General features: G+C 44.3%; 1 protein-coding gene and 1 non-coding gene across 2 annotated transcripts; both read right to left on the reverse strand.

The window, feature by feature from the left end:
- Positions 1 to 18,026: 18,026 nt before the first annotated feature.
- Positions 18,027 to 48,154, reverse strand: LOC138999742 (zinc finger protein 233-like). The gene is made up of 4 exons (XM_070401960.1): positions 48,095 to 48,154; positions 38,722 to 38,766; positions 27,969 to 28,095; positions 18,027 to 21,583 (listed from the first exon to the last, which is right to left on the reverse strand). The coding sequence occupies exons 2-4, from the start codon at positions 38,734 to 38,736 to the stop codon at positions 19,617 to 19,619; spliced, it is 2,109 nt and encodes a 702-aa protein (XP_070258061.1). The 5' UTR covers positions 38,737 to 38,766; positions 48,095 to 48,154; the 3' UTR covers positions 18,027 to 19,616.
- Positions 48,155 to 48,951: 797 nt separating this feature from the next.
- On the reverse strand, positions 48,952 to 49,058 carry LOC139000409 (U6 spliceosomal RNA). The gene has a single exon (XR_011469585.1). It is a non-coding gene; the product is annotated as a U6 spliceosomal RNA (small nuclear RNA).
- Between the last annotated feature and the right edge of the window lie 5,331 nt (positions 49,059 to 54,389).

Consider the following 54,389-nt stretch of genomic DNA (forward strand, 5'->3'; position numbering starts at 1 on the left):
AAATAGCATGACATCCTGGAAGCGAAAGCATGCGCGGATGCGTGAAGGGAAGTCTTCTCCCCTGAGAGATAAAAGGAGGAAAGGTGCTCAGTCCTCCTCCTTGAGGCTCCTGCCTCCTCCCTGCAGCCTTTGGAGGGGGTCAGGCTGGATGCAAAGGGGCGGAGAGAAACCCGCACTTCATCAGCTCCCGGACCAGGGCCATCCCGGACCACAGCCAGGCGGGCCGCTCCCCAAGGATTAAAGCGAAAAGCGCTGTTAGAAATCCGGTTCGGCCCCGCGTCCTTCCGAGATCAGAGCGGGACCGGGAGCGCCGCCCCCGCCCGGGTTCACACGAGCTTCCAGGGGACTCGGCGCTTCTCCGGAAACGACAGGCGCATCTGTCCCAAAGGACGGGCTCTCGGTCTTTCCCTTCCACACTCTCCTTTAACTCTCAAAATACCGTTAATAATAAGGTGGACGCGCGCACACCGACTTAAAGAGGAAACGCAGTCAGAGACACTACGATGCTCTCCGGGTGGTTGGCCGGGAAACGGTTTGGCACAGCGGTTCTCAACCTGTGGGTCGCGACCCCTTTGGCGGTCGAACGACCCTTTCACAGGGGTCATCTAAGACCATTCTGCATATCAGATATTTACGATTCATAACAGTAGCAACATTACAGTGATGAAGTAGCAACGAAAATTTTATGGTTGGCTCACAACATGAGGAACTGTATTTAAAGGGCCAGAAGGTTGAGAACCACTTTGGGAAAGTACCGAACCGGGAGGCCCTGCATCCCAGCGCCAAACGACCGGGCTGGGCCTGAAGCGGGGATGCGCGAACCGCCCACAGTCCCGCAGGCTCATTCAAAGGCAACACCAGCCCGCCCTTCGCCGCAGGCGGGCTCTCTTCCTCCGGGCGGACGGCCTGCTCGCCACTGGCCCGCGGCAACGCGAAGGAAGGGCAGTGTGGGCGCGGGGAGAGGCGCACGGGGAGGTGAGGGCTCACCTTTCCGAGAGGAATGAAGGCCGCAGCCTCGAGTACCTGCGGCGGAAGTGACTCTGCCTGCAGAGACCTCCTGGACTACGCTTCCCAGAATTCCCGACGGGAGCAGGAACTCAGCCTCAGCCTCCTGGAGCGGAAATTATCCAACTACACTGTTCCCAGACTACACTTCCCAGAATTCCCAGGCCATTTCGGCGCCTTCCAAGGGCTAAAGTGCCGGCTGCTATACCAAGAGTCTGGGTTGTAGTTCACAGTTTACGGATCCAGAACGAATTCCATGACCCCGCTTTCCTGGAGCCGAAATGCTTCCAAACATAGCTGTATTGTACTGTGTATGCATGTTTTAAAGGCGGCTGTTCGGGAGTGTGAGGGCCTCACCCTGTGGACTACACTTCCCAGTCTCCTGCGGGCAGCCCTTTCCGCCAAGCTGCCTTTGTTCTTTTGCGCAGTCAGTATTTGGGTAGTCCTAACTCTCTTTAGGAAAATCAGTATGAATTCTATACTGTTAGGTGGGCGTGGTCACCTCCCTTTTTTTCTCGAAAAAAAGTTTTTTCTGCAAACTTGACGGGAGTGAGGGGGAGATGGAAGGTTTAGCTCCAACAAGATTAGCAAATATTGACGAGGGTAAAAGCTTGGTGATGGTTCTATGGAATGCTATCCTATTCTTAGAGCATTTGACCATACTAGTAAATTTCCAAAGTAAAAAAGAAAAGGAGGGGGGAAATATGGCACCTTTAAAATATATATATACTTTTATTGATTTCAGAGAGGAAAGGAGAGGGAGAAATAGAAACATCAATGAGAGTGTCATTGATCGGCTGCCTCCTGCACGCCCCCTACTGGGGATTGAGCCCGCACATGTGACCTCTTGGTTCATAGGTCCAAGTGACACCAGCTGGACATGACACCTGTTTTGTAAAATGTAGGTAAATAAACATAAAAACCTGGAAAAAAAAACCACATTAAAATTCATATCCTGTGAATATGAATAATTCAAAATTTCTTCAAATTTCATATAGTCTCAATAATCAAAATATCAACTAAGTATTACTTGAAATAAAATACAATTAAATAATGAAAGATGCCTTTAAAAGCTTATTCACACCTTGCTGACCGGCTATTTTGAGCCAGACCTCGCCCGTGCAGCCGGCTACTTTTCTTTTCATAGTTTGGCAACCCACGGTTCTCCCCTATTGTTCCACAGACCAGTGTTTTGTTCTTCAGTAATAGTTCAGCTGTAGAAACGCTAGTAATTATCTTGATAACTAGGATGCCAAGAACCAAGAAAAGGCCCTAAGACAGATAATATAGTCTGTTGTAACTTTTTGCCTTCACCCCTTATGTATCTTGAAGTTGCAAACATAGCCACTCTCACTTTCACAAAGCATCTTTACTAAAATACCGTATTTTATTATTTTTGCCAGATTATACATCTTGAATCTGATGCATCCTCTCCATGGAATCATTGCTTCATCGAGTGATAGCTGCTGCTTTGGTGTATATATAGAGATTTAAATTTCAAGATAAAGTAATCCAAAAGAGGTCTGATGATCTATGTTACATGAATTATCTTTCAGGTGAAAGAATGTAAATATTTGCTTGAACCTCTTTTCAGTCACAGTTTTTGGAAACATGGGTGATTCGAGTAAAGGATTGGCAGTCTTTCCATTCTGGCTTCTTCGTTAGTTCCATCAATATAGTTAAACCAAGAAACTTCTTTATAACCATGTAAGTGACATCCTTCCATGGTGAAGTTTTAGCAGAGGTTTCGTGGTATTTTTCCATTTGGTGATGCTATAAATTGGTTTGAAAAGTAATGAAATAAAAAAAATCCTTATCAAAAAATAAATTGGTTACTTCACTTATACTTTGGGTCTTCAAACTGAAGATATGCCTGAAATATTTGTATAATCTTCCAAGGCTGGTAAAATGTCTTTTTCTGCCAAGCCTTCTTCAGAATCACTTGCACTGTCAGATACTATCACACTTCTCTTTTGCCTTCATGATGGTTTAATGTCATTACTGTCTTCCGACAAAGTAATGTCTTCCAGCTGACTACCAAAGTCACTCGGCCAATCAAACGAAGTGTCTGCACATAATTCGCTCATTCTTCTCTGCCAGGACAGGTCTTTTTAAAAAACGTTTGCCAGAATAGAAGATGGGTGGAAAGAATTAGCTATATTGCTGGTCACATCTCTGGAAATACTGACTGACAAGTTGAAGAAAAGACGTGCACAACAGGAAGAAAAACTAGGGATGGCCGAAATAAGTGCTGAGCAGTGAAGTGGCTTGTATCTCGTACTTCTTCTAATCTGGGCCTAAACAAAGATAACTAAGAAAACAGTCTAGAGCGCTCTTTTAAAACTCTACATTGCTTTCAGACGTTAAAATTACTTACATTAATGTTGTAAGTAATGTTAGCGGAAACAAGAGTTAACTCGTGACTGGTCAGCAAGGTGTTAACAGCCCAACTTGTGTGGCTCACTGGTTGAGCATCAACCTATGAACCAGGAGTTCATGGTTTGATGCCCCATCAGGGCACATGCCCGGGTTGCAGGCTCTATCCCCAGTAGGGGGAGTGCAGAAGGCAGTCGATCAATGATTCTCTCTCATCATTGATGTTTCTATCTCTCTCTTCCTCTCCAGTCCTCTCTGAAATCAATAAAAAAAAATATTTATTTTAAAAGCTTATTAGCATAGCTTTCATAGTCCTTAACAAACTATTCCTTCCAAACCTGACAACAAACAGATTAAGGAATAAGGGTGGAGACTGAGAGTAGCTCAGTTCAGTTCTCAACTCAGCTTCTTAGTAGTTGGATGACCTCGGTTAGGGAACTTTTGCTCTGCGTCTCAATTTCCTCCTCTTTAAATGAGTAAATAACTTCATTAGGCTACTGTGAGGATTAAATTATTTCTAGAAAGCCCTTAAAATACTACTACTTAGCACTACATATTAACTATCATTATTATGCTCAAGTATTCCTCCCACCTACTCCCACATTTATTCAACAAACTTTTGAACATGTAGCACTGGAGTGGGCAACATCTGCTCGCAGGCTTAATAAGGCCCATGAAATCACTTGGTCTGGCCCTGCCAAGGCATTAGGGATGACTTAATTAAATGTTTGACCAAATATAGCAGGCTAAGTTTTAAGTTGATAATTTTGTATGGCCCTTGAATAATATTATAAACTAGAAGCCCAGTGCATGAAATTTGTGCACTTGGGGAGGGGTCCCTCAGCCTGGCCTGCGCCCTCTTGGAGTCCAGGACCCCTCGGGGGATGTCCACCTGCTGGCTTAAGTCTGGGAATGGGCCTAAGTCAGCAGTCAGACATCCCTCTTGCAGTCTGGGACCCCTCACTCCTTACTGCCCGCCCGCTCGCTGCTCCTTACTGCTTGGCTTGCTGCTCCTTAGTGCTGCTGTGGAGGCAGGAGAGGCTCCCGCCATGGCTGCTGCGCTCGCCAGCTGTGAGCCCAGCTTCTGGCTGAGTGGTGCTCCCCGTGTGGGAGCGCACTGACCACCAGCGGGCAACTCCTGCATTGAGTGTCTGCCCCCTGATGGTTAGTGCACATCATAGTGACCGGTTGTTCTGGTTGTTTTGCTTTAATGGTCGCTTAGGCTTTTATCATATAGACTAGAGGCCCAGTGCACGAAATTCGTGCACTGTGGGGGGGGGGGCTGTCCCTCAGCCCAGCCTGTACCCTCTCCAATCTGGGATCCCTCTCATAATCCGTGACTGCTGGCTCCCAACTGTTCACCTGCCTGCCTGCCTGATTGCTCCTAACCGCTTATGCCTGCCAGCTTGATCACCCCCTAACCACTCCCCTGCTGGCCTGATCGACTCCTAACTGCTCGCCGGCTGACCCGATTGCCCCCAACTGCCCTCCCCTGCTGGCCCGGTCACCCCCAACTGCCCTCTCCTGCAGGCCTGGTCACCCCTAACTGCCCTCCCCTGGAGGCCTGGTTGCCCCCAACTGCCCTACCCTGTAGGCCTGGTCCCTCCAACTACCCTCCCCTGCAGGCCTGGTCGCCCCCAGCTGTCCTTCCCTGCAGGCCTGGTCCCCCTCAATTGCCCTCCCCTGCAGGCCTGGTCGCCCCCAACTACCCTCCCCTGCAGGCCTGGTCGCCCCCAACTGCCCTCCACTGCAGGCCTGGTTGCCCCAAACTGCCCTCCTCTGCAGGTCTGGTTCCCCCCAACTGCCCTCCCCTGCTGGCCATCTTATGGTGGCCATCTTTGACCACATGGGGGCAGCCATCTTGTGCGAGGGTGTGATGGTCAATTTGCATATTACCGCTTTATTATATAGGATATCCAAATGGCCCTTGGCAGAAAAAGGTTCCCGCCCCTGATGTAGCAGAATGTGCTGGTTATAATTATTATTATTTTTTAAAATATATTTTATTGATTTTTTACAGAGAGGAAGGGAGAGGGATAGAGAGTTAGAAACATCGATGAGAGAGAAACATCGATCAGCTGCCTCCTGCACACCCCCTACTGGGGATGTGCCCGCAACCAAGGTACATGCCCTTGACCGGAATCGAACCTGGGACCTTTCAGTCCGCAGGCCAACGCTCTATCCACTAAGCCAAACCGGCTACGGCATGGTTATAATTATTAAAGGCAATTTCTTCTCCCCTGAAAAGAGAGATTACATGGCAGGAAAGGTGGTAAATCCTACCCAGGCAAGGTCTTGATGCTAGCAGCCAAAGACTCATTCCCTCCTCCTTACTGCAGCCCTCTGCAAGAAGTCAGAGCTGGGGGAGCAAAGGGGGCTGGGAGAAATTAGAGCTGTGGTTCCCTTCTGCATGGATCACAGAGGACATCACCATATACTACCCTGGAATGACACACACTTCCCACCCCCACTTCTTAAAGAGGAGAATGAAGAGGGAGAGGGAGAGAGCAGAAGGAAGCCAAGATGAGCCCAGATTCCTCCAGGGATTAGGCAGTGAAAGGCCAGTAGCATTGTGGGTGGAACTCTGATCCCTTCCTGGGCTCATACAAAGTTTTAGGGCATTTCTCAGGAAATTTTTAAAAAAATATATTTTATTGATTTTTTACAGAGAGGAAGGGAGAGAGATAGAGAGTTAGAAACATCGATGAGAGAGAAACATCGATCAGCTGCCTCCTGCACATCTCCCACTGGGGATGTGCCCGGAACCCGGGTACATGCCCTTGACCGGAATCGAACCTGGGAACTTTCAGTCCGCAGGCTGATGCTCTATCCACTGAGCCAAACCGGTTTTGGCATTTCTCAGGAAATTAAAACAGATTAATTAAAATAAACCCATCTTGCCTGGTCGGCGTGGCTCAGTGGTTGAGTGTCGACCTATGAACCAGGAGATTGCGGTTCAATTCCTGGTCAGGGCACATGCCTGGGTTGTGGGCTCGATCCCCAGTGTGGGGCATGCAGGACGTAGCCGATCAATGATTCTCTCTCTCACCCATGTTTCTATCCCTCTCTCCCTCTCCCTTCCTCCCTCTATAAAAAATCAACAAAAACATATTTAGAAAAATAAATAAATAAAATAAACCCATCTTTACCACTTGTTTTAAACCTTTTATTTGTGACTATCTCATTTAAATATCCAAACAACTCTATTAGGCAAGTACCTTTATTCCCCTGATTATACAAAAAAAGAATGTGAGGCACAGACAGCTTGTTACTTGTCCAATCTTATACCCCTAGGAGGTGACAGCTGTCTGGTCAGTCCAGGAATAGGGGCAGAGAGCACAGAACACTGGAGACCCTCAACCCACCAACCAGTGGGGCCCAAACCCAGCCTCTGCCACTGGCTACAGATTCTCTTCCAGAAGGCCAAGGACGTGTGGCAGGTGGTCCTATGCCAAACAAAAACGCATTGCTGTCCTGTGCCTGACTCAACTTCCTCATGTCCTGTGCCACCACCTCACTTCCCTGGAGCAGAAGTGACTCTGTTCAAAATTCTTGGATTACACTTCTAGAATTCCCAGAGAGGTAATTTGTCACAACCCACTCCCCTGCAATGGAAGTTCACCAACTCCACAGAGCTCTTAGACTACACCTCCCAGAACCCTCAGGAAGAATTGGCACGTCATTGCCTTAGCAGAGCAGGGGCTCAGCTATTGCCCACAATGCTTGGGTTATATTTCACACGATTACCGAGTAGAGCACAAACTTCTTAGCCCTGTCCTCTTTGAACAAAAATACGTTAAAAAATACAGGATTGGCCTGACTGGTTTGGCTCAGTGGATAGAGTGTTGGCTTGCGACCTGATGGGTCCCAGGTTTGATTCCAGTCGAGGGCGCATGCCTGGGTTCAGGCTTGATCCCCACAGTGGGGGACATGTGGGAGGCAGCTGATCAGTGATTCTCTCTCATCATTGATGTTTCTATCTCTCTCTCCCTCTCCCTTCCTCTCTGAAGTCAATAAAGATATATACTTTTTAAAAATACAGGATTCTCCCCATGGCTGGTGTGGCTCAGTTGTTAGAGTGTGGCCCTGCACACCAAGGGTGGCAGGTTGGATTCCTGGTCAGGGCACCTACCTAGTAGGCTGCAATTCAATCCCCAGTTGGGGTGCATACGAGAGGCAATAGATCCATGTTTCTCTCTCACATTGATGTTTCTCTCTCCCTTGCTCTCTCTAAAAAAATCAATAAACATATTGTTGGGTGAGGATTTTTTAAAAAAGGAATAAAGTAATGATACAGGCTACAAAATGTTGAAAACTTACACCAAATTAAAGAGGCCAGTCACCACATATTTAGACCACGTATTGTATGATTCCATACAGTTCCCCTTAAAGGGCCAATACACAAACATATGTGGTCCCACTCCCTCTGAGCTCCAGTGGCTTAGGGGGATCTAGGGATATAAGGGGAGGAACTGGATTGCCTGGTATTGGAGCAAGAACTCAGGGACAGCTTTCTTCCAGACAGGGGTGCTCACAGGGGTCATTGTTCCTATGCTGAGACCTCCCCTGTTGCAGAGTTGACTGGCAGCCATATCTGAGTTTCCATCAGCCTGGTTCACACCATTCACTCAGCCCTGGTAATCCCTGAGATTGGGCCCCATCCAATTTGTAGCTCCATCCAAGGTTCTTGAAACGCCTTTTCCATATGAATAACCTCTCCCGGCTCAGGCTTCAGACCTTCCTAAAATCTCCCAAACAAGCACCAGCTGGCTTCACCAAGACCTGGCACTAGCAGCAGCCTGCCTTATTTCACAGCTTGGCCTCACCTGGGCACTTCCAAGCCTAACACAAGTAGCAGCCATCTGCAGATTGCTCTGTAGCTCCTGCCAGGTGGATCCAGGCAGTGGCTGACTTTGCACCTCCCAAGAGGCCCCAGAGCCAGTGCACCCGGGGGACAGCTTCAGACTATACCAGATTACAATGCTACACACCCATGAGTGACATAATTAAGGGGCAGACTCAGTGAACACCAAAGCCCCACTGAAGCAAGTCCTGCCCCATAGGGTTGTCTCTTGCATAGCAGTTCTTTGACTGTAGTCACAGCTGGTCTTCACAGCCAGTTGGCCTGGAGGTCAACTCCTCCAAGTGATGCCAACAGCAATCAAGGCTCAACTACAACAAGACTATGCACACAGCCCACACAGGGGCCCATCTAGAGTGCCCAATTCAGGTGACTGGGGAGGCTGAGTCACTGGGCCCTACAGGACACCTACTACACAAGGTAACTCTATCAATTCCAGGAGACATAGCAGCTCTACCTAATATTTAGAAACAAACACAGGAAAGCAGCTAAAATGCGGATACAAAGAAACATCACAAATGGAAGAACAGAAGAAATCTCCAGGAAAAAACGAAATGAAATGGAAACAAACAAATGACTAGATACAGAGTTCAAAACAATGATTATAAAGATACTCAAAGAACTTAATGAGAGCTTCAACGGACTTAGTGAGACTTTTAAGGATCTTAGAATTTTAAAGACATGAAAAAGGATCAGTTAGAAATTAAGCATACATTAACGGAAATAAAGAATAATATAAAGGGATTCAACAGTAGAGTAGAAAATTCTGAGAATCAAATCAGCAATTTGGAATATGAGGAAGCAAAAATACCCAATCAGAAGAACAAAAAGAAAACAATCCAAAAATATGAAGATAGTGTAAGGAGCCTCTGGGATAACTTCAAGCGTACAACATTCACATTATGGGGGTGCCAGAAGGAGAAGAGAGAGAGCAAGATATTGAAAACCTGTGTGAAGAAATGATGACATAAAACGTCTCCTACCTGGTGAAAGAAATACAGACTTACAAGTTCAGGAAGCTCAGGGAGTCCCAAACAAGAGGAACCCAAAGAGGCCCATCATAATTAAAGACACATCATAATTAAAATGCCAAGGGTTAAAGGCAAAGAAAGAATCTTAAAAGCAGCAAGAGAAAAGCAGTTAGTTACCTACAAGGAAGTGCCCATATGACTGTCAGCTGATTTCTCAACAGAAACTTTGCAGGCAGGAAGGGAATGGCAAGAAATATTCAAAGTGATGAAAAGCAAGATTCTACAGCCAAGATTACTGGAGTAAAGCTATAATTTAGAATTGAAGGCCAAATAAAGAGCTTCACAGACAAGAAAACGCTAAAGGAGTTCATCACCACTAAAGCAATATTACATGAAATGTTGAAGGATATTCTTTAAGCAGAGGAAGAGGAGGAGGAGGAGGAGGGGGAGGAGGAAGAAATTTGAACAATAAAATGGCAATGAATAAATATCTATTGACAATTGAATCTAAAAGTCAAAATAAATGAAAAAGGAATCTAATGAACAAAATAAACTGATGAATAAAATAGAACCAAAGGCATGGAAACATGGAACAGACTGATGAATCTCAGAGGGAAGTGCAGGAGGGACAGGAAGATATTAACCAAAGAACTTATATGCATGTATGCATTACCTGTGGACACAGACAATAGGGTGGTGAAGGCCTGGGGTAAGGTGGGAACTGGGTGGGAGGGCTAATAGGGAGGAAAGGGGGGGGCACCTGTAATACTCTCAACAATAAGATTTAAAAATAAATAAATTAGAATAGTTATAGGTATCCAATGGTACCATATTAGATAGTACAGCTCTAGACTATTGTTTCAACTTGCACTTTTAGGCTGAGGAACTGTATGGATTGATTTGTGTGTATGGTGTGAGATAGAAGTCAAGGTTCATTTATTTCCCCCATGGGCATTTATTGATGTGATCATCTTTCCAGCAACTCCTCTGTTGTATATCAGAAGGGCTTCCAGACCTGAACTCTATTGTTTCACTGGTCTGATGGCCACCATTGTGTATTACCACTGTTTTAATAACTGTAATTTTAAAATAGGTTTGACATTTGATAGCATAACACAGTGATGGCGAACCTATGACACGCGTGTCAGAGGTGACATGCGAACTCATTTTTTTATTGATTTTTCTTTGTTAAATGGCATTTAAATATATGAAATAAATATCAAAAATATAAATCTTTGTTTTACTATGGTTGCAAATATCAAAAAATTTCTATATGTGACACGGCACCAGAGTTAAGTTAGGGTTTTTCAAAATGCTGACATGACGAGTTTAAAAGGCTCGCCATCACTGGAACACTTCCAGTTGTGTAGTTGTTCTTGATTCTTTCTTTTTCTTGGCCCTTTAAATGTCTATATACATTCTAGAATCAAAAGGCCTACCTGTGTCCTACCTGGTTTGGCTCAGTGGGTAGAGCATCAGCCTCGGGACTGAAGTGTCCGGGGTTCAATTCTGGTCAAGGGCACCGTGCCTCGGTTTCAGACTCAATCCCTGGCCCTGATCAGGGTGCATGTGGGAGCCAACCAGTCAATGAGTCTCTCTCTCATTGATGTTTCTCTCTGTTTCTCCTCCTCCCTTCCAATTTCTCTACACATCCATGGAAAAATATCCTCAGGTGAAGATTAACAACAACAACAAATTCCTGGTTACTTATTGAGATTGTATTGTAACTACAGATCAATCTGGAGAGATCTGATATTTTTTTAAGTCTGTCATTCATTTAGGTCTGTGATTTCCCTCAGTTTTGTTGTTTTCTGTGTAGAAAACATTTCTTAATTAGAATTAGTCCTGGGTATTTGATACTTATAATTTCTTTATAAATTCTTTCACTTCCCATATTCTAATTCTTGCTCATATATAGGAATACCATTGTATGTTGTGGCCTATATTTACTAATCCCAACGTCTTATTTGTAGGTTGTTTTGGAATTTCTACATACATAATAATTTCATCTGTAAATAATGAGTTTTCTTTTTAATTCGTATACCTTGTTTAATTATTGTTACTTCACACTGGCTAAGATATGTAATTATGGATAGATTGTTAGATAGGCATTCTTGCGTTATTCTTGATATTAAGGGATTACCTCTGGTGTGCAACTATTAAGAATCATGTTTGGCCCAGCCCATGTGGCTCAATGGTTGCGCTTCAACCTATGCACCAAGAGGTTGCTGGTTTGATTCCTGGTCAGGGCACATGCCTGGGTTGCGGGCTGATTCCCCAGTACAGGGCATGAAGGAGGCAACCAATCAATGCTTGTCTCTCATTGATGTTTCTATGTCTCTCTACCTCTCCCTTACTCTCTCTAAAATCAATAAAAACATATTTTAAAAAAAATCATGCTTGCAGTGGCTATGTGCCTATCATCTACTAGACTGTTGAGACAAACATCTATGGACTGCTATTGTGAGCTGGGTACAGTTTCCATTGCTTGACATATATTAACTAATTTACTCATAACATACTAAATATTAGCCTCATTTTACAATGAAGAGACGGAGGCAGAAATGTTTCATTTACCTATGTAAGGACACACTGCTAAGTGGTCACACCAGGGTCTCACCTTAGCAGTCTGATTCTATATTTATTCCCTTGGGCACCATAACCATTCTAATGGTTTCGCTGGAGATTTCTACCAAATATTTAAAGAATAATGATCATTATTCTACACAACCTTGACCAAAAAATAAGAGAGGCCAGTATTATACTCATACAAAAACTAGACAAAGAATTTAAAAAAGGGGGGGGGGGGATGGAACATCTGAGAGCTTGCTCTGACTTCCTGGCATATGTCATCATTTTGGCTCAAATAAACTCATAAAAATCCTTAACAAAATAAATTAATAAAAGGAATGGGGGAAAAGCTACAGAGTAAATAAAATAAAAACTGAAAAACTGAACTGATCACAAAAATCTAATTCTTAACTTCATTAGGTGTGATAATAATTTTGTGGTTTTGTAAAAAAAAAAAAATAGTCTGTGTTTAAGAGATGCCTATTGAAGTAAGTAGGGTGTGAAATGATGGATCAAGGATTTGCTTTAAATTATTTCAGCATTTAAGATAAAAAGGAAAAGGGGATGATAGTTTAAGCGAATGTACAAAATCTTCCTAATTGATGAATTTGGGTGGTGAATATATGGGGGAGGGGAACTGTATTTTCTCTTTGGGTATTTTTGAAATTGTCATAATTAAGAATTTGGAGAACCTGTTCAATTCCTTCTACTTATGTGAACTAGGGCAATGGTTTTAACCTCCCTGAGCTAATTTCCTCAGGTTACAATGGGAATATCACTTATCTCACTGAGAATGGGGCCCTAGAGTGTCCCTCAATGGATGTTAAGCTCCCCTCATGGGAGAGACGTATCCGTCTCCTGAGGATGGACAAGGTGTTTAACAAAGGAAGGAAATCTCACTTCCCTGGAATTTGTTGAACTGTCCTCCTTTGGAATAGGAGGTGGCAAATATGAAAGAAGAGATTCCATAATGTCAGGTCTGCCTGGCCTTCCTGGACTAGGCAGTCTGGGCATAACCTGGTATAGAAAGTGTAACAATTACCAGCTGCAACTATTGGTTCCTCCTTACCTGAACCACTTACTCACACACCTTTGCCTTGGAGATACTTTACCTTTCTTTTCTCTCTCAATAGACTGCGCCCAACTCTCACAATGCATTCTCACCTCTCTCCTCACACGTCTGAATCAAATCCTCCATGTTCTTTTCCTTCTCTAAGTCTCCCCAGTGCGGTCACACTACCTAGATCAGTGATGGCGAACCTTTTGAGCTCGGCGCGTCAGCATTTTGAAAAACCCTAACTTAACTCTGGTGCCGTGTCACATATAGAAATTTTTTGATATTTGCAACCATAGTAAAACAAAGACATATTTTTGATATTTATTTTATATATTTAAATGCCATTTAACGGCCAAAACCGGTTTGGCTCAGTGGATAGAGTGTCAGCCTGCGGACTGAAAGGTCCCGGGTTCGATTCCAGTCAAGGGCATGTACCTGGGTTGCGGGCACATCCCCAGTGGGAGATGTGCAGGAGGCAGCTGATCGATGTTTCTCTCTCATCAATGTTTCTGGCTCTCTATCTCTCTCCCTTCCTCTCTGTAAAAAATCAATAAAATATATTTAAAAAATAAAAAATAAATGCCATTTAACAAAGAAAAATCAACCAAAAAAATTAGTTCACGTGTCACCTCTGACACGCGTGTCATAGGCTCGCCATCACTGACCTAGACCCTAATTACCAGGACAGGAAGTTACAGGATAACTGATTTGAAAAGAAATCACAGGAAGGATTCCTATTGATAGAGTTATCTGGTTTGACTTTTAAAAAACATATTCATGTCTAGATGAGACCTGTTGCCCAAAGGACTCCCCAGACTCATTCTCACCAGCAAGGATTTTACCCTCCCGAATCTCCATGTTTCTAGAAACATTTACTGCACAGACTACACAACAAAACATGGTGGTCTCTGCCCTGGGGGAGTTCAAAGTTCAATGAGCTCTGCACGTTAGAGAATTAACATTAGCCACATCTAATCAGTTTTAAATCCCATGTATTACATTAAAAAAATTTTATCACTAGATAAATATTGATTTTTAGAGAGGAAAGGAGATAGAAACATCAGGGTGAGAAACAGTTCTGTTGCCTGTCACATGCATCCCGACCAGGGATCAAACCCAAAACGTTAGTATGGGCCCTGAAGGGGAATCGAACCCACAACATTTTGATGTACGGGATGACGCTCCAACAAGCTGAGCCACCTGGCCAGTGGTATGTTACATTCTTAATGAGAGGTGTTATATTTATGGAACATAAGACTATATGATTCCTTTCAACAGTTCCCTGGTGAAATTCTCCATATTTGATTGAACATATTAAAAGAAGTTATTTAAAAATCCATGTTTGGCAACTCCAATATCTGGACCATCTGGGGGTCAGTTTCATCATCTGTCTCTTTGTTCTGGGTCAAGTTCTTATGTCTGCTAATGACACAGTTGAGCATTGGTTCTGGATTTCTGATGGTGACATAAAACTTGAGATATCATGGATCATAAGTATCCAGTATCTGGAATGTAAAGTCTAGAAAAAAAAATTTGGGTAAATATACACTTGTTTGAGTAAACCATTCAAGCAAGCAAACCTAACAACCACTGAAGCACCAGAGAAATATGGGGTGGTGTCCAAAGCGTACTGTATCTTAAAAACATAACATCCCAAATCCTGTTATATGTTCCCCCGCTTTTCACCCACACCCGTTTCTCATGAATCTTTAGAAATTAAAATCGAGATTTCCTTTTCTCATTCTGTTTGTTTCAGTCACAAAATAAGACAGAAACTGCTTTAGCCAATTTGGTTCAGTGGATAGAGCATCAGCCTGTGGACCAAAGGGTCCCGGGTTCGATTCCGGTCAAGGGCACATACCTCGGTTGCAGGCTCCTCCCCGGCCTGGGCCCTGGTTGGGGCTCATGCAGAAGGCAACCAATTGATGTGTTTCTCTCACATCGATGTTTCTCTCTGTCTTTCCCTCTCCCTTCCACTCTTCCTAAAAATCAATGGAAAAATATCCTCTGGTGAGGATAAACAACAACAAAAATAAGACAGATACTTTACACAACTATTGCTAACTGGCACAGATGAAGTCATAAATGATAAGATAAACACTTTAGCCCATTACTGCTTGAAAAGTGAAGCTTAGCAGAGCTCAGGAGCCAACTGCAAAAATCTTGCAAATTGCACACTGCATGATTTTATGTATTTATAATAAGTGATCATTTCCTTGAATTAAGGTTTCTTATAAAAATGCTTTTCCTATTACAATTTATTATGATTAGTGGGGTTTGAGCTCAGTAAAATTTTCAAGTAGTTATCCTATTTTAAAAAAAATACATTATTATGGATTTCAGAGAGGAAGGGAGAGGGAAAGCAAAATAGAAACATCAGTGATGAGAGAGAATCAGTGATCGGCTGCTTCCTGCATGCCCCACACTGGGGATTGAGCCTCAACCTGGGAATCAATCATGACCTCCTGGTTCATATGTCAGTGCGGAACCACTGAGCCACACTGGCCAGGCTGTAGTTATCCTACTTAGAATGGTTTTTCCTTTCCATCAAATTAGACACTTCCAGGCACCTTCTAATTGTTAGGCAGTGGTTTGAGGTCATGTTCATTCAGCAGTAAATAAACTTCCTGACCCCATGGAGTTTACATTCTCATGGACATGGATTTCCGTCATTTTACCTTTGCAAAGGTCCCGATCTTCCTTATTTTTAAGGCCTTTATCCTGTGTAGATTTTAGTGAAACTAAAGGTTCTGACCAACTTATTGTACCACTCTTATAGGCTTACTCTGTGGAGCATTCTCTTAAGAACTGTGACATTTTGAACTCTGCCAAAACACAGGCCACATTATGAACTCTGTGATGAACCAGAAGACAGGAACTCTTACTAAGCCCTTATCACATGCAAAACATGTGTAGGGTTTCCTTGTAGTAAGGATTGTCAAATGAACTTGAAGACCTGAGGTCTGACTGAACTTACTACCATAGGCCACATTCACAGGGTTTCTCATCCCTATGGATCCTCTGATGAACATGAAGATACGAGTTCCACATGAGGCTGTTCCCACACTCTTAACATTTATAGGATTTCTTTCTAGTGTGTACTCACTGATGAGATTGAAGATTTGAACTCTGACTGGCGCTCTTCCCACACAAAGCACATTTGTAGAGTTTCTCCCCTGTGTGGACTCGCTAATCATCTTGAAGACTTGTGGTATAGCTGAAGCTCCTATCACATACAGCACATTTGTAGTATTTCTCACCTGTGTAGGTCTCTGATGAACATGACAATACCAAGATCTGCAGGGTTTCTCTGCAGTGTGGACTCACTGATAAGCTTGAAGACTTGAGGTCTTACTGAGGCTCTTACCACACACAGCACATATGTAGGGTTTCTCTCTTGGGTGTACTCACTGATAGGCTCGAAGATGTGAACTCCAACTTAAGTCCTTCCCACACGCAGCACATTTGTAGGGTTTCTTTCCAGTGTGGATTCACTGATATTCCTGAAGACGTGAACAGTGATCAAAGCCCTTACCACATGTCCACATTTGTGTCTTGTCTCCTGTATGAATTTTCTGATGGATCTGAAGGTGGGGAAATGGGAATGAAGCTCTTACCACATCTCTCATATTTGTATGGCTTGAAGATGTGAGGTTTAACGCAAGCTCTTACCAAACACACCTCATATATAGGGTTTCTCTCCTGTGTAGATCCTCTGATGAATGGGAAGACAGGAGCTCCACATGAAGCCTTTCCCACACACAGGGTATTTGTAGGGTTTCTCTCCACTGAGGACTTACTGATGGGCTTGAAGATATGAACTCAGTGAAGCTCTTTCCTCACATGTCACATTTGTATGGCTTCTCTCCCCTGTGGATCGTCTAATGAACTTGAAACACAAGTTCCACATGAAGCCTTTCCCACATGCTTAACAATTGTAGGGTTACTCCCCAGTGTGGACTCAGTATGGTCTTGAAGGCTTGAAGTATGATTGAGGCTCTTACCACACACAGCACATCTGTAGTGTTTCTCTATGTGTGTACTCACTGATGGGATTTAAGATATGAAGTCTGACTGAAGCTCTTACCACACACAGCACATTTGTAGGGTGTGTCTCCTGTGTGGACTCGCTCATGGGCTTGAAGGTACGAACTCCGACTTAAGCGCTTCCCACAAACACCACATTTGTAGGGTTTCTCTCCTGTGTGGATTCTCCAATGAACATGAAGACATGAGCTCCACATGAAGCCTTTACCACACACAGCACATTTATAGGGTTTCTCTCTACTGTGGACTCACTGATGGGCCTGAAGATTCGAGTTCTGACTGAAGCTCCTCTCACACAACACATTTATAGGATTTCTCTCCTGTGTGTATCCTCTGATGAACATGAAGATTCAAGCTCCACATGAATCTCCCACACTCTTTACATTTGTAAGGTTTCTCTCCTGTGTTAACTCTCTGATGAATTTGCACATGGGAGCTTTGACTGTCTCCCCACACATTACATATATGGGGTTTTGCTCCTAGGAGAAAATGCTGATGAAGTTCAAGATTGGGCCCACAACCTGGCATGTGCCCTGACTGGGAACCGAACCCATGACCTCCTTTCATGGGCTGATGCTCAGCTATTCTCTCTCCTTTTAAAGAGAGTTTTAAAAATAATTAGCCTATTTAATATACTTGAAATTACACAGAAAGCTTTCCCAAATCAAAATGAATACTAATAGTAATAATATCCTATTTATGTACACATGTTTTTCAAAAAATGGATATTCTAAATATTTCACTCTGCCCTAGGGAAAAACTTGCAAACATTTAAAGCCAAGTTCAAACAGGCAACTCCCAGGAATAGCAAGTGTCCTGTCAGTGGCACAGGGAAAGCCAAGAGCAATGGTTCTCTATGGGGGCATCTGGCAGTGGTACTCTGGATATTTGTGATCCACACATTGGAAATAAATTATTTCCAATGCTCAATACACACTTCTAATAAGCCATGTGTAACTTATTTACAAAAAAATTGTTGGCTTTGACTATTGTTTCTTACAAAAACAGTGTTGTTGTTTTTTATCAATTGCATTGAAATCAAATTTATTACCACACCATTTTGTTTTGTCATTTACAGTCACTTTATTTTATACATTTACAAATATATCTTTAGAAAAATCCATAAAAAAGACTGACTTACTCTAAATTACAGGTTTCCATAGAGATCATATCTTTAAATTAGATAAAAATGTATAAAATTCTGAAGACTTCTAAGACCATAACTTACAACCTGGAGATTTTTGTCCAATGGTAAAGACATTAATTAAAGACTCTCTACAACAGTGTTGGAAGATACCTTACCTAATCAGGTGCCTAACCATGAATGGACATCTGACCCTGACTCTGACACTTACCTCTATATACAGTGGAGATCAAAGACTTTTCAAGAATAAAAAGCCCAAACATAAGAAATAGACAGCCATCCTGAGATACCAACAAGGCCTATAGACCTACAAATTAATGTTACTACTACTATTAGTAATAATAATAATAATAATAATAATAATAATACTTGTTCTTTAGGCTTTTCTCAAACCCTATACAATGTTAATGTAACCCAACTGTTAATAATTACTGAATGTGTATAACATCTACCTGCATGATAAATAATAATCTTTTTATGGTATCACTTTTAAAATTTATTTTAAAATGCTGTTATAAAAAGTTAAGTAAAAAGAAATATTAAGTCCAGCAGGTGTGGCTCCATGGCGGAGTGTCAACCTATGAACCAGGAGGTCACGGATCGATTCCTGGTCAGGGCACATGACCGGATTTCGGGCTTCATCCCTAGTGGGTGCTGTGCAGGAGACGGGCAATTGATGATTCTCTCTCATCACTGATATTCCTATCTATCCCTCTCCCTTCCTCTCTGAAGTCAATAAAAATATTTTTTTAAAGAAATATTAAACCAGGCCTGTGTAGCTCAGGGGATTGAGTGTTGTCCTATGCACCAACTGGTCAGGGCACATGCCTGGGTTTTGGGCTTAATCCCCAGTAAAGTATGTGCAGGAGGCAGCCAATCAATGTTTCTCTCTCATTGATATTTCTATCACTCCCTTTCCCTTCCCCTCTCTCTCTAAAATCAATCAAAAATATTTTTAAAAGAGAAATATTAAGAAAGGAATTTTATATTTAAACACAAAAAACCTAATTATGAAACATATCTCACATTTGTATAACTTCTATCTTGTGTGGACTCTCTGATGAGCTTGAAGACTTGAGTTCTGACTGAAGTTTTTACCACACATGTCACATTTATAGGGTTTCTGTCCTGAGTGGATCCTCCGTTGAACATGAAGATACGAGCTCCACATGAAGCCTTTCTCACACACAGCACATTTGTAGGGTTTCTCTCTACTGTGAACTCACTGATGAACTTGCAGAAGTGAAGTCTGATTGAACCTCTTAGCACACACGGCACATTTGTAGGGCTCCTCTGTAGTGTGGATTTGCTGATGAGTTTGGAGACTGTGGTCTGACTGGAAACTCTTACCACAGCCAGCACATTTGTAGGGTTTGTCTTTTGTATGGACTCATTGATGTTCTTGAAAATGTGAACTGTGATTAAAGCCCTTATGGCATGTCTCACATTTTTATGAGCTTGAAGATGAGACTTAGTGAGACTGAAGGTCTTGCCTCACAGGTGACATTTATAGGGATTCTCTCCTGTGTGGATCCTCTGACGAACCTGAAGATACAGGCTCTACATGAAGCCTCTCCCACACTCTTAACATTTGTAGGGTTTCTCAACAGTGTGGATTCGCTGATGGTCTTGAAGACTTGAGGTATGGTTGAAGCTCTTACCACACAGTGTACATTTGTAGTGTTCCTCTCCAGTGTGGACTCGCTGATGGGACTGAAGATATGAACTCCGACTGAAGCTCTTCACACACACAGCACATTTGTAGGGTTTCTCTCCTGTGTGGACTCGCTGATGAGTCTGGAGACTTGAGGTCTGACTGAAGCTCTTCCCACACACGCTACATTTGTAGGGTTTCTCTCCTGTGTGGATCCTCTGATGAACATGAAGACTTGAGGTCACCATGAAGCCTTTACCACACTGTTCACATTTGTAGGGTTTCTCGCCAGTGTGGACACGTTGATGGTATTGAAGACTTGAGGTCTGACTGAAGCTCTTACCACACACAGCACAACTGTACGGCTTCTCTCCTGTGTGGAATCGCTGATGGCCTTGAAGATGTGAACTCCGACTGAAGCTCTTACCACACACAGCACATTGGTAGGGTTTCTCTCCAGTGTGGATTCGCTGATGGGCTTGAAGATGTGAACTCTGACTGAAGCTCTTTCCACACACCCCACATTTGTAAGGTTTCTCTTCTGTGTGGATCCTCTCATGAACATGAAGATATGAGCTCCACATGAAGCCTTTCCCACACACAGTACATTTGTAGGGTTTCTCTCCAGTGTGGACTCGCTGATGAACTTGCAAATGTGACTTCTGACTAAAGCTCTTACCACACACAGTGCATTTGTAGGGTTTCTCTCCCGTGTGGATTCGCTGATGGGCTTGAAGACTTGAGGTCTGACTAAAGCTCTTACTACACACAGAACATCTGTAGGGTTTGTCTCCAGTGTGGACTTGTTGATGTTCTTGAAGATGTGAACTATGAGTAAAGCCCGTACCACATGCCTCACATTTGTATGGCTTCTCTACAGTGTGGATTCGCTGATGGGCATGAAGCTGTGAACTCAGTCTGAAGCCCTTTTCACACACAGCACATTTGTAGGGTTTCTCTCTAGTGTGGACTCGGTGATGAACTTGAAGATGTGAACTCCGACTGAAGCCTTTCCCAAACACAGCACATTTGTAGGGTTTCTCTCCAGGGTGGAACCTCTGATGACCATGAAGATATGAGCTACACATGCAGCCTTTCCCACACACAGCACATTTGTAGGGCTTCTCTCCTGTGTTGATTCTCTGATGAATTTGCAGATGTAAGCTTTGACAGAAGTCTTCACCACACTCACCATTCCTACTGAATTTCTCTTCTGTGAGAACACTTTGATGAGTGCAAAGCAGCGAGCTATAACTGATGCCATCCCCACACTCACTACACATATGAGATTTTGCTCCTAGGTGTAACTGCTGATGAAGTTCAAGACTGGGGCCAAAACTGAAGCCTTGTCCATTCTCATGAGAATTCTGCTCTCCTGCATGAACTCCATTATGCATAAATGATGTCTTCAAGAAAGATTTTCCACAATTCTTGTGGCTACATGACTTCTCAGCTTTATGTACTTCCTGATCATCATCATGGTCATGAGAGGTCTTTTTAATATCACAACCATCACACTTACACAGTTTACATTTCCCATCAAACTGCTGACACCTACTCTGATAATTCTGTGACTCTCTCCAGAAATCCCAGGCGGTCTTACTTGGAAAATCTTGATTTTTTATACTATTGGCACTTTGAACTTCCCCTTGAACCTTTATTACATAGTTCTCATCTTCAGAAACCTGAGTAGATTCTGTTGCCCACAACTGGCAGAAGGAATCGCCTTGAATTGGCAAATCAGACCTCTTGCCTTGTAGATTTATTATCAAGTCTTGATTTCTGGTTAACTTACTCATGATTTGTTCCCATATTGGCCAGCACACAAGGTCTTCATGAAAAAGGTCCCTTAATCCAACTTGTTGAAGAGTCTCTATCTCATTTTGATTCCGGTATCCTGAAAGGATAGGAATTCAGAGGTGAAAATGAGGAAAAATGAATATTTACTCAGAAATAAAAATATATCACCAGTCAACCACACTGGGAGACCATATTCGATCAGCTTGGACTTTGTCATTGGCTTTTTCATGCCTATGAAAACGAAGAGGTGATGAGTAGGCTCCTATCCACTAAGTGTTAAGGAGACTCACTTGGAACCATAACAAGACTTACCTATGAAGTCAAAATTAGAAATAGATAGCTACAGAGCAGGGAACTTTCTCAGCAAAAGTAAAAAGGATATATAGCCGAAACCGGTTTGGCTCAGTGGATAGAGCGTCGGCCTGCGGACTGAAAGGTCCTAGGTTCGATTCCGGTCAAGGGCATGTACCTTGGTTTCGGGCACATCCCCAGTAGGAGATGTGCAGGAGGCGGCTGATCGATGTTTGTCTCTCATCAATGTTTCTAACTCTCTATCCCTCTCCCTTCCTCTCTGTAAAAAATCAATAAAGTATATTTAAAAAAAAGGATATATAATATTCAACTAGTGAACAACTGGGGAAAAATAGAAAACTCATTTCCATATCTTATGGGAGTAAAATTCCTAAGATAATTGTTGTCACTTAATTTGGCTGAATTTTATGATCAATGTGAATGGCTAATATTCTCTTCCAGGCTTTGTACATATGTATTTGTACATATGAGAAGGTGCTGTGGTAGCCAGCATACAGGATGGTCCCCAATGATTCTGCCTCCTGATGTCCATCTCCTATCAAATCCCTTCTCACAATGTATCAGGATTGATCTGTGAAGCCAATAGAATATGGCAGAAGTGAGAGTACATCACCTCCAAGGTTAGGTCATAGAAGGCATTGTGGCTTCTGCCTTCCACTGTCTTGGGTGTAACCAGGTGGGGGAACGAACTGCCATGTTTGGAAGATACTCAGGAGCTCAATGGAGAGGTCCACTGGCAAGGCCTTCTCCCAACAATCAGGTGAGCGAGTGCATCTTGGAAGCTGAAACTTTAGTCCCATTAAACCTTCAAAGGCCTGAAGCTCTGCTGGACTCCTTGACAGGTTTATGAGATTCTGACCCTTATCATCCAGATAAGCTGCCACCAGATTCCTGACTCACAGAAGTATAAATAAATGCTTACTGTGATAAACTGCTAAGTTTAAGAATAGCCCTAGCTGGTTTGGCTCAGTAAATAGAGCGTTGGACTGTGGACTGGAAGGTCCTGGGTTCAATTTCGGACAACGGCACATGCCCGGGTTGCGGGCTCAATCCCAGGTAGGGGGCGTGCAGGAGGCAGCTGATCAATGATACTCTCTCATCATTGATGTTTCTATCTCTCGCTCCCTTTCACTTCCTCTCTGAAATCAATAAAAATATATTTTAAAAAATAAATAAATCCTGTAGAAATACTAATGTCAACCAACATAAAAAACATTTAAGAGTAGTTGTACAGGTATAAGTAGCTAATACAAGTACCATAAAAATTATTGTTCATCAGAAGCATAATAATGTTCTTAAATAATCCCTAAGTCACACTGCTTTTTTCTCCCCTTGTGAGCTGTCTCCAGGAGTGAAGACAGTGAGATCCACCTAGCACCATTCTCAATGAGCTTTTGTTTATAAGAATTCTTATGAGAGAAGAAAGCCTTTGCAGTGAAATTAGGCCTCTAGGACATTCCTCATAGATGGAGCAGGGCAACTATATAGACACCAAAAAATGCAAAATCTTGTGATATTCTGATGTTGCCAAAAGGAACTTGTATAAGGGAGATGTGCGCAGAATATACTATAAGATTCGTTCAACTTTCTGAGGAGTGGGAGTTACAGAGGTGCATCTATTTGTCAAAACTAATCAAATTGCATGCATATGTAAATGTTACTTCAATAAAAAGAACTTACACAAATAAGAAGTCATTTCACTCCCTGAAAATTCATGTACATTTATAATCTGTGCAGTTTTCTGCATATATTTCAATAAAATGTTGGCCCAAAGTTAAAAAATAAAAGTAAAGACTTGTTAGAGAAGGCAAAGCAGCCCTGGCCAGGTATCTTAGTTGGATAGAGCATTGCCCAATATGATCAGTTGTGAGTTCAATCCCTGGTCAGGGCACATACAAGAATCAACCAATGAATGCCTATATTAGTGGAACAACAAATCAATGTCTCTCTCTCTCACCCTTTCTCTCAAATCAATTAATCTACACTAATAAAAGAGAAACATGGTAATTAGCTTACGACCACTACCCTTCCCATTGGCTAATCAGCATATCCTTATGCAAATTAACTGTCAGCCAAGATGGCGGCCGGCAGCCATGCACTGAAGCGAACAGGGAGGCTTGCTTGCTCCAGTGACTGCGGACTCCAACGTTCCCCGCCTGACTTGCCGGCCTCTCAGCTGCAACTCTAAGCAACTATGTTGCAAATATAGAAGCTAAACAAAACCCCAGAAACCAGCTTTCAGTCAGCCGGGCTTCAGCCAGCCAGACCGCAACATTGTATCAAATACAGAAGGTAAAGGCCAGAAACCTGCTTTCAGCAGCGAGGCCTCAGAGCTAAAGCTGGCCCAGAATAGAAAAAAGAAAAAGAAAAAAAGGAGCAGTTGGGAGCTTCAGTCACCCGCCAACCTGAAAACGGCCCTCAGCCCCCCCAGACTGGCCAGGCACCCCAGTGGGGACCCCCACCCTGATCCAGGACACCCTTCAGGGCAAACCAGCTGGCCCCCACCCATGCACCAGGCCTCTATCCTATATAGTAAAAGGGTAATATGCCTCCCAGCACCGGCACCGGGATCAGCGTGACAGGGGGCAGCGCCCAAACCCCCTGATCGCCCTGTGGCTCTGTGTGTGAAAGGGGGCGGGGCCACAACCTCCCTACCCACCCTGCTCTGTTCCTGACAGGGGAAGGCGCCACAACCCCCTGATCAGCCCTGCTCTGTGCCTGATAAGGGGGAGCTCGCCAATCCCCTGACCGCCCTGTGGCTCTGTGTGTAATGGGGGGAGCTCCCCAACCCCCTGATCGCCCTGTTGCTCTGTGTGTGACAGGGTGCGGTGCCCCAACCACCCCTCCCCCACGGGCCCTGCTCTGTGTGTGACAGGGTAGAGCCATAACCTCTCCATCGGCCCTGCCCTGAGTGTGACAGTGGCAGCGCCCCAACCCCCTGATCAGCCCTGCTCTGTGGGTGATAGAGGGTGGCACCCCAACCCCCCTCCACGGGCCTTGCTCTGTGTGTGACAGGGTAGAGCCATAACCTCCCCATTGGCCCTGCCCTGAGTGTGACATGGTGCAGCGCCCCAAACCCCAATCCGCCTTGCTCCGTGTGTGACAGGGGGCGGTGCCCCAACTCCCCTATCGGCCCTACTCTGTGAGTGACAGGGGGGAGCTCCTCAACCCCCTGATGGGCCCTGCTCTGTGAGTGACAGGGGGCAGCGCCCCAACCCCCTGATTGGCCCTGCTCTGTGAGTGACAGGGGGCAGCGCCCCAACCCCCTGATCGGCCCTGCTCTGTGAGTGACAGGGGGCAGCGCCCCAACCCCCTGATCGGCCCTGCTCTGTGCGTGACGGGGTGGCGCCGCAACCTCCCCATCGACCCTGCCTTGAGTGTGACAGGGGGCGGTGCCCCAACCCCCCAATCGGCTGTACCCTGAGCGTGACTGAGGGTGGCATCGCAACCTCCTGATCCACCCTGCTCTGTGCATGACAGGGGCGGCACCCCAACTCCCCAATCGGCCCTGCTCTGAGCCTGACCAGGGGCTGCACCTAGGGATTGGGCCTGCCCTCTGGGAGCAGGCCTAAGCCAGCAGGTCGTTATCTCCTGAGGGGTCCCAGACTGCGAGAGGGCGCAGGCCGGGCTGGTGAACCCCCCCCCCCCCGAGTGCACAAATTTTTGTGCACCGGGCCTCTAGTTCTATATAATAAAAGCCTAATATGCAAATTGACCAAATGGCAGAACGACCGGTCGCTATGATGCACACTGACCACGAGGGGGCAGACGCTCAATGCAGGAGCTGCCCCTAGCCCACAGGCCCCAGGCCAGCCAAGGCGGGTGCCAGAGGAGGCCCCTGATCGCCCCGCCAGTCGCCCCACAGAGGGAAGTGACCAGCAGTAGTGGCAGGGGGCGAGGCGGGCAAACAGGCGGCGCCAGGCTGGCCAAGGCAGGTGTCAGCGGGGGCCCCCCTATCGCCCTGCCAATCACCCCACAGATCGGCCCTGATCACCGGCCAGACCTAGGGAACTTACCTGTGCACGGATTTCATGCACCGGGCCTCTAGTCAATCAATAATAAAATATAGCCTTCCTTTAAAAAAATAATTATTATTTTAAAAGGCAAAGCAGTTATAAAGCAAAACCAGACAACAGTTGTAACTGGAATGGTAATTCCAAGGTAGGTCTGTACAGAAAAATAAGGGAGCGAGTCAAATGGAGGCAGCATCTAACCTCCCTGACTGTGGGAAAACTTCTAGCAGCAGGAAGACACAAGAGCAGAAATGATGAAAGGACTGAGAAGACTTTCCCCCACTACTCACCACAGGCAGGGCCTCGTCTGTCCGATAAGCAGCTAGATTCTCTTGGTTCTTTTGCTTCTCTGATTTAGCTTTGTATTTTTGTGCTTATATCAAATAGGGATGACTGTAATTACTGTATTTAGGCTGGGCTTACTTGAGGGATACACAAAGTAAAATAAGTGAAGGAAGAAGGGAGTGAAGAAGAGGGAGAAATGAGGAAAGGAAGGGAGGAGAGAGGAAGGTAGGCAGGGATGATGCCACCGGGTAAATGGATGGGGCACTCTCACAATGGCAATGCAGAGAACGCACACAGGTTAAGAGAAGCTGTGAGGGAGCCTTTTCACTCACATTCAAATGGGACCGCCTACCCATTAATCCATTAATCCATTAATTCATCATTTAATCATTCATCAAACAAATAATTAATGAACATATCCTGTGAGTTAAGATACAATCCCTGATCTCCTGATGTTACACTCAAATGGGGAAAGAAAGACAATATACAAGTAAACAAAATATAATCCTTTAATATATCAGCAAGTAACTAATGATCAGCCACAAAATAAGACAGGGTAGGGGGCCTGGGATTTTAAGCAGAGTGCTCAGCACAGGCTTCTGAGATGAGATGATATCTGAGCAGACACGGATGAGTGAGGCAGGAGACAGGATGTACGGGGAGAACAAGGAAGAGCAAGAGAAAGGCCATGAGGTGGAGCAGTTGGCATGTCAGAGACACAGCAAGCAGTCTTGTGTGGCTGGAAGGCTAAGGACAGGAAATCCAGGCAGAGCGGGTGAGGGCGGCCAGGTCAGGCAGCGCCCTGCAGGCCACGGGAATTATTTCAGACCGTCTGAGTGAGATGGAAGTCATGCAAGAGTGAACAGACCAGTTACCTGATCTGACTGACCAGTTACGATCTGGCTGCTGTAGGAGAACAGACTACAGAAGGCAAAAGCAGAGGCGAGGAGGCAGTGAGAGAGCTGCTGTAAGTAAGCAGTGTAATGAATGATGGAGGCTTGGGCCAGGGTGGCGACCCTTCGGGGGAGAGAAGGAGAGCACCTGGGCCCAGGAAGGACTCAGCTGCCTGGCTGTCACCTGCACACCTGCCTCCTGAGGTTTCTGTCTCTATCATCGGAAGCTACTCTTCTCTCCCCAAGTGTAATTTCCTATCCAATTTGAAGGGTTGATATGCTATGAAAAATAAATGGCTTATATACAAGTGGATACACTAAAGGCAAAAACTTAATCCTTATCCAAAAAGGCAATACTACGATTCTTATGCATGCTAAATAGTGTTTTTCCAAATTTTGATCCTGACTTGTTGCAATAAATACAACAGCCAGCCCTAGCTGGTTTGACTCAGTGGATGGAGTGTCGGCCTGAGGACTGAAGGGGTCCCAGGTTTTATTCCGATCAAGGGCATATGCCCAGGTTGCGGGCTCAATCCCCAGTAGAGGGCATGCGGGAGGCAGCCAATTGATGATTCCCTCTCATCATTGATGTTTCTATCTCTCTCTCCCTCTCCCTTCCTCTCTGAAATCAATAAAAATATATTTTAAAAAATACAACAGGCAATCAAATGATCATCCTTTCCTGATTTACTCACAGTTTTGGTTATACTGTATGCAGTTCCGACAAGGAGCTATGCTTCTTTATTCTACTTTGTTCAGTACAATAAAGATGTAACTAAACAACTGATTTTAAACCCCACCAAATGTCAATACTGCAATTTGCAAAAAATAGGAAAAGTACAGACAGGATATCTCACAGGACTTAGGAAACTGAGATCCCAGGTTTGGGACACATTATAAGAGTCCCAAAGTCTTAAACATTTGAAATCAAAATACTCCTGGGAGCTGACATTCAGTGACAAAGGGCGCCTGTCCTCACCCACTGAGACCAGGTTCCGGAAGTTCTCCAGCATCACATCTCGGTACAGCTTCCTCTGGGACGGATCCAGCAGCCCCAGCTCCTCCTCCGTGAAGATCACGGCCACATCCTGGAACGTCACCGCCTCCTACAACACCACACACAAGAAACCTCAACTTTATGACCAATGGGCAGGGAGAGAGGGCAGCTCTGAGGGGCAGAGGGGATGGGGGGGGAAGTTGTCCTGGATTCTGCCAGCCCTGAGTCTATTTGTTTTAATATATTTTATTGATTTCTTACAGAGAGGAAGGGAGAGGGATAGAGAGTCATAAACATCAATGAGAGAGAAACATCGATCAGCTGCCTCCTGCACAATCCCTACTGGGGATGTGCCTGCAACCAAGGTACATGCCCTTGATCTGAATCGAACCTGGGACCCTTGAGTCCGCAGGCCAACGCTCTATCCACTGAGCCAAACCGGTTAGGGCCTGCGTCTATTTTAAGGACCTTCCCCCTCGTCTCCATCCAGCATGTCAATTTCATACACTAGTTTTCCACAGTCCCTTCAAAGTATGTGCAATTTACCCTCTTTGGTGTGGCTCAGTTGGTTGAACACCAGAAGGTCTCGGGTTCGATTTCTAGTGAGGGCGCATGCACAGGTTGCGGGCTCGATCCCCAGTAGGGGACTTGCAGGAGGCAACCGATTGATGCTTCTCTCTCACCTTCTCATTTCCTCTTTCTCTCTCAAAACAATAAAAACATATATGAAAAATTGTGCAATTAAGAATAATCCCTGTTTATTTCACTTGGTGTCATTTGTGAGCATTCCTACGTAAGCACCCTGGAACCGTAACTCTTCAATCGTGGGGGATATATACATTTGGTTAGTACTACCAAATTGTTCCAGCAATGTTGGGTTAATTTGCTCCCAACAGGCTCTGATGGCTTTTATCTTTCCTTTCTCACTCACACATTGGCCAAGCCTGGGGATTCTCACTTGGTTACAATTTAACAAACCAACAGGTCACCCATCCTGAGGAGCAATGAAATTGGTCCTCTGTGCTCTCAGGCACATGCCACCTACCTGTGACATATGTATGACAGCACTCACAGTGTCTGACCGTGTTCATGCCAGAATCCCTCGGTTTAAATCCCAAAGCTGTGCCCCTCACAAGCTGCAAGACCTAAGACCAGTGGTTCTCAACCTTCCTAATGCCGCGACCCTTTAATACAGTTCCTCATGTTGTGGTGACCCCCAACCATAAAATTATTCTTGTTGCTACTTCATAACTGTAATTTTGCTACTGTTATGAATCATAATGTAAATATCTGATATGCAGGATGTATTTTCATTGTTACAAATTGAACATAATTAAAGCATAGTGATTAATCACAAAAACAATATGTAATTATATCTGTGTTTTCCGATGGTCTTAGGCGACCCCTGTGAAAGGGTCGTTCAACCCCCAAAGGGGTCACGACCCACAGGTTGAGAACCACTGCCTTAGACCAACAAATCCCTTAACCTATTTCATCTGTGTGATGGTGTTCATATCGAAATATTCTTACACACAGAAATGAAGGAGGATATGTAAGTTCCTATAAGTGTACTGTCCAATTCAGTAGCCAGTAGTCACATGTGGCTATGTAAATTTACATTTATGTAAAATCAAAAATTCTCTCCCACAGTTGCACTAGCACATTTCAAATGCTCAAGAGTCACCATGGCCTGTAGCTACCATGCTAGACAGCCCAATAACAGAACATATCCATCACCTCAAAAGTTCTACTGTACAGCGTTGTCTTAGAACCTATACACATGGCACATAGTAGGTCCTCAATGAATGTTAGCTTTTATTACTATGATGATGAAAAATACATTTATTTTTTAATGTATACATGTACACTAATAGTCCGACAGAAAACTTTACGACTCCGTTTGATATTATCAGTGGGACTTTTGCTGCTGCATCACTGATGACAGAGATTTTACATCAGGTTTATATTTCGTGACCTTCAGAGATATGCACGAGCTACTACTTTCATCCGTCAGGCTACTCCTATTACGAGACTTAACAAAATTCATCACTGAGAACAAAGATTCACAAGCGTATGTGGATGAAACCAAAACACTGGTCAGATCTAGGAAGGCAGGGAGAGTTAAGGCAGAGGCATAGAAATTGCTCTGCCCCTCTCTTGTCAATCCATGTCTATGGTCTTTAAGATAACTTGTTATGTAAAATTATTTATTTATCTAAGATGCACCTATACTGAATTTATCTGAAAAATAAAAAAGTCGATATTAAGAAAAAAGTTGTAAATGGAAGATTATGAGAGGGTTTCATGTGCCAGCAAAAGTTACTGGCGTGCCATGTTTGGCACGCGTGCCAGGGGTTGCCCACCCCTATACTAGGCCGTCTGACACCACCCACGCTGGGAAAAGATAGGTGGCTCATTATCACAAGGGGGCAGGGGTGGGGGGGCAGTCCAAGGTCCCACCTTGTCTCCACTGACTCTGTAGGGCTGGAAGGTACTGGTTTCCCCTTGGCAGGGAGGCTAGGGTGGCTCCTTACAGCCCGGCAGGCTGGGGGTGGGGCTGCAGTTTTTCTGTAGTATTTGGCAGGGGAAGAGCAGTTACTATCTAAACGTTTTCTATCTTGCCCTGGCCAGTTTTGCTCAGTGGCTAGAGCATCAGCCTGTGACTGAAGGGTCCCAGGTTCGATTCCAGTCAAGGGCACATGCCCGGTTTCGGGCTTGATCCCCAGTGTGGGGCCTTGCAGAGGCAGCCTGACCAATGATTCTCTCTCATCACTGATGTTTCTATCTCTCTCTCCCTCTCCCTTCCTCTCTGAAATCAATAAAAATATACTTTTTAAAAAAAGAAAAAGAAAATGAAATAAAAGTTTGCTGTCTTGCTAGGCTGCCCCTTTCCAGCTCTTTGACTAGTCAGAGGCTTTTAGGCTTTTTGGGTCTGCACCCATTGCTGCTCTCATTACCATACTCTGCAGCACTCAGTCTTAGATGAGGCAAGAAGAAACCCCAAGTAACTCAATGCCACGTCACTCCTGAGTCTTGCGGTCCCTGGCCAGTCTGCCTTCTTTCTATCTTTCACGTTTGTTTTACATTCCGTGTCCAGGAGTTTTAGCTGTACTTCATTCTAGCAGGAAGAACAGGGAAAGAACATCTCTTCCATCTTTCCGGAAGTGGCAGTCTCCAGAATAGAGCACGTATGTTGGAAACTTGTTACAGCAGTGCTCTCTAAAACGACTTTTTAAAAACCTTCAGCCACCCTAACCGGTTTGGCTCAGTGGATAGAGCGTCAGCCTGTGGACTCAAGGGTCCCAGGTTCGATTCCAGTCAAGGGCATGTACCTTGGTTGCGGTCACATCCCCAGTGGGGAGTGTGCAGGAGGCAGCTGATCGATGTTTCTCTCTCATCGATGTTTCTAACTCTCTATCCCTCTCCCTTCCTCTCTGTAAAAAAAATCAATAAAATGTATTTAAAAAAAAACAAACCTTCAGCCATGTTAATGCCTAGGAATAGCAGATTTTTTAAAGAAACATTAACTTATTGAAATATGACATAGTCATTAAAAATGCAGGGGAGAGAAACGTCTGTTGGCTAGAACAGGGGAACTGGTATTGAACATACCCTCCTACCACAAAAAACGTAGGAAATATACAGACAAAATATATGGAACAACTGTTTTCAACATTGAAAGCACACTCCTTTAATCCCTGAAATAAGGGACGCATATGAGATAAACCCTATGATCACCCTAGATTTCTGCTTGTAGATAATTAAAAAAAAATCTTTATTGATTTCAGAGAGGAAGGGAGAGGGAAAGAGAAATAGAAACATCAATGATGAGAGAGAATCATTGACTGGCTGCCTCCTGCATGCCCCCTACTGGGGATCAAGCCCGCAACCCAGGCATGTGCCCTTGATAGGAATCGAACCTGGGACCCTTCAGTCCACAGGCTGATGCTCTATTCACTGAGCCAAACCAGGTAGGGCTGCTTGTAGATAATTTTTGAGCTGCAGGTGCAAGAAGGGGGAACCCAAACAGAGCCTCTCTGACTTGGAGGCAGAAATCAGAGAATAGGGAGGCCAAGGGAGCTGGGAATTCCAGGGGGAGTTCCAGAAGAAAGGGAGCTATGCAGAGGAAGAGCGCTGCTAACCTGCATAGGTAACCTTTATCCCTTTGAGATTAAGGCTAAAAACAAAACTGAGCAGGTACAGGATTAAAAAGCACAGGCCGGCCAAGAGTGACAAAGGAGCTATTGGCCGAATGGTTCCCAGAGCTTAGTAGGACTCAGAGGTGTTTGAATTCCAAACAGCCAAAGTGAAAGCCCTCCCTGATCACTCGGGACCTTCAACAGCAGCCCCCGAAGGACCAGGCTTTAGTAAAAGGACTAAACTATCTTGAGAAAGGAGTTTCTCAACAGGCACTACTGACATTTGTTGCGAGGGAGTGGGATGGGTGTTTTCCTGCACATAGTAGGACATTCATCAGCATCCCTGGCCTCTGTCCAGTAGTTGTCAGCGGTACCCACCTCTCCAGTCATGAGAATCAAAAATGTCCAGACAGCCGAAACCGGTTTGGCTCAGTGGATAGAGCGTCGGCCTGCGGACTGAAAGGTCCCAGGTTCGATTCCGGTCAAGGGCATATACCTGGGTTGTGGGCCCCTTCCCATTGGAAGATGTGCAGGAGGCAGCTGGTCGATGTTTCTCTCTCATCGATGTTTCTAACTCTCTATCTCTCTCCCTTCCTCTCTGTAAAAAATCAATAAAATATATTAAAAAAAAAAAATGTCTAGACATTGCCAAAAGTCCCATGGTGGGGCAAAATGGCTCAAACTGAGAACTACTGCTCCAAGATAAAGCTTACTCTAGACCAGCGGTTCTCAACCTGTGGGTCGCCACCCCTTTGACGGTCAAACGACCCTTTCACAGGGGTCACCTTAGACCATCCTGCATATCAGATATTTACATTACGATTCATAACAGTAGCAACATTACAGTTATGAAGTAGCAACAAAAATAATTTTATGATTGGGTCACAACATGAGGAACTGTATTTAAAGGGCCAGAAGGTTGAGAACCACTGCTCTAGACTCACCCTATCAAGGCTTAAAAACAAAGCTCAAAAGAATCAAACTGAACCAAAGGGTCATACAACCATCTGAGTATAAACAGAAATAGTGTTTTACAAAATGTAACATTCATTCATGATATCAACCCTAAGTAGCAATTTAACCACAATAAAGGCATCTACAAAAGCCCATCAGGTAGCCCAGCTGGTGTGGCTCAATTGGTTGAGCATTGTCTCATACACCCATTTGATTCCAGGTCACGGCACATGCCCAAGTTGTGGGCTCCATTGCCGGTAGGGGGCCTGCAGGAGGCAGCCAATTGAGTTTCTCTGATCAATGTTTCTATCCCTCTCTCTCTCTCCCTTCCTGTCTCTAAAAAATCAATTGAAATATATATATATTTTTTATATATTTTATTGATTTTTTACAGAGAGGAAGGGAGAGGGATAGAGAGTTAGAAACATCCATGAGAGAGAAACATCGACCAGCTGCCTCCTGCACACCTCCTACTGGGGGTGTGCCCGCAACCAACGTACATGCCCTTGACCGGAATCGAACCCGGGACCTTTCAGTCCGCAGGCCGACGCTCTATCCACTGAGCCAAACCGGTTTCGGCTCAATTGAAATATATTACAAACAAACAAACAAACCCACCAGGTAATGATGAAAGACTGAATGCTTTCTCCCTAAGATTAGAAGCAAGGCAAGGCTGTATATGGTCAGGACTTCTATTCAAAACTGTTCTAGCAGATCTAGCCAATGCAATAAGGGAAGAAAAAGAAGTCAACAGAATGAAGATGGGAATGCAAGAAGTACAACTCTTTATTTACTGTCTATATAAAAAATTCTGTGATGTACAAAATATTACTAGAACTAGTATGCAAATTTAGCAGAGTCAAGATACAAAAATCAATTATATTTATACATCTAGCAACAAACAAATAGAAATTGAATTTTAAAGCCAATACCATTTATTTTTTATTTTTTATTATTTACTTTAGAGAAGAAAGGAGAGAGTGGGAATGGGAGAGGGAGAGGGAGAGGGCAGGAGGCAGAGACAGAAAGAAACATCAATGATGAGAGAGAATCATTGATTGGCTGCCTCCTGCATGCCCCATACTGGGGATTGAGTCCACAACCTGGGCATATGCCCTGATCGGGAATAGAATAGTGACCTCCTGCAAAACCAATACCATTTAGAACATCAAACCCAAAACATCACTTAGGGATAAATTTAACAAAATATGTGTAAGAACCCCTGGCCACTATGGCTCAGTGGTTAGAGAGTCGGCCCACACACCAAAGGGTCACATGTTTGATTCCAGGTCAAGGGTGGATATCGAAGTTGCAGCTTCTTTTCTTTTCTCTTCTTTTCTTTTTTTCTTTCCTTTCTTTCTTTCTTTCTTTCTTTCTTTCTTTCTTTCTTTCTCTCGCTCTCTTTCTTCCTTTTTAATATATTTTTAATGATTTCAGAGAGGAAAGGTAAGGGAGAGAAAGATAGAAACATCAATGATGAAAAGAGAATCATTGATCGGCTGCCTCCTGCATGCCCCACACTGGGCATCGAGCCCACAGCCTGGGCATGTGCCCTGATCAGGAATCAAACCGTGACCTCCTGGTTCATATATTGATGCTCAATCACTAAGCCACAAGGTTTGGGCCCAGGGTTGCAGTTTCAATCCCTGGCCCCAGCTGGGGTGAGCGCAGGAGGTAACTATTCAATGAGTCTCTCTCATGTTGATGTTTCTCTCTCTCTTTCTCTTCTCCTCCTCCTCCTTTTTCTTTTCCTCCTCTACTTCATCCTCCTCCTTCCCTTCCTTCCACACTCTCTAAAAGTAAAATCAATGGAAAACATATCCTTAGGTGATAATTAACAACAACAACAACAAAATATATGTAAGACATCTGTACACTGCAAACTATAAAACATGACTGAGAGAAATGAAATAAGCCCTAAATAAATGAAAAAAAGAGATAAATGGAATATCTAAATGTTCGCGGGTCAGAAGGACTTGTATCCAGAATCCAAAAAGAACTATTAAAATTCAAGAGTAAGAACATAACTTATTTTAAAAGCTGAACAAGAGAGTTGAACAAACAACTCCAAAAGAAGATACACAAATGATTAAAAAGAAGAAAAGATGTTCAAAATCCTCAGGCAACAGGGAAATGCTAATGAAAACTGCACTGATTAAAAAAGAAAGGCAGACCACACTGACATACCACTACACTGGCATTAGAATGGCTAAAACGTAAACGTTGAAGGTATATCCTGTTGGAAACGATGGGATTCTAACCCATTTCTGTTGAGAATGTAAGATATACAACCACAGTGTAAAATGATTTGGCAATTTTTTAAAAGAGATTCTCCTCCTAGTTATTTATCAAAAGAAAAAGAAAAAAGAAAGGAAAGCCATGTTCACCCATAAGGCCAGTCCACAAGCGGTCATAGAAGTTTATTTACATTTGCCAAAAATGAATAGGTGAATGGATAACCCAACTGTGGGATGCCCATAAAATGAAATACAATGCAGCAACAAAAAGGAATAAACTATTTTTTTTAAAAAGGAATAAACTATTGATATGTGTTTAAAACCATAATGAACAAATGAAGCCAGACACAAAGAGAACATCCTATATAATTCCATTTATATGCACTCAAGAAGAGATTAATCTGCAGTGATGTAAAGTTAAATTAGTTGCTGTTGCCTACAGTCAGGGGTGTGGAAGAGGCATGAGGGAACCTTTTGGGGTGATGGAAACGGTCTACATTTAGATGAGGCGGTGGTCACAAGGCATGTATATTTGTCAAAACTGATTGGAAAAGTTTATCTTATGTATATTACATGCAAATTACAACTAAAAAATGATTACAAAGACACAACTAAGAAAACCACAGAAAGGAAAAATATTTATTCACAGTAAATATAACTGACAAAGGATTTGAACTCAGAATATGAAAAGAAAACCTTCATTAACAATAAACAGCAGAAGCCCATTTTTAAAATGGGCAAACAACTTCAATAAACTTTTCAAAAGGTATATATATACTAGAGGCCTGGTACATGAATTCGTGCACGGGTGGGGTCTGGCCAGCCTGCCCCGATCAGGGCTGATCAGGCTGGGCTGGCTGCGGGAAGGGGATACAGGAGGTTGGCCAGCCAGTCCTGTCCCCGATCGGGATGGGGGCGCTGATTGGGGACAGGGCCAGCCAGGGGGAAGGGCCGAGGCCGGCTGCGGGGAGGGGCTGTGGGTGGTTCACCGGCCGGTCCCGCCCCCTGGTTGAATTCCCGGTTGAACACCTGGTCGAGGAGACAATTTGCATATTAGCCTTTTATTATATAGGAGGATGGTGTAAATGCACATGAAAAAGTATCCAACATCATTTTTTATGATGGAAATACAAATTACAGTGATAGTCAGATGCCATTCATTAGAATCCTATATAATAAAAGCGTAATATGCAAATCAACCGAACAGTAGAACAACAGGTCGGTGGGGGACTGGGCCGGTGAGGAGGTGATGCTAGGCCAGCCAAGGCGCGTGCCAGAGGGAGGGGATGGCAATGGGGTGAGGAGGGCAGCGGCGACCAACAGCGAGGCGATGGGGGCTGAGGCCATTTCCTGATCGTCCGCCCAGTCACCTCCTGCAGAGGGAGGCCGTGGGTGGCAGGACGATTCCGGGTGGGGCCAGCCACTTGACATCCCCAGATAGGCCCACCAGGGTGGCCTCCCACAGAGGGAGGCCAGACTGCTAAATCATCAGTTGGACATCCCCTGAGGGCTCCCGAACTGTGAGAGGGCACAGACCGGGCTGAGGGACCTCCCCCCAGTGCACAAATTTTCATGCACTGGGCCTCTAGTCTATATATATAAAAAGCTAATATGCAAAGTGTTCCCTCAGGAGTTCGACCGACCAAGAGTTTGATCACTCGCTATGATGTGCGCTGACCACCAGGGGGCAGCACAGAATGAAGGAAGGCCCTGGCCGGCAGCCAGCAGCTGGAGAATGGAGTCACTGCTGCAGCCAGCAGCCACTAGGCACCCTACTGTGCATGAATTTCATGCACTGGGCTTCTAGTGACTGAAATAAAAAGAACTACATCAAACTATAGCAAAGATATAGAGCAACTGAAACTCTCAGATGCTGTGGTGGGCTGTAAGTGGTACCACCTCTTTGGGTAACTGCTTACATTCACCTACCCTACAAATTGTGTCATTCTACTTCTAGATGATTACTCAAGAGATATGAAAACATACCCACAAGAAGACCTGCACAGGAATGCTCAGAGGACCGTTATGTATATCAAAAGCTGCCAAAGAATCCAAATATCCTTCAAAAGGAGAATTTTGTCTATTCTTCCAAAGGATAAACAAAGTGTCCTATATATTCATAAAATGTAATACAACTCAACAATAAAAAGGAATAATGTAGTGATGCATACCACATAGACGAATCTCAAAAACATTATGCTGAGTGAAAAAAGCCAGGCACAAGAGTACATACTGTACGAATTAAATATATTAAATTTGTAAGCAAGTAAACTAATCATGTGATGACAGATCAGAACAGCAGATGCCTCTGAGGGGTAGAAAACTGACTCAAAAGAGTATGTGGTACGAGAGAACACGGGCCCCCTCCAACTCTCCCCTGTGGGAATATAATGAAGGTCATCTGAGAGTAAACCATGGGACTTCGGGAACCTGGCCAAGGCCTGGGTCAAGGAAGGGCCAAAAAGAAAAGGTTTCTGGGTGTGAGCCTCGAAGGAAACATTATGGCTGGTTGCTCTGTCATCTGTACTCTAGATAACCCTGTACTAAGAAAGCCTGTGTTGTGGAGACTTCAATGGCAACCGCTCCCCCTCCGCCCCTCCCCGCCCCTGCCCCATGCACACGTAAGTTTAAATAAGTCCTAATAAACTCATGTCTTTCAGCCAGTCCAAGAGAGAACTTTTGGGGGTAATGTAAATGGTCTACTTGGGGTTTTGGGTGGTGGTCCAATGTAATTATTCAGCTTTCAAAAATGGGGCATAGCACTGTCACGGACCTAACACTTAAGATGTCTAATTTTTGTAAGTAAATTATATTTCAAGTTTAAAACTCATGCAAAAGGGTTATGAATCAAAACAAAATTTATTCAGCAGCACACTGGGGTATATGCATGTTTGTAACTTCTGAAGTTTACACAAAAAATAGAAACCCTTCTGAAAGAAGTATATAAAATAATGCCAAACCACAAAAAGAAACTCATGCTAACATTAAGTGAAAACGTAAGATTTAAAATTGTACATATGCTGTGGTTGTAATTATATAAAATATGGCATGAGGAAATAGCTGACGTAGCAGTGTAGTGATGTGGCTTTTTAAAAAAATTCTTCATTGTTTAAAGTCTTACATATGTCTCCTTTTTCTATCATTGACCTCTCCCCAGCCACTCCCACCCCCCAGTAATGTGGCTTAAAAAATTTTTTTTTATATCTATGAATTTCTGAACTTTCCGTAAAATGATAAAACCAAAAATAAAAACAAAAGTTAAAGACAAAAACAAAAACAGAACCAATATAAACAATAGTAACTGGTATATAACAAACACCTGTCTTTTATCTTTCCCAAGGAAGAGAAAGATGCTGTGTCTAATCTTTGAGATCTTTAAGAGATCAAAATCAAAACTCAACTCACCTGGAACTTGGCCATTTTCTCCTGCTCCTGGAGAAGCACAGAACCCTGGAAGGCAGAAGTGGCAAAGGAGAAAGAAGCCATGAGACACAGGCCCTGGCACATATGGCTGCTCTGTGTGAGTTTTAAAAAGTGACCCCCTCCTTCGGCCCATAGCAGTAGCCTCTCAGCCAGGGGCCCTAGTGCAGGGAACTACCCGCCCGGCTCCACGCAGTAAGGCTAATAGCACAGAGTCCCTTGACGCTCTCAGCCTGGGGACCGTGGGAAATGAAAGGCCCTGGAATGTACTGGCCATGACAATGAAAGCAAACTCAGAGGCCAACAGGTCTGGGTGGGGCATATCGCCAGGATCCCACTACTGATCCTTCTGACCCACTGGCCCTCTGTGCCTATTCCACATCCATCAAGTGGGGATCGTACCATTGTCTAGCTCACAGCTTCGTCAATACACTCAAATACGCATGCAGTACCTGAGAGCTACTCATGTTCATGGGCCTTCCTACTTCCGGCAGAAGGACTGTGGCGGGAATGAGAGCAATACATCCGCTTCTCAAAGCCTGGAAGCAGTTCCCTTTATAACGTCCAATTCCCTTGCCCTGGCCCTACATTTGCTGCACTCTCCTGCTCGGCTCAGTAATGGAGCTTTGCAAGGAGACCTGACATTTCACAGTATTTAGTGAGAGAAAGCAAGTGGGGTCTGGGGCGTCTGGCTAGCTGGTCACTTGCTCATCGCCTGCCTGCCACCTGCCAACCACCAGCCTGCTGCCTGCCAGCTACTCTGAGAAGCCTTCCATCACCTGGGGGTAGTTGGGGGCTAATTAGAGGGTAAGCAACTCTTTTGCCTATAAGATGATTAACTCATCTTTTTATCCTTTGCAGCTAGAATAGAGTGAGAACTCAAAAATCCATGGAATCAATGAATGGCTGAAAACACACTCCACTGGGTAGTTAGGAAGGAGTGAACCAGTTGATGCCCGAGGTTCCTCTGAGCTGAGCGATTCTGAGCCTGTAGCTCCCAATGGGAGGAGGAGCGGATGAGCTGTATCTTCAGGGTTTCTTATTTTACTGGCTTTGCTCAAACAACATCAAGGTCAACCTTAAAAGTTACTTATTCATAAAAGGGTCATTCATGGGCTTCTCAGGAAGGCACACCCTATGTAGTTACTTATTTAATTTAAAAAGTGATTGATTGGTTGATTGATTTCACACCAGGTATTTTCTCAAATGTCATTCTTCTCAAAGTTTTTCCATGACCATGCTTTATATAATTTAAATTCCCCACCACTTTTCTTCTTTTCCCCACTCACTTCCTTTTTATATTTAGTGTCATTACTTCCTAACATCCTCCTGTGTGTTTTAGTTATTTATCTTCCTTGTATTTATCCATCTTTTTAATGAAGCCCCATTGTTTTAGTCACTACTCTTTCTCCAGCTCAGCATGTCGCAGGCACTCAAGACAGATTTGTTTAAAAAGAAGTGAATAACTTAATGAATAGTTGATAAAGATACATCCTGTGTCATATTAACTGAGAGCTTCATTACTACTTACCAGGATCATTAACTCACTTATTCAACAAATCCTTATTTATTTATTTTTTTATATTTTCTGTTTTTTTAAAAATACATCTTTACTGGTTTTAGAGAGGAAGGGAGAGGGATAGAAACATCAATGATGAGAGAGAATCGTTGATCGGCTGCCTCCTGCACACCCCCCACTGGGGATCTAGCCTGCAACCCAGGCATGTGCCCTTGGCCAGAATCGAACCTGGGACCCTTCAGTCCGCAGGCTGACGCTCTATCCACTGAGCCAAACCGGCTAGGGCTCAATAAATCCTTATTGTGCATCTAACATGAGCTAGGCGCATTAAAGTCCTTGATCTCATGAAGCTGATACTACACTAGAGGAGGCAGGTAGGAAATCAATCAACGGATAACTATATAATGTGTTGGCCAGTCATAGCACTGTTCAGAAAAATATGGCAGGAAAAAAGGGAGACAAACAAACGGGAGGTGCTATTTTAGCAGGATGGTTTCAATGCCAGTGCTATAGTTAGTAGTGCAGTCACATCTGCAGGTCAGTTATCCTCCTGTGCCTCGTCTGTATGTTGTTTTGAGGAAGAAATGAGTTAATACACAAAAGCACTGGAAACTCTGCTTGACCATAATACACTCCCAATAAATGCTAATTATCATTGTCATTATATAATAAATTATGTAGAAATGATACACTAGTCTGGGTTAGTTCCTAAGTAAATTTGTTTTAGGATATGAATGTACTGTTAATAACTGTACATCAAGTATCAAATACTTTGAAAAGCAACTGTACACAGCCAAGAGTGGTCCTATAAAGACCAGAAATACCCATATACTAGTAGATCCTTTTCATAGTTTTGTCACCTGTTTTGAGGAAATCAGAAAACAACCTCTCAGGGCTACAGGCCCCGGTATCCAGCTGCCAGCTGACACATGCACCAGCCATAAACAACTGAATAACTTCCTTCTGCAAACCTTGTCAGTGTTGGGCACGCTGAAAAGAACGACACAATCCCCACAATATAGGAACCTACAGCTTAAGAGGAGACACCAGTTGGAAACCAAGAGCAAATTAAATTCCAAATAAACGAACAAAATTTAGCACCTCCACTTTAACTGCAACTCTTCAGGACCCCCAGCTTTCTCACTAACCACCATTCTCCCAGTTACCATGTGAGAACTTTGGAATTGTTAATGTCTTCTCTCCCTTGACCCCCATCCTATATAATAAAGAGGTAATATGCAAATTAACCCCCACACCCTCACAAGATGGCTGCCTACGACCAGGCTGGCACAGGGGTTAGTGAGGGATGACCAAACAACTGAACAGGAGGCTGCATGGGGTGACCAGGCCAGCAGGGGGGGTGCAGTTAGGGGCAACCAGGCTGGCAGGAGGGGCAGTTGGGGGCAATTGGGCTGGCAGGGGGGACAGTGAGGGCGAGTAGGCCAGCAGGGGAGGGCAGTTGGGGGCGACCAGGTCGGCAGAGGGGGCAGTTGGTGGCAACCAGGCTGACAGGGGGGGCAGTGAGGGACGACTAGGCCTGCAGAGGGGGCAGTTAAGGGCAACCAGGCCGGCAGAGGGGGGCAGTTGGGGGTGATCAGGTCAGCAGGGGGAGGCAGTAAGAGGCACCCAGGCTGGGGTGGGGGGTAGTTAGGGGTGACCAGGCCAGCAGAGGGGGTGCAGTTGGGGGCTACCAGGCTGGCAGGGGGTGTAGTTGGGGGCAATTAGGCTGGCGGGGGGGAAGTGAGGGCCAACTAGGCCAGCAGGGGGGGCAGTTGGGGGTAATCAGGTCAGCAGAGAGGCCAGTTAGGGGTGACCAGGCCAGCACACAGAGGCAGTGAGGGGTGATCAGGCAGGCGGGGGGATGTGGGGAGGCGGTTAGGGGGTGACCAGGCAGGCAGGCAGACAGGTGAGCAATTAGGAGCCAGCAGTCCAGGATTGTGAGAGGGATGTCCGACTACCGGTGTAGGCTGGACAGGCCTACACTGGCAGTCGGACATCCCCAGGGAGTCCTGGATTGGAGAGGGTGAGGCTAGGCTGAGGGGACCACCCCCTCCTTGCACGATTTTCGTGCACCGGGCCTCTAGTATATTTATAATAATCCAATATACATCTTCTAGACTCAGTGTCTGGAGTTGGCAATAAAATACCAAAGCAAATGTGATAACGGGGGAGGACGATATAACAAGATGGACAAAAAGTTGACAACAGCTGAAGGCTGTGCTTATACATTAGTGTACATTCATTAGTATATTATTTTCTCTACACTTGTGTTTGAAAGGTTCATGATCACAGTTGTCACAAGGATGACAACTATGATACAAGTTTTGAGAAGCACAGAGAATATATACAGACATAGAAACAAGTCAAGAGAAATACATTAACATCCTTATAGTTATCTCTACACCTGGGATCATGGATAATGTTTGGCTTCCTTCAGCTATTTCTCAAATTCTCTACGATGAGCACAAATTAACTCAATAATCAGAATATAGGGGAGAACCAAGATGGCGGCATAGGTTAACGCCGGAGCTTGCTGCCTCTAACAACCACTTCAAAAATACAACTAAAAGACAGAACGGACATCATCCAGAACCACAGGAAGGCTGGCTGAGTGGAAGTTCTACAACTAGGAAGAAAGAGGAAACCATACGAGACTCAGAGGAGGCGCAGTGCGGAAGTGAAATACTAAGGTTCGGAGTGCATGTGGAGAGGGTCGGTGGCGGAGGGCGCAGTTGTTGTCTTCAATTGGGAGGGAGTTTCGGACTCGGAGCTCCAGATCCGGGCGAGTCTCTAGGGACCCAGACTCAAACGGGAGAAGCAGGAAGGCAGCTTTCTCTCCGAGGTCTGCAGCAGTTGCAGAGCCGCTGGAGACGGAACTGAGAGCAGCCATAACTGCTCGCTCCGCCCGCCCTGTAGATCCCCTGGGGACCCGCCCTGCCCAAGCCCTGCACAGAGGCATTTGCCGGGACGCACCCCGCCCAAGCCCTGCACAGAGGCATTTGCCGGATAGCCTCAGGCAAAGGCTAGATTAGCACCGCCCTAGAGATTCAGCACAGTAGCACTCCCGCTGCAGACACAGCTGACTCTCATAGCCAGTTAGCCTGGAGGTCAATTCACCCCCGTATTGCTGAAAACAATCAAGGCTTAACTACAACAAGACTGCGCACAAAGACCACAAGGGGGTGCACCAAGAAAGCATAAAAAATGCGGAGACAAAAAAACATGACAGAAATGGAGGATATAGAGCTAAAAAACGCACTTTTGAGGGCTTTCCATAATTTGCTAGAAACTGCTGATAAACTTGATGAGAGCCTCAAGAAAACTAATGAGACCCTCGATGTTGTGATAAAGAACCAACTAGAAATTAAGCATACACTGACTGAAATAAAGAATATTATACAGACACCCAACAGCAGACCAGAGGAGCGCAAGAATCAAGTCAAAGATTTGAAATGCGAAGAAGCAAAAAACATCCAACCAGAAAAGCAAAATGAAAAAAGAATCCGAAAATACGAAGATAGTGTAAGGAGCCTCTGGGACAGCTTCAAGCGTACCAACATCAGAATTATAGGGGTGCCAGAAGAAGAGAGAGAGCAAGATATTGAAAACCTATTTGAAGAAATAATGACAGAAAACTTCCCCACCTGGTGAAAGAAATAGACTTACAGGTCCAGGAAGCACAGAGAACCCCAAACAAAAGGAATCCAAAGAGGACCACACCAAGACACATCATAATTAAAATGCCAAGAGCAAAAGACATAGAGAGAATCTTAAAAGCAGCAAGAGAAAGAGGCTCAATTACCTACAAGGGAGTACCCATACGACTGTCAGCTGATTTCTCAACAGAAACTTTGCAGGCCAGAAGGGAATGGCAAGAAATATTCAAAGTGATGAATACCAAGAACCTACAACCAAGATTACTTTATCCAGCAAAGCTATCATTCAGAATTGAAGGTCAGATAAAGAGCTTCACAGATAAGGAAAAGCTAAAGGAGTTCATCACCACCAAACCAGTATTATACGAAATGCTGAAAGGTATCCTTTAAGAAGAGGAAGAAGAAGAAAAAGGTAAAGATACAAATTATGAACAACAAACATGCATCTATCAACAAGTGAATCTAAGAATCAAGTGAATAAATAATCTGATGTACAGAATGAACTGGTGATTATAATAGAACCAGGGACATAGAAAGGGAATGGACTGACTATTCTTGGGGGGGGGGGGGGGGGGGAAGGGGTGTGGGAGATGCGGGAAGAGACTGGACAAAAATCGTGCAACTATGGATGAGGACAGTGGGTGGGGAGTGAGGGCGGAGAGTGGGGCAGGAACTGAGAGGAGGGGAGTTATGGGGGGGGGGGGAAGAGGAACAAATGTAATAAACTGAACAATAAAGATTTAATTAAAAAAAAGAATATAAACATAATGTCATATAAAAGAACAAGGAATTAATTGAATGAGCAAGTGCGCTAAGGTCCTAAATTATTACCAAATGATCCTCCCTCCTTCAGTCCTCGGGGTTACCATTTCTTAGGGCTGAAGGAGGGTAAGGCAGGAAGGTCAAGAGCCCAGGCTGCCTGGGTTCAAATTCTCAGTTCTGTGTCTTCCCTATTCCCTGAAACTCTTCACCTATCAACATTCTTTGTCTGTTATGAGGATTAAACTAATTAAAGCAAATAAACCCTATAGAAGACTGTCACTCAACATGTTAAATATTGTTACTCCTTCATCAACACATGTCTCATCCAACCTCCCCTTCACTCATTAAATGTCTGAACATTTGCCCAATAGAGAAAACTTGCTAATGAGTGACGGAAGTCTGCTTCCCTATTGAGAACAGAAATGACGCACAGCTTGTTAAATTATCCCACGTTGGGACAATGTTACCACAAGCCAGGGGTCACTCCCTCCTCTCTGCACCCTCTTTGAGAAGCCAGGCTGAGAACGGACAGGAGGCTGGAAGATATTACAATAGTGTCTCTGGTCCAGGATGAATCACAGTGGGCATCCTCCAGGCACCAGCGGGGGAGGGCCCACTTCTGCCTTTCAAACAGGATGGGGGGAGTGGGAAGTCCTTAGCAATCCACCAACAGCCCCGCTCCCCACCACAGAGGACAGACAGGGCCAGTGGTGCTGGAGCTGGAGCTCAGAACTTAGGCAGGCTCAGCACCGAAGCTTTCAGGGACTGAGCACTTCTCAGAAAGAAATAATAGGTTGATAACAGCCAGCCACCTCTTAGCTTGTGCTAAGCACTTTTACATCTTTTCTTTTTCTTTTTTAAATTATATTCTATTGATTTTTTACAGAGAGGAAGGGAGAGGGATAGAGAGTCAGAAACATCGATGAGAGAGAAACATCGAACAGCTAGTTGCCTCCTGCACACTCCCCACTGGGTATGTTCCCGCAACAAAGGTACATGCCCTTAACCTGAATCAAACTTGGAACCCTTGAGTCCTCAGGCCGACGCTCTAGCCACTGAGTCAAACCGGCTAGGGCTACATCTTTTACTTTCACCTAATCTTACAACGCGCCCACTAGGGAGGTCCTCCTGAGGCAGAACAGTAAGAAGCTAGGAAAACTCCTTGGCAAGTGGAATGGGAAAACAGAAAACTGAACCAACCGGCAGAGCAATTCACAACCAGACACAGGTCACAGGTGGAAGGCCCGGGGAACACGGGTGCCGGACCTTGCCACAAGGTGATGTTTCATATCGCTGGTCATCGGTTTAGACCTTCCCCCTGACTTTCCTTCTCTAGAGATAACATCAAGGCATCAGCTGTAGATCCTATAGCCAGTCGGCCTGGGGGTCAAATCCCTCTAGTGTTAACTACAACAATTAAGGCTTGGCTAGAACAAGACTGCGCACAGAGACCACAAGGGGGTGCACCAAGAAAGCATAAAAGATGCGGAGACAAAAAAACATGACAGAAATGGAGGATATGGAGCTAAGAATCGCAATTTTGAGGGCTTGCCATAAATTTGTGCAGAGCCTCACGAAAACTAATGAGACCCTCAATGCTACGATAAAGAAATTAGAAAGTAAGCACACACGGACTGAAATAAAGAATATTATACCCAATAGCAGACCAGAGGAGTACAATAATCAAACCAAAGATTCGACAAAAAACACCCAATTGGAAAAGCAAAATGAAAAAAGAATCCGAAAGTGTGAAGATAGTGTAAGGAGCCTCTGGGACAGCTTTAAGCGGTCTAATATCAGAGTCATTGGAGTGCCAGAAGATGAGAGACAGCAAGATATTGAAAACCTATTTCAAGAAATAATGGCAGAAAACTTCCCCCACCTGGTGAAAGAAATGGACTTACAGGTCCAAGAAGCGCAGAGAACCCCAAACAAAAGGAATCCAAAGAGGACCACACCAAGACACATCATCATTAAAATGCCAAGAGCAAAAGACAAAGAGAAAATCTTAAAAGCAGCAAGAGAAAGAGGCTCAATTACCTACAAGGGAATACCCATACGACTGTCAGCTGATTTCTCAACAGAAACTTTGCAGGCCAGAAGGGAATGGCAAGAAATATTCAAAGTGCTGAATACCAAGAACCTACAACCAAGATTACTTTATCCAGCAAAGCTATCATTCAGAATTGAAGGTCAGATAAAGAGCTTCACAGATAAGGAAAAGCTAAAGGAGTTCATCACCGCCAAACCAGTATTATATGAAATGCTGAAAGGTATCCTTTAAGAAGAGGAAGAAGAAGAAAAAGGTAAAGATACAAATTATGAACAACAAACATGCATCTATCAACAAATGAATCTAAGAATCAAGTGAATAAATAACCTGATGTACAGAATGAACTGGTGATTATAATAGAATCAGGGACATAGAAAGGGAATAGACTGACTATTCTTGGGGGAAAAAGGGGTGTGGGAGATGCGGGAAGTGACTGGACAAAAATCATGCACCTATGGATGAACACAGTGGGTGGGGAGTGAGGGTGGAGGGTGGGGTGGGAGCTGGAAGGAGGGGAGTTATGGGGGGAAAAAAAGAGGAACAAATGTAATAATCTGAACAATAAAGATTTAATTTTAAAAAAAAATCAAATATAAAAAAAAAAAAAATGAAGAAAAAAAAAAAAAAGGCATCAGCTGTATTTCAGCTCCAGGCCCAGAAAAGCTGCAAAACCAGGACAGGGAGGCCAGGGCCAGCTGCAATGACGAATGACCGCGTGGCCTGGCGCTGACCTAACAGTGGAGATCAGGCCCATGAAAGTGCACACCTGGGAAAGCTGATGAATATTTTTTCGAGATCCTCCCCTACAAATCCCGCTTTGGGGAAGCAGATAAAACCCCTCAAGATAAAGGAAGCCGGCCCTCGCTCCCTTTGGAGCACGCCTCCGCCTTCTCACGGGTGAACTTTCTATTTTCTTTCCCTAAACTCTTCCTGTCCCAGCTTTCATAAATAGCCTCTTAAAATCACCTGGATTCCTGCTGGGAAATCTTACCTACACGAAGTCTAGACCCCACACACTCCCGGCCGGCTGGGGGGCGACTCGGCCTGATCCCGGTCCAGTAGGACACTACTGTCCGGTGACACGACTATCAACCCCTCTCTAGGCAGGAGAAACAGATAAATCAATAACTCCACCAAGATTATACAACTGGAAAGGTACGGAGTAAGCGGAAGTAAGGGAGGCGAGGGGATCGGCCCAGAGACACTGAAACAGATTCCCGACCCGGCCGACCCCCAACTCCACGCGCGAACCTTGCACAAACCTGCCATCCGCCGCTTCTGTTCCCCCAGAGCGAGGATGGCACCTACGGGGCCCACGCCACGCAAGCTGGTCAGAGACACGGGGTCCGCACTCGCTCACTCACTCACCTCCTCGGAGATCGTGGTGACTCGCGCCCATCCCACTCCAGAATCCCGGAGGGAAACGGGGGCCACAGCTCCGCCCTCCCAGAGCGGAAGTGGATCTCACTGCCCAGCGCTTCTGGACTACACTTCCCAGAATCCTCCACAAGGTGGCGCTTATATTAGGTTGCCGCTTCAAAAAAAAATACATAACGATGATTCAGTTCGGTCAGTTCTTAGGCACTATTAGAGCTTGACTTTTTTTCTTCTTCTTTTCTTTTTTCTAAATTAAAAAAAAATCACAGTATTAATAAGTGTGACTGAAAAGTAAATGTGGATAAATAGGGCAGAAAGTTAAAGGATCTCAAAGTCTGTTTGGTAGCCCCTGGATGTCTCTAAACAAGATAAACTTATCTTGTGTGAGCTATTCATTCTGAAATGCTGGACACACGAAAAGGAAAAGTGATCTCTCACCACCCCACAGAACCAATACCAAAAGTTTCCCATTTATCTTGGTTTCAAATATTCATTTTTAAATTAGTTTTCTGGCAAGTGAAAGAAAATACAGTCAAGAAAGTGAGGGAAATACTGTAACTTGAAAAAACCTCGAATGTATGTTGAAAATGTTTCTTTCTTTAGCTGACCTTCACACATCTCATAATCTATATCCAGCCTGCTCTTGACATCATAAATACGATAGGATGTTTTACTTTTCTATAAGAGCCATGATTATTCAAAAAATAGGTGTGGATGTATGGGATATGGGATCGCACTCAAGTAACTAACAAATTCAACTTTTTTAGGGCACTTTTTTTTTAGGTATGCTAGGGTGTCTCAAAAAATGTATACACTTTAACAACTGGTAGCTCTTTTTTTTTTTTTTTTTTAATATGGGACGCTTCATGAATTTGCGTGCCATCCTTGCGCAGGGGCTATGCTAACCTTCTCTGTATTGTTCCAATTTCAGTATATGTGCTGCCAAAGCGAGCACTGATAGCTCAATTTTGAAAATGCAATGTATTTTAATAAACACTTCCTTGGTAATTATTCAAAGTGTGTATACATTTTGGAGGGACACCCTATATTTAGTCTCTAGCCAGGTAGCTCAGTTGGTTTTGCCCTGATACACCAAGGTTGCAGATTTGATCCATGGTCAGGGCACATACAAGGAGCAACCAATGAATGCATGAATGGGTGGAGCAACAAGTCAATGTTTCTCTCCCTTCCCTTCACTCTCTAAAGTCAATCAATAAATTTTTTGTTGAGCCCTGACCGGTTTGGCTCAGTGGATAGGGCGTCAGCCTGCAGACTGAGGGGTCCAGGGTTGATTCCAGTCAAGGGCATGTACCTTGGTTGCAGGCACATCCCCAGTAGGGAGTGTGCAGGAAGCAACTGATCGATGTTTCTCTCTCATCGATGTTTCTAACTCTCTATCCCTCTCCCTTCCTCTCTGTAAAAAGTCAATAAAATATATTTTAAAAAAATAAAATAAAATGTATGCTATGAATTGGTATATGTATAGTAAGTACATTGTGAATGTACTTACAATCTAACTTATACATCCATCAACTCACATTGCTAACTTTGTGGTGAGAACCTTTAAGATCTACTCTCAGCAAATTTCTTTTTTTTTAAAATTGAATCTTTATTGTTCAGATTATTACATTTGTTCCTCTTTTCCCCCCCATAACTCCCCTCCTCCCAGTTCCCGCCCCACCCTCGGCCCTCACTCCCCACCCACTGTCCTCATCCATAGTTGCACGATTTTTGTCCAGTCTCTTCCCGCATCTCCCACTCCCCTCCCCCCCGCCAAGAATAGTCAGTCCATTCCCTTTCTATGTCCCTGATTCTATTATAATCACCAATTCATTCTGTACATGAGCTTATTTATTCACTTGATTCTTAGATTCACTTGTTGATAGATGCATGTTTGTTGTTCATAATTTGTATCTTTACCTTTTTCTTCTTCTTCCTCTTCTTAAAGGATACCTTTCAGCATTTCATATAATACTGGTTTGGTGGTGATGAACTCCTTTAGCTTTTCCTTATCTGTGAAGCTCTTTATCTGACCTTCAATTCTGAATGATAGCTTTGCTGGATAAAGTAATCTTGGTTGTAGGTTCTTGGTATTCATCACTTTGAATATTTCTTGCCATTCCCTTCTGGCCTGCAAAGTTTCTGTTGAGAAATCAGCTGACAGTCGTATGGGTATTCCCTTGTAGGTAATTGAGTCTCTTTCTCTTGCTGCTTTTAAGATTCTCTCTATGTCTTTTGCTCTTGGCATTTTAATTATGATGTGTCTTGGTGTGGTCCTCTTTGGATTCCTTTTGTTTAGGGTTCTCTGCACTTCTTGGACCTGTAAGTCCATTTCTTTCACCAGGTGGGGGACGTTTTCTGTCATTATTTCTTCAAATAGGTTTTCAATATCTTGCTGTCTCTCATCTTCTGGCACCCCTATAATTCTGATATTGGTGCGCTTGAAGCTGTCCCAGAGGCTCCTTACACTATCTTCGTATTTTCGGATTCTTTTTTCATTTTGCTTTTCCGGTTGGGTGTTTTTTGCTTCTTCGAGTTTCAAATCTTGACTTGATTCTTGCGCTCCTCTGGTCTGCTGTTGGGTGTCTGTATAATATTCTTTATTTCAGTCAGTATATGCTTAATTTCTAGTTGGTTCTTTATCACAACGTCGAGGGTCTCACTAGATTTCTTGAGGATCTCACTACATTTATCGGCGGTTTCTAGAAAATTATTGAAAGACCTTAAAAGTGCATTTTTTAGCTCCATATCCTCCATTTCTGTCATGTTTTTTTGTCTCCGCATTTTTTATGCTTTCTTGGTGCACCCCCTTGTGGTCTTTGTGCGCAGTCTTGTTGTAGTTAAGCCTTGATTGTTGTCGGCAATATGGGGGTGATTTGCCCTCCAGGTTAACTGGCTATGAGAGTCAGCTGTGTCTGCAGTGGGAGAGCTTCTGTGCTGGATCTCTAGGGCGGTGCTAATCTAGCCTTTGCCTGAGGCTATCCGGCAAATGCCTCTGTGCAGGGCTTGGGCGGGGCGGGTCCCTGGGGATCTACAGGGCAGGCGGAGCGAGCAGTTATGGCTGCTCTCAGTTCCGTCCCCAGGCGCTCTGCCACTCAGAGTCTCAGCATCTGCTGCAAACCTCGGAGAGAAAGCTGCCTTCGATTTGCTACCGAAGCCAGACAGTCCTGCTTCTCCCGTTTGAGTCTGGGTCCCTAGAGACTCGCCCGGATCTGGAGCTCAGGGTCTGAAACTCCCTCCTGATTGAAAACAACAACTGCGACCTCCGCCACCAGCCCGCTCCACATGCACTCCGCACCTTAGTATTTCACTTCAGCACTGCGCCTCCTCTGAGTCTCGGTATGTTATTCTCTTTCCTCCTAGTTGTAGAACTTCCACTCAGCCAGCCTTCCTGTGGTTCTGGGTGATGTCCGTTCCCTCTTTTAGTTGTATTTTTGAAGTGGTTGTTCGAGGCAGCAAACTCCGGCATTAACTTATGCCGCCATCTTGGTGCCTCCTAGCAAATTTCAACTGTAGTCAATGTGGAATACACTAGATCCTCAGACCTTAATCATCTTAACTGAAGGTTTGCACCCTTGAACCAACCTCTTCCTACTTCCCTCACCCGCACCTGCATCCCCCAGGCAACCACCACCATTCTACTCTGTTTCTATGAGTTTAACTTTTTTCCTCCCTTGGATTCCACATATAATTCTACTAGGCAGTATTTGTCTTTCTGTCTGGCTTATTTCAGTTAACATAATGCCCTCCTGTTACATTCATGTTATTGCAAATATTTCTCCATATTGTCTATAAAACAATGATTAGAGTTAGAGGCTCAATTTGATTTTTTAAAAAACATATTTTTATTGATTTCAGAGAAAGGAGAGGGAGAGATATAAACATCAATGATCAGAGAATCATTGATCACTGCCTCCTACACACCACCTACTGGGGATCGTGCATGCAACCCCAGCATGTGCCCTGACTAGGAATTGAACACTCAACAACTGAGCCACATGGGCTGGGCTAATTCATTTTTTTCAGAAAGAATACTCTATGGGTGGTTCTGTTTATATCTTCTGAAAGTTGCCAAGATATCCTGAAAGAGAACAAGATAAGAACACGTCCTTTACTAAATATCAAGACTCATTGAAAGCCTGGCTGGCGTGGCTCAGTGGTTGAGCGTCAACCTATGAACCAGGAGGTCATGGTTTGATTCCCCATCAGGGCACATGCCTGGGTTGCAGGCTTGATCCCCAGTAGCGGGTGTGCAGGAGGCAGCCAATCAATGATTCTCTCTCATCATTGATGTTTTTATCTCTCTCTCCCTCTCCCTTCCTCTCTGAAATCAATAAAAATTTATATATATATAAAAAAGACTCATTGCAAAGCTATAGTAACTAAAGTACTGTGGTTTTGGTAAAAATATTGAAAAATAGATCAATCAAAGGAAATTGAGAGCCAAAACAGACCTGTAATTATGTATAGACTAGAGGCCCAGTGCACAAAATTTGTGCATGGGTAAGGTCCCTAGTGGCTGCCGGCTACCGACCAGGGCCTCCCTTCACACTCGCCTTGGCCTGGAGCCGCCCGCTCACCTACTCACCTACTCCACCATCCTGTGCAATTCCGCTTTCATCAGGGCCCATCAGGACCGGTAGTACCTCCACTGCCTGCCCCCGCTGCCAGTGCCACCCCCTGGTGGTCAGCGCACATCTAACTCCCCATGGCTCTAACTCCCACCCATAGGGACGATTTGCATATCAGCCTTTTATTATATAGGATTACTGGTTTTCTTTAAACATGGTACTGCAAAGTAGTGGAGAATGAGGCAAAATTTCAGCAACTGGCATAGGAAGAACTAGATATTCCTATGAAGAATAATTAAATTCTGCCAGAGGCAATATACACCTTGAAGATCCCATAAGTTGATTTTAATTTCATCACCTACCAAAAAATAAATTTCAAAAAAAAGAGAAAGGGAAGTAAGTTTTTTTAAAAAAAAATGTGCATGGCCCTGGTTTGGCTCAGTGGATAGAGCGTTGGCCTGCAGACTTGAGGGTCCCAGGTTCGATTCCAGTCAAGGGCACATGCTGGGGTTGCGGGCTTGATCCCCAGTAGGGGGCGTGCGGGAGGCAGCTGATCAATGATTCTCTCTCATCATTGATGTTTCTATCTCTATCTCCCTCTCCCTTCCTTTCTGAAATCAATAAAAGTATTTTTTAAAAATGTGCATGTACACAGAAGTATCAATATATGTATAAATTCACTTGTATATAATAATGACTCAAACACATTACCAACTGTATATGAGGTTTTATATAATTTTTACAGAAAGGTTTAAATTATTTCAAAACAACAAGTTTAAAGAAATGCAGGAGTTGGGAGGCTGGGTGAGAGAGGTACAAATTGGCAGTTACAAAGTAGTCCTGCGGATGTAAAGTACAGCATAGGGGATCTATATAATAAAAGTCTCATTGACTGTTACAGAATAGCCAGTCACTATGATGCCCACTGATCACCAGGGGCAGACGCTCAAGGTAGGAGCTGCCCCTGGTGGTGAGTGCGCTCCCACAGGGGGCATGCCGCTCAGCTGCCAGAAGCCAGGCTCACAGCTAGTGAGAGCAGCAGCAGTGGCGGGAGCCTCTCCCAACTCTGTAGCAGCGCCAAGGAGCAGCAAGCAGGGAGGCATTAAGGAGCGAGGATCCCAGACTGCGAAAGGGCGTAGGCCGGGCTGAGGGATTCCCTCCTCCAGTGCATGATTTTTGTGCATCAGGCCTCTAGTATAGTCAATATTTTAATAACTATGTATGGTGCCAGGTGGATACTAGACTTATTGGGGATCACTTAAGTTATATAAATGTCCAACCACTATGCTGTACTGCTATAATATTGAATGTTAACTGAAATTTAAAATTTTTTAAAAATATGATCAACTAGGAGTCAGCAAACTATAGCTTGTGGACCAAAACCAGCCTGCCACCTCGTTTAGTATGGCCCATGAACTAGTTTATATACCCTGGATGCTGTTCTCAGTGGTTAGAGCATTGGCCCTGGCACTGAAGGGTTGCGGGTTCAATTTCTGGTCAAGGGCACATACCTTGGCTTCAGGTTTGATCCCTGGCCCCAGTCAGGGCATGTGCAGGAGGCAGCCAATCCAGGTGTCTCTCTCACATCAATGTTTCTCTCTCTCTTTCTTTCTCTAAAAATCAATGGAAAAAAATATCCTCAGGTGAGGATTAACAACAAAAATAACAAAGAATGTATTCTACATTTTTAACAGATGGGGGAAATGAAGAGTATT

This window comes from Myotis yumanensis, unplaced genomic scaffold, assembly GCF_028538775.1.
Source record: "Myotis yumanensis isolate MYYU_CA2020_CCGP unplaced genomic scaffold, mMyoYum1.0.hap1 SCAF_23, whole genome shotgun sequence".
NCBI classification, from domain to species: Eukaryota; Metazoa; Chordata; class Mammalia; order Chiroptera; family Vespertilionidae; genus Myotis; species Myotis yumanensis.

Excerpts from the sequence above, each read along its gene's own strand:
- LOC138999742 (XM_070401960.1), bottom strand. Across the intron at positions 21,584-27,968 it reads CCGGAACCTGGTCTCAGTGG|GATACCGGAATCAAAATGAG; the intron begins GTGAGGACAGGC and ends CTATCCTTTCAG.